Source organism: Mesocricetus auratus, unplaced genomic scaffold, assembly GCF_017639785.1.
Source record: "Mesocricetus auratus isolate SY011 unplaced genomic scaffold, BCM_Maur_2.0 Super-Scaffold_100033, whole genome shotgun sequence".
NCBI lineage: Eukaryota > Metazoa > Chordata > Mammalia > Rodentia > Cricetidae > Mesocricetus > Mesocricetus auratus.
The window spans coordinates 15,870,652-15,942,740 of record NW_024429213.1 but is presented as its reverse complement, the minus strand read 5'-3'; the positions used below and the strand labels follow the sequence as shown (position 1 = coordinate 15,942,740).

Here is a 72,089-nt window from a genome sequence, read left to right as displayed (position 1 = left end):
TGTGGTAGGTTTATTCCCATTTTTCTGAGGAATCTCCATAATGATTTCCAAAGTCGCTGAACAAGTTTGCACTCCCACCAGCAATGGAAGAGTGTTCCCCTTTTACCACATCGTCTCCAGCATAAATCGTCATTGGAGTTTTTTTTTTTTTTTAGCCATTCTGACAGGAGTGAGATGGTATCTCAGAGTTATTTTGATTTGCATTCCCCAGATGGCTAAATATGTTGACCACTTTCTCAAGTACCTCTCAGGGATTTTAGACACCTCTACTGAAAATTCTCTATTTAGTTCTGCAGTCCACTTTTTAATTGTATCCTTTGGTGTTTTGGAGACTTGCTTCTTGAGTTCTTTGTAAAATTTGGAGATCAGCCCTCTGTCAGATGTAGTGTTGGTGAATAAATTTTCCCATTCTGTGGGCTGCCATTTTGTCTTGTTGACGGTGTTCTTTGTCTTACAGAAGCTTCTCAGTTTCAGGAGGTCCCATTTATTTATTGTTGATCTCACTGTCTGTGCCACTGCTGTTATGTTCAGGAAGCTGTCTCCTGTACCAATTCCTTCAAGGGTACAACCAACTTTCTATTCTAAGAGCTTCAGTGTGGCTGGATTTATGTTGAGGTCTTTGATCCATTTGGACTTAAGTTTTGTGCATGGCGATGAACATGGATCGATCTGCATTCTTGTACATGCCAGCCTCCAGTTATGCCAGCACCATTTGTTGAAGATGCTTTCGTTTTTCCATTGTATATTTTTTAGCTTCTTTGTTTAAGATCAGATGTTCATACGTGTGTGGGTTAATATCAGAGTTTTCAATTTGATTCCATTGATCTACCTGTCTATTTTTGTGCCAATACCAAGATGTTTTTAGGACTATAGCTCTATAATAGAGCTTGAAGTCAGGGATGGTGATGCCTCTGGACGTTGCCTTGTTGAACAGGGTTGTTTTGCCTATCCTGGGTCTTTTGTCTTTCCATACAAAATTTATTATTGTTCTTTCAAGGTCTGTGACGAATTGTGTTGGTATTTTAATGGGGATTGCGTTGAATCTGTAGATTGCTTTTGGCAGGAGTGCCATTTTTTACTACATTGTTCCTACCTATCCAAGAGAATGAGCGATCTTTCCATTTTCTGAGGACTTCTTTAACTTCTTTCTTTAAAGTTTCATAGTTCTTGTGATACAGGTCTTTCACTTGTTTTGTTAGTGTTACCCCAAGGATTTTTATGTTGTTTGTGGCAAATGTAAAGGGTCATGTTTCTCTGATTTCTTTCTCAGCCTTTTTATCATCTGTATATAGTAGGGCTACTGATTTCCTTGAGTTGATCTTGTAGCCTGCAACTTTGCTGAAGGTTTTAATCAGCCGTAAGTGTTCCCTGGTAGAGTTTTTTGGGGTCATTTATGTAAACTATCAAATCATCTGAAAATAGTGAAATTTTGACCTCTTCCTTCTCAATTTGTGTCCCCTTGAGCCCCTTTTTTGTCCTATGGCTCTGGCTAGAACTTCAAGAACAATGTTGAAAATGTATGGAGAGAGTGGACAGCCTTGTCTTGTTCCTGATTTTAGGAATTGCATTGAGTTTCTGTCCATTTAGATTGTTGTTGGCTGTTGGTTTGCTGTATATAGCTATCATTATCTTTAGGTATGTTCCAGTTATCTCAGATCTCTCCAAGTCCATTATCATGAAGGAGTATGGGATTTTCTCAAAGGCATTTTCAGCATCTAGTGAGATGATCATGTGCTTTTTGTTTTTCAGCTTCTTTATATGGTGGATTACATTGATGGATTTTCGTATGTTGAACCATCCCTGCATTCCTAGGATGAAACCTATTTGATCATGGTGAATGATTGTTTTGATGTGTTCTTGGATCTGATTTGCCAGTATTTTATTGAGTATTTTTGCATCAATGTTCATGAGGGATATTAGTCTGAAGTTCTCTTTCTTAGTTGTGTCTTTGTGTAGCTTGGGGATCAAGGTTATTGAAGCCTCGTAGAAGGAGTTTGGCAAAGACCCTTCTGCTTCTATTGTGTGGAATACTTTGAGAATAATTGGTATAAGCTGTTCTTTGAATTTCTGGTAGAATTCTGCACTGAGGCCATCTGGACCTGGGCTTTTTTTTGTTTGGGAGACTTTTGATGACTGCTTCTCTTTCCATAGGGGTTATAGGTGTATTTAAATTGCTTATCTGTTCTTGATTTAATTTGGCAAGTGATAGCTATCCAGGATGCCATCCATTTCCTTTAAATTTTTGAATTTTGTGGAGTACAGGTTTTCAAAGTATGACCTGATCTCTGAATTTCCTCAGAGTCCGTTGTTATGTCCCCCTTTTCATTTCTGATTTTGTTAATTTGCATGTTCACTCTCTGCTGTTTGGTAAGTTTGGACAAAGTTTTTTCTATCTTGTTGATATTCTCAAAGAACCAACACTTCGTTTTATTGATTCTTTGTGTTGTTTTCCTAGATTCTACTTTATTGATTTCAGTCCTCAATTTGATGATTTTCTGGCATCTACTCCTCCTGGGGGAGTTTGCTCTTTTGTGTTCTAGAGCTTTCAGCTGTGCTATTAATTCTCTAGTATAACAATTCTCCAGTTTCTTCATGTGGGCACTTAGTGCTATGAACTCCCCCTGTAGCACTGCTTTCAAAGTGTCCCATAGTTTTGGTTATGTTGTGTCTTCATTCTCAATGAATTATAGGAAGTCTTTAGTTTCTTTTTTATTTCTTCTTTGACCCAGGAATTGTGCAGTTGTGCATTATTCAACTTCCATGATTTTGTAGGTTTTCTGCAATGTGTTGTTGTTGAATTCTAATTTTAAAGCATGGTGGTCTGATAAGATGCATGGAGTTATTCCACATTTTCTGAAGCTGCTGAGGTTTGATATGTTGCCAAGTATGTGGTCGATTTTTGAGAAGGTTTCATGTGGTGGTGACAAGAAGGTATATTCTTTTTTATGTGAATGAAATGTTCTATAGATGTCTGTTAATGCCAGTAAGGTCATTACTTCTATTAGACCCTTTGCTTCTTTGTTAAGTTTCTGTCTGGTATTCCTGTCTAGTGATGAAAGTGGTGTGTTGAAATCTCCCACTATAAGTGTGTGGGGCTTTATATGTCATTTAAGGTTTAGTAATGTTTCTTTTACAAATGTGGATGCCTTTGTATTTGGGGCATAGAAGTTCAGGATAGACACTTCATCTTAGTGGATTTCTCCTGTGATGAGTATATAATGACCTCCTTCATCTCTTTTGATTGGTTTTATTTTAAAATCTAATTTGTTAAATATTACGATTGCTACCCCTGCTTGTTTATTGGCTCCATTTGATTGGACAAATTTTTCGCAACGTTTGACTCTCAGGTAATGTCTGTTTTGAGGGTGAGGTTTGTTTCTTGTATGCAGCAGAAGGATGGGTTCTGTCTTCGAATATACTCTGCCAGCCCGTGTCTTTTTATTATTAATGTTGAGGGATATTAATTACCATTAATTGCTCATTCTTCTTTGATTTGGAATGTTTCTTGTTGGTGGAATTATGTGTGGAATTTCACCCCTTTGTTCTTTTGGCTGATGGTAGAGAGGGATTCTCTAATGCCTATGTTTTTCTGGTTGTAGTTAACTTCCTTGGGTTGGATTTTTCCTTTCAAATCTTTCTGTATGGCTGGGTTAGTGGATACGTATTGCTTGAATCTAGTTCTGTCATGGAATATCTTGTTTTCTCCATCTATAGTTGTTGAGAGCTTTGCCAGGTATAGTAGTCTGGGCTGGCATCCATGGTCTCTTAGTGTTGGTAGAATATCTATCCAGGACCTTTTGGCTTTCAGAGTTTCCATGGAGAAATCAGGTGTAATTCTGATACGTCTGCCTTTATATGTTACTTGGCCTTTTTCCTTAGCTGCTCTTAATATTCTTTATTTATTCTGTATAATTGAGGTCTTGATTAATATGTGGCAAGGGGACTTTTTTGTGATCCACTCTATTTGGTGTTCTGTAAGCTTTTTGTACCTTCTTTGGCATGTCTTTCTTAAGGTTGGGAAAGTTTTCTTCTATGATTTTGTTGAATATGTTTTCTGCCCCTTTGAGGTGGTTTTCTTCACCTTCTTCTATACCTATTATTCTTAGGTTTGGTCTTTTCATGGTGTACCATATTTCCTGGATGTTTTGTGTTAAGGATTTGTTGGACTTAAGATTTTCTTTGGTTGATGAATGCATTTCTCCTAGTGTATCTTCAACATCTGAGATTCTCTCTTCCATCTCTTGCTTTCTGTTGGCAATGCTTGTATCAGTACCTGACCGTTTGACTAGCTTTTCTATTTCCAGCCTTTCTTCAGATTGTGTTTTTTTATTGTCTTTGTTTCAGTTTTCAACCCTTGTACTTTTTGCATTGTTTCTTGCAATTGTTGGTTTATCTTTTCATCCATTTGTTGCATTTTATGATTTTTTTTGGTTTGTTCTTTCTTCTATTTCTTCCATTTTTGGTTTGTTTTTTCTTCCATTTCCTCCCTTTTTTGCTTTGTACTTTTTCCATTTCTTGCATTTTTTGCTTTGTTTTTTCTGCCATTTCCTGCTTTTTTGGTTTATTTTTTCTTCCATTTCTTGCATTTTTTGGTTTGTTTTTTCATCCATTTCTTGCATTTTTTGGTTTGTTTTTTCATCCATTTCTTTGAGGGATTTTCCTATATCCTGTTTTAGGGCCTCTATCATTTTCATGAAGGTAGTTTTAAGGTCATTCTCTTCTGCTTCATTTGCATTGGAATGTTGGAATCTTGCTGGTGTGGAGTCTCTCGAATCTGGCGGTGTCATATTTGTTTTTCTGTTGCTGAGTGTGTTTTTGTATTGTCACTTTCCCATCTCTTATTCTAATGGGTGAAGAAGGAGCCCATTACTGGTCTGATGGTTAGGGGACCAGAGTTCCCTTTTGATGGGTGCTAGCAAGCCCAATAATCTGGTAGTTCTTCTATTCCTTGTCCTCTTTCTGGTCCCGTGAGTGGAGAAGAAGACCAGGAATCTGGTGTGCTTAGCCTCCCACCTGGTCTCCTGGTCCCTTTGCTGGATCTGCTCATTTCCTGGTCTCGTTGGTGGAAGAGAAGACCTGGAATCTGGGGTGCTTGGCTCCTGCCAGGATTAGAAGCTCTATGCAGTTCCCAGGGAATCCCCAGGCACTGAAACCTACTGCTGATTATCTTTAAGTATATATGTACATACATATTTTCTTATAATTAAATATCATGTCATATGCTATATAAGCAAATGACTTATGTATGCAATTTATTTATATAGAACCATACATATTTACATATAAATACTTATGTGTTTGTGTGACTCTAAATATCAAAGAATGTAATTTTTGAAATGGATAAACAAGGAAATGAAAAATCCATATTCATGATTCCAGTTATCTGACTATGGAGAGATGAGTTATTATTTTACAATATCCTGCTCACTTTCTCATCCTTAGTTTCTTTTCCTGTTTCTGTTATAAAATATCCACAAGAACGCAACTTATGGAGGGAGTTGTAAAGTGGGAGAGGGAGTTTATCTCATCTCATACTTGAAGAATACCATCCATCATGGCAGGAGTTTGAAGCACCTGGTCACGTAACATCTCCAATAGAAAGAGATGAGCACTATGAAATACTCAGCTTTACCCATTGTCGATAGATATCACTTAGGTTCATCACAGCAACAGCCCATTTGTCTACCACCTTGTGTCTTTGTTTCTTTTTCTATTGCTGTGCTAGAAAGCCTCCCCAAAGGCAACTTAAGAGAAAAATGGTTTGGTCCACAATTCAAGGATACAGTTCACCTTGTCAGGCAACTTAGAGTAGGACTTCAAAGACTTCCAAGGCAACTAGAGCATTATGTATCTAGTCACATTGCAGCCACAATCAGCAAATGATACATGCTGTGTAAGCTCTTAGCTGGCTTCCTCTATTCTTGCAGTCTAGGATTCCCCAAAGAGAAAACCAGGCCTCCTATAGTGGGCATATCTTTTACCTCAACTAGGATAATTAACACACTCCCAAAGGCATGCACAGAAGAGGCCCCTTTCCAAGGGCAATGTAGTCAAGTGACAATATTAAGAATCACTCTATTTGTGTTATTTGGCCTTTTATTTTATTGCTTTAATCTTCAACTTTCAAAAACCTCTTTATGTTAATTTTAAACAACATTCTTTATTGATTCTTTGGAAATTTCACATCATGCATCCCAATCCCTCTCACTTCCCTGTCCCTTCCTATCATCCCTTCAGAATGTCCCCTCCAAATAAATTTAAAAGGGAACAAAAAAAAGCCTTGACCCCTCCATCTTTCCCACTCATTTCCTAACATCCTAGTGGCATCTGGAGCTGCCAGGAGTCTTGAAGTACACTCCTTTAGTCCAATCAGCCCCACCTGCAAAATCTTCATCACAACAAGTCACTGTTCTGGTTTCTGGCACACAAACACCACTGGCCTCTCATTAAAACTCCTCTCAAATACCATGTTGTTGCCCTGAATCAAGCATATTCTGAGGTTGTCATTCTGCACTACCATGAACTTTGTGCACTCCAGCAGGTCAATGAGGGTGAAGCTGTTGGGTTGGGCCAATCCAACACCCAGGAGCTGAGTCTGGGTGGTTGTTGAGTGGGTCAGTAGCACCCATTGGTACCATCCCCTCTGGTGAGGGGCAGAGCCAGCTCTCCTAGGCCCATGCCATTGGGACCAGATCTGCCATGCCTGTCTTGTAGGGTGGGGCCATCTCCCCGGAGGGTTAGGGTCAGCTCTCCCGTGGAGGGGATAGCAACAGCTCTCCTGCTATAGTGTTCAATGAGAGGCAGGGCCAGCTATCTAGGGGCCAATGAGGGATATGGTGGGTTCAGCATGGTCCTTGGATTTCAAAACATGTTTCCCGTGTTCGCTTGTGAAAACATGAACAAGGGACATCAAACCAGACCATGGCTGCTGTTGGGCCAGGGACAAAGAGCTGGCTCACAGCAGCAGCCTGGACCCAACCTCATGTAGGGAGGCCTGACTCCTGTGGTAGGAAGGCACTTGGACACCAACATGGCCACAGGTGACAGCCCAGACCCCTGGCATTGGCATTGCCTTTGATTTTTTCAGGATCCCCATACAGCAACAAAGAACCTGACTGGGGCAGGGTCATGTTCACAGACATTGCTTTAGGTAGCAGCCTGGACCCCATGTGTCTGTTTTGTCTATATATATATATATATATATATATATATATATATATATATATATATACATATATATATATGTATATATATGTATATATATATTAAATTTAAGTTTAAATTAGAAACAAGGTTGCCCTCATGTCAATTCCAGGTCCATCTTTGGTGGCACCAAGCACCATAGACATCGCAGAGCCTGGCTGTGGTAGGACCTTGGATGCAGACATGGTCCCATGCAGCAGCTCAGGCTAGGAGTTCACTGTGACCCCAGGTGGCAGCACAGCCCACCCAAATAGGCATATCCAAAACAGGAAGCCCATACTGCTGGCATCAACTCAGACCCACCCTAGCTGTGGTAGTGCCACAGACCCACACCTAGCTCCTTGCCATAACCCAGACTTGGATGTCACCATGGCTCCAGGTGGTGGCACATGCCATCCAGATTAGCATAGCTCCAGTCAAAGCATGGTCCTTGGAGAACAACATGGACTCAGATGTTTGACCAGATCCCAATTGTCCACAAGGCTTTCAGTGGTTAATGAAGCCTTGGACATCAACACAAACCCTGCCTGTTGCAGGGGCATGGACCCAGATGTGGTTTCCCCCAGCAACTCAGGCCCAATGTCATCATATCTCCCAGGCAGCAGCACAGGCCACTCAGATACCAATGACTCTGGTGACAGTGTGGCCCATGATCACCACTATGGTTAGAGGTGGTGGCCTTGGTGGCAACATGGGCCATGCTGTGCAACATAAACCTGGCTGTCACAGACCCAGATATTCAGAAGTCCAGGCCCTAACATCACACTGGTAGTGGGTGGCAAGCAGGATACCAAAGTCAGACCATTCCTCAGAGTCCTTGCCTTTTCAGAATTGTGTCTTACCGAAGCATGTGAAGCATTCTGCCTCTCTTTCTCTCTGATTTCATCATTGTTTACTTGCTTGTTATATGGACAGTCCAACTGTGGCATCACAAGTGGATGGGAATGTGGGTGTTTCAGGCAGGCTTGACCTTGAGGAACCAGGGTTCCCCCCATGAGATTCTTTTGCCTCTAAACCTTCATTTTCACTTAGTATTTATTGTACAGCTCATTTGGGTTCATAAAGACAGTTTCTTTTAACTATGCTATTACCATTTCCACTTTCCAAACTCTTATTTGTTCAGTTTCTCTCTTATACATCCTGCTACACTTTTCCTTGTTTTTTCCTGTTTCTGTGTTATATATATGTTCTATAAAATGCTCTGTATTTCTATACAACATAGAGATTTCATAAATGAAAGAAAATGCAATACTTATTTTTCTGGTGTCTTTATTTGCTTACTATGGTGATCTGAGGGTGTACCCATTTTCTAAGAAACAATATAATTTCCTTCATTGTTAAAAACTCATTTTTATTAACATTTTGCACAATATATTGCAGCCATATACTTTCAACGACCCTGACTCCTCACTGATCCTCTTCACTTCTCTTCCCATATAAATTTATGTTCCCACTCCCATATATATATATATATATATATATATATATATATATGAGAGAGAGAGAACAACAACTACAACAATATATAAAAAATAAAACAAGCCTAAAGTCAAAGAAGACAAAGTATATATTTTTGAAAACTCCCTCAGTAATAAGTTGCTATTGAGTTTTCTTTTTTAAAATTTTAAAAAATCTATTTAGGTTAGTAACAATCTTGTTTCACATATCAATCCCAGCTCCCTCTCCCTCTCTTCATCCCCCTCCATCCCCACCAGGTCCCCCAGTGCCCCACCCAATCTGCAGTCCAATCCCCAAGGAGGGTGAGGCACTCCATGGTGGATCACCAATAACTGTCATTTCACCCAGGGCAGGGCCTAGGCCCTCCCCCAAGAGTCCCAAGTGAGAGAGACTCCCATAATGTGGCATGGGAACTTAAAGTCTATTTGTACGCCAGGGATAAATTCTCCCCAAGGCCCCATAGATTACCTAGGCCTCGTCAGTGACACCCACATTCAGGGGTTCTGGTTCAGTCCCATGCCTTCCACACAGCCATCAATCTAGAGTCCAAGAGCTCCCCTTTGTTCAGGTCAGCTGCTTCTGTGGGTTCATCCAGCCCACTCTTAACTGCTTTGGCCATCAGTTCTCTCTTTCTAACAATGGATTCCAGGAGTTCAGTTCAGTGTTTGTCTATGGGTATCTGCCTCTGCTTTCATCAGTCTCTAGAAAAAGGTTCTGTTTCCTAGATTCTCTGGCAGTGGGACTGTATGTTGGCATTCGATTCCATTGGTCTACCTGTCTATTTTTGTGCCAATACCAAGTGGTTTTCAGGACTATACCTCTATAATATAGCTTGAAGTCAGGGATGGCAATGCTTCCAGATGTTATTTTCTTGAATAATGGTGTTTTGGATATCCTGGGTCTTTTGATTTTCCATACAAAGGTGATTATTGTTCTTTCAAGGTCTGTGAAGAATTGTGCTGGGGTTTTAATGGGGATTGCATTAAATCTGTATATTCCTTTCATTAAAATTGGTATTTTTACTATGTTGATCCTACCTATCCAAGAGCATTTGAGATCTTTCCACCTTCTAGTGTCTTCTATGGTTTCTTTCTTTAAAGACTCAAAGTTCTTGCTACACAGGTCTTTCAGTTGTTCGGTTAGCATTATCTCAAGGTACTTTATGTTGTTTGTGGCTATTGTAAAGGGCAATGTTACTCTGATTTCTTTCTCACCCCTTTTATTGTGTGTATATAGTAGGGCTACTGATTTTCTTGAGTTGATCTTGAATCCTGCTACTTTGCTGAAAGTATTTATCAGCTGCAGGAGTTCCATGGTGGAGTTTTTTGGGTCACTTATGTAAACTATCATATCATCTGCAAATAGTGAAAGTTTGAACTCTCCCTTTCCAATTTGCATCCCTGTATCTCTTTTTGTTTTCATATTGTTCTAGCCAGAACATCAAGTACAATATTGAAGATGTATGGCCTGCAGAGGGCCACAATCACCACATATTGAGAGTTTCCCATGCAAATGAGCCTGTATCCACACAGCATATCAGCTTCATATATTGCTCTTCCTCTTTTTCAATGAATATTCCTTTGCTTGGAAAGTTGAATTTTAGTTTAAAAAATGTAGATCAGGCATCCACACAAAACCAATTTTTATTGGATTGTTTGGATAATAGAGACCAACTCAGGAGGAATGGTGTTTAACCCTGCAGCCTTCCAGTCAGCTGACACAGAATATATGTTTACTCACTCATTTCCTCTCTCCTTTACCTTTATAACCTTCTACTCAAAGTTAACTTATATATGTTACTGGTCTTGGAAATAAGCATGTTGAGAGTATGGTATCTTTACTGGTTATTTTCATGGAAGTATAATTTCTCTACTACATACAGTTCCCATGACTGTTTGTAACAGACAAGCACCCAGAATAAGGGAAAATCAGTCTTCCACCCAGCCCTATATTCCTCTGTAGGAAAAACTGCCTCTTTAGACACAAACACTGGTCCACCAGCAGTTGCTTCTCTAGTATGCCTTTCCTTCTCTTGATATCTGGATGGGCATCACAGGACTGCCCACATGGAGTTTGCTTTCTTTATGGCCTAAGCTAGACATCTGTGCAAAAATCTGCCCTTGCCTCAATTGCAGACAGTCTACTGTCCAAATTGGACCAGCAGGACACAAAAGAAAGTGACTGACAAACTTGCCAAGACAAGGTAGGACAGTTGTTCAAAATTCCCTGCTTCTCAAAAATGTCTGTCAGATATTCTAGGCCTGGAGGTCAAAGTTGGATGTCCCAACATTACTGAAGAACTTTGAGTAACTCTCCAGGTAGCCAGAAACCCAGAAAAACATTCTGGGGTTTTTGAGGGAATTAAAGACAAAATAATCAGACTTAAGCTTTTCCTTAGTTATAATAAAACTTTTTATTAGGTAAAAAAATTTTTAGACTCATAAAGTTAGTATGGTGCTTTTTCTAAATTTGCCAAATGAAAATGGACTTCATATTGTACCTGTCATTCTTACTTAATAACCCCTTTTGTTGTACATAATTTGATCATGCCAATGTCAAAACCTTCCTTTTAATTGGCCAAAAAGTCAAATGTACAATATTTCTTTACACTGTGTGAATATATGTCACTGTGATTAGGTTAATAAAAAGCTGACTGAATGAGATCCAGACAGGTAGAAGTTAGGCAGGACTGACAGACAAAAAGAGAGTGCAAAGAAGATGAGGAGTCTGGGAAGTCAGGAAGAGATGCAGAGAAATCAGGAGATGAACTTACTGTACTAATAAAAATGTAGTGAACCAGGAGGCAGAGTTTAGATAAGAAATATGGTTGACTTAAAAGGTAAATTTGAGCATTTATAATTAATAATTAGTCTCTGTGTGGTTAATTGGGAACAGGCTGATAGAAAAGAAAAGTACAACTACAAATCCCAGCACTGGATTCCTAATGTTCCAAAGGCATACCTGATAACCAGTACCTGAAGTCCTCCTGGGGTCCTCCACTCATGTGAATACAGCACTGCTTATTCTACTGTATATTTGAGTGGTCTGTACACATTCATCATCAACAACTTGATAGGTAGAAAGCAATAACCAGATCCTAAGGGCAAATATTCCAGAGTTCCCACATGAAGCACAATGTCATCTACAACTACAGAATTCACTATACATGTGTGAGTCACTCTTCTCCTCAAAGAAAAATCATCTCACGGTAGCCATGGTGACAGCTCTGCAGTGACCAGCATCAGCATCCTGGCTACTTTACAATATGATGTATGATTTCCTGAGAGCCCTCTCTTGTGTCAGGGATCAGCAGGAAGCCCACGCAAGTAAGAATGGGGGAGCCAGTGATGCCACAATGAGCTTGGGGTGTATGTGATCTGCACTATAGTATTTGAAGAGACATCAATCAAGGATTGTCTCATGCTGCTCCCTCTAGCTGTGTGCCTCAGGCAGCCACCCTGCTTCCCCTCCTACTTGGTATTATGGCCATACCTCAGGTGTCTGTCTCTCATTAGTCACCATGCCACCCTCGCCATATCCCCAGCCACAGAGCAGAGGCATGGAGGATGAACTGAGAATTCAATCCCAGGCTCCTGAGAGCAGCAAGCACCTAGACACATGGGTATGCCAGAGGATAAAGAAGCAATTTGTTCTCCAGAATTCAGAGTGCTCTCAGCTGAGGCACTTTTTGTTTCATTTAAAGGAGTATTATAAAGTATTTGTTTGTGGTCTCAAAATATAAAATCAATGCCTCACTTATTGAGGAGATGGACTTAAAAGGCAGCCCCACGTAGTATGGTGTAGCCCACCACTAATCCTAGCACTGGGGAGGAAAAAATAAGGGGAATTTGTTAATTCAAGGCAGGCAGCCTGGTATGTAGCATGAGTTCCAGGCCAGTGAATCTTTTTTATCATTTTTTATTTTAATTTTAAATAGCTTGTTTTACATGCCAATGCCAGTTCCCTCTCCCTCCCCTCCTCCCGCACTCCCCTTCCCCCCCCAACCTCCCACCCTATTGCCAAATCCTTCCACATAGGGGATATCTAGAGTCTGTCATTTTACACTGGGTAGGGTCCAGGCACTCCCCTAAGAGTCCAGGCTGAGAGAGCATCCCTCTTTGTGCTATAGGCACACGAAGACTGTTTGTATACCAGGGAGAGACACTGATCCACAGCTCAGGGCCCCATAGGTTGCCCAGGCCTTCTCGCTGACACTCACATTTGGGGGGGAATAGATCAGTCCCAAGCTGGCCTCCCCACTGTCGGTCTGGGGTCCAAGAGCTCTCCCCTGTTCTGATCAGTTGTCTCTGCTGGTTTTGCCAGCCCATTCTTTGCCAATTTGCTCATCACTCCTCTCTCTCTGTCACTGGGTTGCTTGGGTTCAGTTCAGTGATTAATTGTGTGTTTGCCTCTGCTTCCATCAGTCACAGGATGAAGGCTCCCGGATGGTTATAGACATCAAGTTCATTATCAGGAATGGGCATTCGAGGTGGTCTCTCCACTATTGCTTAGCTTGCCAATTGGTGTTATACCTTTAGATCACTCGAGGTCACTCTGGTGCCTGATCTGTCTTCTATCCTATGATTCCCTTCTCCCCCTATTCTACCCCCACCCCCTCAACTTCCTGTTCCCCCATGACCAACTCTCTTCCTCTTCACCCCCTCTCTTCTTCCCAGGTCCCACTCCACCCCACCCTTTGCCGTGTTCCCCATCTATTCAGAGGATCTTGTCTCAATCTTCTTCTCTTGGGTATTATGCATATATGCATATCTTTTAGGTTCTTTCCTGTTTCCCAGACTCTCTATCAGTGGAAGTGCAGACTGGCACTATCCTGATCCATGTCTAAAATCCATATATGAGTGAGTACATACCATGTTTGTCTTTTTGTGACTGGGTTACCTCAATCAGGATGGTTTCTTCCAGTGCTATCCATTTCCCTGCAAATTTCAAGATTCCATTGTTTTTTTCTGTTGAGTAATACTCCATTGTGTAAATGTACCACATTTTCTCTATCCACTCTTCAGTTGAGGGGCATCTAGGTTGCTTCCAGGTTCTGGCTATTACAAATAATGCTGCTATGAACATAGTGGAGCAGATGCCTTTGTTGTATGAATTTGCCTCATTTGGATATATGCCTAAGAGTGGAATTGCTGGGTCTAGTGGTAGATTAATTCCCATTTTCCTAAGGAATCTCCATACTGATTTCCAAAGAGGCTGTATGAGTCGACACTACCACCAGCAGTGGAGGAGTGTTCCCCTCTCTCCACATCCTCTCCTGCATAAATTGTCTTCGGTGTTTTTGATTTTAGCCATTCTGACAGGAGTAAGATGTTATCTCAGAGTTGTTTTGATTTGCATTTCCCTGATGGCTAAGGATTTTAAGCACTTTCTTAAGTGTCGCTTGGCCATTTTAGCCTCCTCTATTGAGAATTCTCTATTTAGTTCTGTACCCCACCTTTTAATTGGATCCTTTGGTGTTTTGGAAACTTGTTTCTTGAGTTCTTTTAAATTTTGGAGATTAGCCATCTGTCAGATGTAGGGTTAGTGAATATCTTTTCCCATTCTGTGGCCTGCCTTTTTGTCTTTTTGACTGTGTCCTTTGCCTTACAGAAGCTTTTTAGTTTCAGAAGGTCCCATTTGTTAATTGTCAATCTCAGTGCCTGTGCCACTGGTGTTATGTTTAGGAAGTGGTCTCCTGTACCAACTCGTTGAAGAGTATCTCCCACTTTCTCTTCTAAAAGTTTCAGTGTGGCTGGATTTATGTTGAGATCTTTGATCCATTTGGACTTAAGTTTTGTACAAGGCGATAAACATGGATCTATCTGCAGTCTTCTGCATACCAGTACCCAGTTATGCCAGCACTATTTGTTGAAGATGCTTTCTTTTTTCTATTGTACAGTTTTAGCTTCTTTGTCAAAAATCAAGTGTTTATAGGTGTGTGGGTTAAAATTAAGGCTTTTGATTCGGTTCCATTGGTCTACCTGCCTATTTTTGTGCCAATACCAAGCTGTTTTCAGGACTATAGCTCTATAATAGAGCTTGAAGTCAGGTATGGTGATGCCTCCTGAAGTTCCTTTATTGTATAGGGATGTTCTGGCTATCCTGGGCCTTTTGTTTTTCCATATAAAGTTGATTAATGTTCTTTCCAGGTCCTTGCAGAATTGTGATGGAATTTTGATAGGGATTGCATTGAATCTGTAGACTGCTTTTGGCAAGATTGCCATTTTTATTATGTTGATCCTACCAATCCAAGAGCATGGGAGATCTTTCCATTTTCTGGAATCTTCTTTGATTTCTTTCTTTAAAGACACAAAGTTCTTGATATACAGGTCTTTAACTTCCTTGGTTAACATTATCCCCAGATGCTGTTTTTGGCTATTGCAAAGGTTCATGTTTCTCTGATTTCTTTCTCAGTCACTTCATCATCTGTATATAATAGGGCCACTGACTTTTTTGAGTTTACCATGTATCCTGCCACATTGCTGAAGGTGTTTATCAGCTCTAGGAGTAACCTTGTGGAGTTTTTTGGGTCACTTATGTAAACTATCATATCATCTGCAAATAATGAAAGTTTGACTTCTTCTTTTCCTATTTGTATCCCCTTTATCTCCTGTTGTTTTCTTATTGCTGTAGCTAGAACTTCAAGTACAATATTGAAGAGATATTGAGAGAGTGGACAGCCTTGTCTTGTTCCTGATTTTAGAGGAATTGCTTTGAGTTTCTCTCCATTTAGTTTGATTTTAGCTGTTGGTTTACTGTATATTGCTTTTATTATATTCAGGTACGTTCCTGTTATCCCTGATCTCTCTAGGACCTTTATCATGAAGGGGTGCTGGATTTTGTCAAAGGCTTTTTCAGCATCTAGTGAGATGATCACGCGTTTTTTCTTTCGCAGATTGTTAATATGGTGGATTACATTGATAGATTTTCTAATGTTGAAACATCCCTGCATTCCTGGGATGAAGCCTACTTGATCATGGTGGATGATTTTTCTGATGTGTTCTTGAATCCGGTTTGCGAGTATTTTATTGAGTATTTTTGCATCAATGTTCATGAGGGAAATTGGTCTATAGTTCTCTTTCTAAGTTGTGTCTTTTTGTGGCTTGGGTATCAAGGTAATTGTAGCCTAGTAGAAAGAGTTTGGCAGTGAGCCTCCTGCTTCTATTGTGGGGAATACTGTGAGGAGTATTGGAATTAGCTCTTCTTTGAATTTCTGGTAGAATTCTGCACTGAAGCCATTTGGGCCTGGGCTTTTTTTGTTTGGGAGACTTTTGATGACTGCTTCTATTTCATTAGGGGTTATAGGTGTGTTTAGATTGTTTATCTGTTCTTGATTTAGTTTTGGCAAGTGATATCTATCCAGGAAATTGTCCATTTCCTTTAAATTTTCAAATTTTGTGGAGTACAGATTTTCAAAGTATGCCCTGATGATTCTCTGGATTTCCTCAGAGTCTGTTGTTATGTCCCCTTTTTCATCCCTGATTTTGTTAATTAGCATGCTCTCCCTCTGTCTTTTGGTTAGTTTGGACAGAGGTTTATCTATTTTGTTGATTTTCTCAAAGCACCAACTCTTTGTTTCATTGATTCTTCTCAGTGTTTTTCTGGTTTCTACTTGATTGATTTCAGCCCTCAATTTGATTATTTCCTGGCATCTGCTCCTGCTGGGGAAGTTTGCTTCTTTTTTTTTAGAACATTCAGCTGTGCTATTAATTCTCTAATATGAGTGTTCTCCAGTTTTTTCATGTGGGCACTTAGTACTATAAACTTTCCTCTCAGCACTGCTTTCAAAGTGTCCCATAAGTTTGTGTATGTTGTGTCTTCATTCTCATTGAAATCGAGGAAGTCTTTAATTTGATCTTCCAGGCCGCTCCTGGCATCCAGAAGACCCGCCCACACAGGAAAGACATCAGCCCCTCCAAGACCCCAACCCCAGCGAGTCCAGCTTCAGAAGACCCGCCCACACAGGAAAAAACATCATCCCTTCCAAGGGGGATGGGTGATGGGCGGGCGGTCCCCACCCGAGACCCAATCTCACCTGAAGCTCCCAGTGAATCTTAATAGCGAAATCCGGTCTACATAATAAAAATAAATAAACAACAACAGAAGGAAACAAACAAATAATTAAGTAGGAGATCCTGCACAAGTCATTAAACTCCGATAGACTTTTAAGATGTGTATCTTATGAATGCGATTTTTGTACTTATTTTTCTCTTTATTTGCTTATTTGGCCTAGATCCTGTACTCTTCTTCTGAGTCCTTATATTCTAAATCTGCTTGATTCAATGTCCTTGTAAAACATTTATTTGAATTTTCTACATCACCTATTTTGCTTTTCCATTCCCTTTCATTTCAGCGTGAGTCTATATGTTTGTACATACTTATAGAACTCTGGTCTCAAGTCTTGGATTATCTCTGTCATCCCCACCTGTGTTATGTTTGTGTTTTCTTGGCCATTACTCAGGTGTTTATAATCTTTCAGCTCCTTCTCCTTAATTTTATTGAGTTGTTTCTTTGTGTATTCTGTGAACTCCTTGGAATATTTTATGAAGTTTATGATTGTTACTTATCTTCTGTGTCCTGGAGTTCGTGTATGTAATTCTCATTGGTGTGCATTCCTACAGGACTGTTAAGGTTTGGAGAGGAGGTACTAGCTTTTTCTTTCATATTGTTGGTGTTTTGTGCTAACATGTGGGCCTGAGGATTTATTTTGTTTTATCTCTCTTATGGGAAGAGGGAAGATCCGTTAACAGGTTGGTTAAAGTGGTTAGGGATAACTTTTTCTGCAGTACATAAGGCAGAAAATTGTGGATCGTTTGGTCTCCATGAGGTGTTTCTTATTCCAAGCCTAGAACATGGGGGAAGTTTTTGCTGGCTGAAAAGACTGGATCTGGCATTTTTTGAATGCTGTCTCTTTATGGGACAGGTATGAAGCATCTAGGCTCAAGCCCAAAGTTCCCTTCTTGTGTGGAAGGAGATCCATGCCCCATTCTGGACCCATGATTAGGCAAGAACCACACCAAAACACCTGTTTTCAGAGAGAGTGATCCTTTACTAGTCAGGGAAGAAAAGTTAAAGTGGCAGAAATGAGCAGCTACATGAGGGAGGGCTGCTGTGTGGGATATACTACCTGAGGAAGGGTTACCATGAGGGAGGAGTTGCCTGAGGGAGGAGCCTCTGAGAGGGAGGGGCTGGCATGAGGGATGGCCTGCCTGAGGGAGGGGCTGCTGTGAAGGACTAGGATAGAATCTCCGGTAGGATGTACCTATGCTCCTGGTACCTTAGTATGTCCTCAGGTGAATCGAATTTTTCCTGTGGTTATTGAGGTACGGAGGTGGACTCCTGGCAAGGTGAAGCCACTGACCCAATGTTAAAGAACAAGGCAATAATATGAAATGTTCTGGGGAGCTTAGAATTACAGGTCTCCTCCCAGGGCCAGAGGTAGACTCCATAGTCTAGACTTTTAGTAAGGAAGAAATATAATTTCTTCTTTCTATCCTTCAAAAAATCCACATAAATCCCCCTTTTCATATGGATATTTAAAATTAAGAGGTGGTCTACCTGATGGCTTTACTGTCCTAGTGTCACCAGGGAAATGGAAGATTGGCTCCAAATACAATACAGTGATATCTGCAATGGCCAAAGTGATTAATCCTATACTAGTCTAATCTCATTCATTGGAAAGGAGGGAATAAAAGAAAAATCAAATTAATCCATTGAGATGTATTTTGAGAACAATCAAATGGTACATATTCCTAATGCTAAGGCACATGCATTTAACTACTTGAAAAGACCACATCCAGGCTCTTGGTTGTGCCTTATTTCTTTAAGTGCCTGCCTGCCTTGTTCTTTATCTTCCTTCCTTCCTGTGTGTCTTCCTCCCTTCCTCCATCCCTTCCTTCCTAGGCTTCTTCATTCTTTTTGTGCTGGTTTATTTTATTATTTCTGTGTCTGTGTGTGCACATATGAGCAGCTCTACGTGGGTGCCTGCAGAAACCATAATATGGACTTTGATCCCCTTGGAGCTGGAGTTTCCAGTGGTTGTTATCTGTCTGATGTGGATGTTGAGAACCATCTGGGGTACTCAGGAAGAGTAACAAGCTCTCATAACTGATGAGCTATCACTTTACCCCATATTTCTTTCATTTGTAATAAAATCCACTGTGTTTCATGCTGGTTCACCCTGAGTTTCTCTTGTGTGGTTTTATTTCCAGGAAAATTGAGGCTGCCTCTTTGGGGTTCTTAGTCTTATTAGTAACAAAATTTATAAACAAACCAAGAAGGAATTTAGAGAACAATTCAAATTTGAGGGGAAATTAAAACAGGAAAGCTCCATGGATCCTGAGAGGAAGGAGATACAGAAGAGGGAGGGAGAAAGTCGTGCCTTTTGAGTTATGGTCCAGAACTGCAGGCAAGTTCGGCAATGGAGCATAAGAAGCAACCTCATGAAACACAAGTAGAAGTAAGTGAGCAGAGGGCTTCAGAGAGAGTCCAGGAATTCTCAGACCACCAATTATTAACCAGTTTTCCATGGTGTTTGAAAGAAAAAGACACAGAAAGAAGGGATAGGTTGCTCTGAAATTTACTGTTATGCCACTTTTACACTAAAGTGCCATAAAACATGTCAGCTAACTTCTGATTGGTTCCTTACCACTGACCTCCTAGTGACTAGGGCAGGCCTGACAAAGTCAGACGTCTACTGCTTCAGAAGCCTACTTGTCTTGTCTGTAGCCTGTCATGTCTGCCAAAGCAGGAAGCTGGACCCTTCATCATGACCGTATTTCCCAGGTCTCTCATACTTATTAGGCCAATTAAAAGAGCTGAATTAATGGTGAAAAGCAAAAAACAAAGATTTACTTATTGTGACCAAATTGAAAAGAAAGAGGGTCAATGACTCCTAACACCCATGTCCATTTTCAGGGCTCTGGCGTGAGGTTTAAATCAAGGATCAGTAATACATACTAAGCTGTCCCTTCCAGATTAGGCCAGACCTATTATTGACCCATCATTGTCTTGTCTCTAGTCTTTCTGTCTTGTGGTCTGACAAGTTGCAAATCTCTTCCTGGGAGACATGTTTCCCTCTGGCTTGCCCCAGTCTTCAGTCCTTTTCTTCACCAGGTATCTTTATAATATTATCATTCCAGTCAGGCAGGCCAGTTACAAAAGATTACCCTACCAGAGGAAGTCATTTCTGACCCCTTTTCATATGTAGCCCAGACTGGCACATGAATGATTTTAAAAGATCTAGAGGGGGAAAAAGATAGCAAAGGCAATTAAGTATGAGAACATAAATTCTTGGGGGGTTTTGCCTTTACTTTTTAGGCCTTTCTATGGTACCTTTGGTTTTCTCAGTGACACACACATGGTCACAGAAACTGAAGTACCCAGGGGGAAAAATAGCTATACACATTAAAGCTTCTACAAGAGTGACTACAGAATATATCATCGTGATTATGTTTGAATGTTGCAGATCCAGAGCCCAATTATCTTGAGTTGTCTTTAGCTGTCTTAATAACCATTTATTTCCCACTTACATCTGACCTAGCATGCATTATAAACCCCTAGCTTCTACCAACATGAAAATTAAGAATGGGGGCAGGCAGTGGCTCTTAATGAGAAAAGGGATTTCCCTGCTGTATTGCAACTCATCTGTATGCTTCCACCAATGTATTTTACAATTGCATTGATTTATTACTTTCTTTTATTCTATAAATATAAAAATGGCATTAATTCTTGCCGTGTTGAAGCATGGTATTTGGTATAACCAGTTTCTGTACTCCTGGGTCACAGGCATTACTTATATTTGGCTCCACAACAAACTGTTTATTATTTCTTTTGAAGTAAGAGATGTTTTTTCACCAACAAATGGGTTGTGCTACATAATGTAGTTCAAATTCCTTTATCTATAACTTACCATTTCAAGCCTTGCTGACTGTATTGCAAATGGGCTGTCAGGGATGAGTATTTTGGAAGGAGGTGATGAACTAGGAGGCAACATCTGGCTATGCAGTTTAGGTAAAAAAAATCCCAGAGGGCGAGCTGGAGAGGTGGCACAGTAGTTAAGAGCATATGCTCTGATGAGTACGTAATGACCTCCTTCATCTCTTTTGATTGATATTATTTTAAAGACTAGTTTGTTAGATATTAGGATTGCTACCCCTGCTTGTTTCTTGGGTCCATTTGATTGAAAAATTTTTTCCCAACCTTTAACTCTCAGGTAATGTCTGTCTCTGAGGGTGAGGTGTGTTTCTTGTATGCAGCAGAAGGAAGGGTTCTGTCTACGAATCCATTCTGCTAACAGATATCTATAGAACATTTCATCGACATAAAAAGAATATACCTTCTTCTCACCACCACATGGAACCTTCTCAAAAATCGACCACATACTTGGCAACATATCAAACCTCAGCAGCTACAAAAAAATTGGAATAACTCCATGAATCTTATCAGACCACCATGCTTTAAAATTAGCATTCAACAACAACACAAATTGCAGAAAACCTGCAAACTCATGGAAATTGAATAATGCTCAACTGCACCATCCCTGGGTCAAAGAGGAAATAAAAAAAGAAATTAAAGACTTCCTCGATTTCAATGAGAATGAAGACACAACATACCCAAACCTATGGGACACTTTGAAAGCAGTGCTGAGAGGAAAGTTTATAGTACTAAGTGCCCACATGAAAAAACCGGAGAACACTCATATTAGAGAATTCAGCACAGCTGAATGTTCTAGAAAAAAAGAAGCAAACTCCCCCAGCAGGAGCAGATGCCAGGAAATAATCAAATTGAAGGCTTTAATCAATAAAGTAGAAACCAGGAAAACAATACAAAGAATCAATGCAACGAAGAGTTGGTTCTTTGAGAAAATCAACAAGATAGACAAACCTTTGTCCAAATTTACCAAACAGCAGACAGTGAACACGCAAATTAACAAAATCTGAAATGAAAAGGGGGACATAACAACAGACTCTGAGGAATTCCAGAGAATCATTAGGTCATATTTGAAAACCTGACCTCCACAAAATTCGAAAATTTAAAGGAAATGGATGACTTCATGGACAGCTATCATTTGCCAAAACTAAATCAAGAACAGATAAGCAACTTAAATAGACATATAACCCCTATGGAAATAGAAGCAGTCATCAAAAGTCTCCCAAACAAAAAAAGTCCAGGTCCAGATGGCCTCAGTGCAGAATTCTACGAGAAATTCAAAGAACAGCTTATACCAATTCTTCTCAAAGTGTTCCACACAATAGAAGCAGAAGGGTCTTTGCCAAACTCTTTCTATGAGGCTTCAATAACCTTGATCCCCAAGCCACACAAAGATACAACTAAGAAAGAGAACTTCAGACCAATATCCCTCATGAACATTGATGCAAAAATACTCAATAAAATACTGGCAAATCGGATCCAAGAACACATCAAAACAATCATTCACCATGATCAAGTAGGTTTCATCCCAGGGATGCAGGGATGGTTCAACATACGAAAATCCATCAACGTAATCCACCATATAAACAAGCTGAAAAACAAAAATCACATGATCATCTCACTAGATGCTGAAAAAGCCTTTGAAAAAATCCAACACCCCTTCATGATAAAGGTCTTGGAGAGATCTGGGATAACAGGGACATACTTAAACATAATAAAAGCTATATACAGTAAACCAACAGCCAACATCAAATTAAATGGACAGAAACTCAACGCAATAACTCTAAAATCAGGAACAAGACAAGGCTGTCCACTCTCTCCATACCTTTTCAACATGGTACTTGAAGTTCTAGATATTGCCATATGACAACAAAGGGGGATCAAGGGGATACAAATTGGGAAGGAAGAGGTCAAACTTTCACTGTTTGCAGACGATATGATAGTTTACATCAATGACCCAAAGAACTCTACCAGGGAACTCTTACAGCTGATTAACACCTTCAGCAAAGTGGCAGGCTACAAGATCAACTCAAGAAAATCAGTAGCCCTACTATATAGAGATGATAAAAGGGCTGAAAGAGAAATCAGAGAAACATCACACTTTACAATTGCCACAAACATCATAAAATACCTTGGGGTAACGCTAACCAAACAAGTGAAAGACCTGTATCGTAAGAACTTGGAATCTTTAAAGAAAGAAATTAAAGAAGCCCTCAGAAAATGGAAAGATCTCCCATGCTCTTGGATAGGTAGGATCAATGTAGTAAAAATGGCAATCCTGCCAAAAGCAATCTACAGATTCAATGCAATCCCCATTAAAATCCCAGCACAATTCTTCACAGACCTTGAAAGAACAATAATCAATTTTGTATGGAAAAACAAAAGACCCAGGATAGCCAAAACAACCCTGTTCAACAAGGCAATTTCCGGAGGCATCACCATCCCTGACCTCAAGCTCTATTACAGAGCTATAGTCCTGAAAACAGCTTGGTATTGGCACAAAAATAGACAGGTAGACCAATGGAATCGAATTGAAAACCCGGGTATTAACCCACACACGTACGAACATCTGATCTTTGACAAAGAAGCTAAAAATATACAATGGAATAAAGAAAGCATCTTCAACAAATGGTGCTGTCATAATTGGAGACTGGCATGTAGAAGAATGCAGATCGATCCATGTTTATCGCCATGCACAAAACTTAAGTCCAAATGGATCAAAGACCTCAACGTAAATCCAGCCACACTGAACCTCTTAGAAGAGAAAGTGGGTGGTACCCTTGAACGAATTGGTACAGGAGACAGCTTCCTGAACATAACACCAGTAGCACAGACAGTGAGATCAACAATTAATAAATGGGACCTACTGAAACTGAGAAGCTTCTGTAAGGCAAAGGACACAGTCAGCAAGACAAAAAGGCAGCCCACAGAATGGGAAAAATATTCACTAATCCCACATCTGACAGAGGGTTGATCTCCAAAATTTACAAAGAACTCAAGAAGCAAGTCTCCAAAACACCAAAGGACCCTATTAAAAAGTGGGCTGCAGAACTAAATAGAGAGTTTTCAATAGAGGAGTCTAAAATGGCTGAGAGGCACTTGAGAAAGTGCTCAACATCCTTAGCCATCCTGGAAATGCAAATCAAAACAACTCTGAGATACCATCTCACTCCTGTCAGAATGGCTAAAATCAAAAACACCAATGACAATTTATGCTGGAGAGGATGTGGTCAAAGGGGGACAGTCCTTCATTGCTGGTGGGAGTGCCAACTGGTTCAGCCACTTTGGAAATCAGTATGGAGATTCCTCAGAAAAATGGGAAGAAACCTACCACAAGACCCAGCAACTCCACTCTTAGGCATATATCCAAAAGATGCCCATTCATACAACAAAGATGTCTGTGCCACTGTGTTCATAGCAGCTTTATTTGTAATAGCCAGAACTTGGAAGCAACCTAGATGTCCCTCACCCGAAGAGTGGATAGAGAAAATGTGGTACATTACACAATGTAGTACTATTCAGCAGAAAAAAAGTAATGGAATCATGAGATTCGCAGGCAAATGGATGACACTAGAAGAAACCATCCTGAATGAGGTAACCCAGTCACAAAAAGAGAAACATGGCATGTACTCTCTCATATATGGATTTTAGACATAGATCTGGGGAGTGCCAGCCTACAATCCTATGGCCAGAGTGTCTGGGAAACAGAAACTTCATTTAGTGGTTGATCGAAGAAGAGGCAGACTCCCTTGGTTAAGGACTGAGCTGAACTGAAGAAAGCCAGTAACAGAGAGGGAGGACTGATGATCAAAGGGATTAAGACTGGGCTGGTTTAACCCCCAGAAAAAGCTGACCAGACAAAGGTTAACTCTTGAATCCCAGGCATCAGCCTGGGAATCCAGCATGGGACTGATCAAGACCCCCTGAATCTGGGTGTCAGTGAGGAGGCCTAGGGAATCTATTGAGCCTTGAACTCTGGGGGGAGGGTCTAGGCCCTTCCCTATATGAAATGACAGACTATGGACACCCCCATGGAGGGCCTCACCCTCCCTGGGGGAATGAGGGGATCACGGGGGGGGTTGGGGGGATGCACGGGACGAGGGGAGGGAATGGGAGAGGGACCTGAAACTGACTTGTGAAGCAACCTCGTTTCTTATCTAAATTTAAACTGGAAAATAAAATATAAAAAAAGAAAAAAAAGAGCATATGCTCTGTAAGAACACATCCTGGTTGCTCTCATAGTGGGTCCAGATTCAGTTCCCAGCACCTAACTGGTGGCTCACAATCACCTGTAACTCCAGTCCCCGGGGATCCTGCACATTCTTATGGCCACCACAGGCACCAGGGTGGACAAAACATCCTTGCACATAAAATAAATGCATAAATCTTGTTTTTGTAAAGACCCCAAAGAAATTTGAGAAGCTTCTTTCTTGGCTACAAGCCAGAAAGAGCCTTTGGGAGACCCATTTCCTCATCCTCGCTAAAGGCTGAAGATGGCAGGAAATGGATCTGTTTGCCCGTATGTCTTTCCCTTAAGGGGACACTATACTGAGAACTTGACTGACATCAGGAGGACCTCAAATCCTGGAATGAAAGCTGGACTGACTGGATCTTCTCAGCCTCCCCTCCCCAACCCACTGAAGCTTTATTAAATCCCAGGCAGTGAGACTGTGTTATCCCACTCCCAGTGACTCCTCCTGCTCAATAGGAGCTATGCCTTCTTTCGCCATTAATCTCTAAGTAATATTTCTTTGTAGAATTAATATTGCTTGGTCTGTGATTTTATTCTTTGAATTTGGGGGATAAGAATCTGAAAGCCTCAGGCTTGGGGTGGCTTTGTTGGCCACTGTCTCTCCAGGACCCTAGTCTTTCAAACTAAGTACAACATAGCAGAGAAAGGCTCCACCACACCCAGAGATTAGCAGATACTCCATGCAGTATTAGATACACTTAAGTCCCTTACTTTGGTTGCTTTGATTATTGAAACAATAGACCCCAGGGAACCAGAATTCCTCCAGGGATTACATTCTGTGAGGTGAGAAAGCTTAAGGCCTGGGCCAACCGGAAGGAAAGTTTTTCCTCTTGAAAAAAAGATTTGCAACTTGTCACACCCCCTTGAGGGAGAGTGGACATTACAATGATGGATCGGTCAATAATAGGAAGGACCACTTTGGACATCTCATCTGTTCATAACTCTGGGCCTTTATTTAAACTGTAACCTCATGTCAAGATCCTGAAGGCAGACTAGGGCAGAGCCAGGCCATAAAATCTCTTTGTACACCTTTCCAAATTGGCCACATTGAAGAAATCTCATTTGCTCGCATCCACACATACCTTGGTCTTGTCCGTTGGGGTGCTTAGCAGGTAGTACCCTGAGTCTGTACACAGGTGAAAAAGGTCCCTTTAAGAGACCAGCCACAATTTTCAGGGGCCTGGCAGTGCTTGCTTCCTGCCTCTGGCTTCCACCCCTGCAGCTCCATACACCGGACTAGGCCGGGTACCTCTCCTTGGGGTCTAACACCGTGTCTTCCAGCCCATCAGTGGTAACCAAGGCACCACAGTCTCCTTCTCCACCCAAGTAAACTAGGTTCCATTCTGTTCTGCCTACCTGGGCCTGGGCTCTGCCACTGGGGCTTCCATTCCAGAGGAGGTGGCAGGAGCCATGTTACCTTAGCTTCCTGCTCCACCCATGGAACTAGGACTAGACTAGCTGCCTGTGCTTGGGGACTGCAATAGCAGCTACCATCCCAGAGGCAGGAACAAACTCATCCCAGCATCCTAGTCTCCTGCTCCACCCACATGTCTAAGACTATCAGGGCCTGCCTCCAGACCAAATTCCTTTGCCTGGGGTATACCACTTGGGTTCCCACCCATCCCAGTCAGATCTAAAACACCCCAGCATCCTGGTCCATTTCTCCACCTGCAAGACCAGGAAGTAGAGAGCTACCAGAATATTGGACTTGCCTACACACACCAGAAGGGAACCCTGGACCCACACCCATCAGGAGAGGAAGAGGCACCCTCTGGAACCCACTGCATGAAAGGATGGGAAGGAGACAATATAAAAACACAAGAAAGAAGAGAAAAAAACAATACGACACCACCAAAGTCCAGAGACCTTACACCAACAAGACTGGAATACCCCAACACAAATGAGCCAGAAGAGAATGACATAAAAAATAACTTGATGGAAATGATAGAGGCCCTCAAAGATGATATTAGAAAATCCCATTAAGAGATGGCAGAAAAAACAATCCAAAAAATGCAAGAAATGGAGCAAAAGACAAAGCAAAAATTACAAAATAATTTAAACAGTGAAAGGGCTGAAATCTGAAATAGCAATAACAAAAAACACACTCTGAATGACTGCTGAAACTAGAAAAGCTGGCAAAATGATCAGGTACAACAGATGCAAGCATAACCAACAGAATACAAGAGATGGAAGAGAGAATCTCAGGTGTTGAAGATATACTATAGATTCATCGGCCAAAGAAAATTTTAACTCCAACAAATCCATAACATAAAATATCCAGGATATATGGGACACTGTGTAAAGATCAAACTTAACAATGATAGGCATATCTCTGCTCCTCCCTGTTTTAGATGCAGCCGCATCTCTTTGTGTAGTGCCAGCCTCGTTCCTGAGACACAATGGTGAAGGTCGGAGTGAACGGATTTGGCCGTATTTGACGCCTGGTTACCAGGGCTGCCTTCACTTCTAGCAAAGTGGAGATTGCTGCCATCAATGACCCCTTCATTGACCTCAACTACATGGTCTACATGTTCCAGTATGACTCTACCCATGGCAGTTCAAAGGCACAGTCAAGGCTGAGAATGGGAAGCTTGTCATCAATGGGAAGGCCAACACCATCTTCCAGGTGTGAGATCCCACCAACATCAAATGGAAGATGCTGGTGCCGAGTATGTTGTGGAGTCTACTGGCATCTTCACCACCATGGAGAAGGCTGGGACCCACTAGAAGGGTGGAGCCAATAGGGTCATCATCTCCACACCTTCTACTGATGCCCCCATGTTTGTGATGGGTGTGAACCATGACAAGTATGACAACTCCCTCAAGATTGTCAGCAATGCATCCTGCACCACCAACTGCTTAGCCCCCCCTGGACAAGGTCATCCATTACAACTTTGGCATTGTGGAAGGACTCGTGACCACAGTCCATGCCATCACGGCCACCCAGAAGACTGTGGATGGCCCCTCTGGGAGGCTGTGGCGTGATGGCTGTGGGGCTGCCCAGAGCATCATCCCTGCATCCACTGGTGCTGCCAAGGCTGTGGGCAAGGTCATCCCACAGCTGAACTGGAAGCTCACTGGCATGGCCTTCTGTGTTCCTACCCCCAACTTGTCCGTCGTGGATCTGACATGTCACCTGGAGAAAGCTGCCAAGTATGAAGACATCAAGAAGGTGGTGAAGCAGGCGTCCGAGGGCCCACTGAAGGGCATCCTGGGCTACACCGAGGAACAGGTTGTCTCCTGCGACTTCAACAGTGACTCCCACTCTTCCACCTTTGATGCTGCAGCTGGCATTGCTCTCAATGACAACTTTGTAAAGCACATCGCCTGCTATGACAATGAATTCAGCTACAGCAACAGGGTGGTGGACCTGATGGCCGACATGGACTCCAAGGAGTAAGAGACCCACCCTGGACCATCCACCCCAGCAAGGACTCAAGCAAGAGAGAGGCCCTGGCTGCTGAGCAGTCCCTGTCCAACAACCCCACACTGGTCATCTCCCTCACAGTTTCCATCCCAGACCCCCAGAATAAATGAGGGGCTTAGGGAGCTCTGCTCTCTTGAATACCATCAAGAAAGTTCACTATAGCTGTCAAAAAAAGAAAGACAGGCATAGAACAAGGTGAAGACACCCACCTCAAAGGGCCAGAAAACATGTTCAACAAAATAATAGAAGAAAGAAAACTTTCCCAACCTAAAGAAAGACATGCCAATGAAGGTGCAAGAAGAATACAGAACACCAAATAGAGTGGACCTGAGTAAAATTCCCTTGATACATAATAATCAAGACCCCAATATTACAAAATAAGAAAGAGCAGCTAGGGAAAAAGGCCAAGTTACAGATAAAGGAAAAAATGCATTTCCACAGTTGGTCACAGAAACTAGGGCCCCTCCTTTCTGTCACCATTCTGAGTGAGCCTCGATTTCAAAATTAATACATACATCTTTTGAAACATGACTTAGGACTATTTTGTATATTTTCATGTGCATGATTATATTCATTAGCAATTTATACATGACAACATGTGCAACATGTATCCAATTATTCGGAAATTTAAATGAAATGGCCAGTGATTTAGACATATAGCTTAAATGACTCAGGGAAATACAGAACTATGAAGTGACCAACAGCAATCACACACGAATAATTAGAACAATTTTCCCAAAGAATTCAATAGTAAAATGAACGCAAAATCCCAAGCTCATCAAATCTGAAAGAAAACAAGAGAGCCACAGGAAACCACAGTCATTTTAAATTTGTTCCATGTAGTAAAGTGACAATTGTGCATTATTTTTGTAAATTTTTTTTAAAATTTTAAATAGCTTGTTTTACATGTCAATCCCAGTTCCCTCTCCCTCCCCTCCTCCCGCATTCCCCCCACCATCGCCCCCCATCCTCCCACCCTATTGCCAATTCCTTCCACATAGGGGATATCTAGAGTCTATCAGTTCACTCAGGGTAGGGTCCAGGCACTTCCCTAAGACTCCAGGCAGAGAGAGCAACCCTCTTTGTGCTATGGACACACGATGTCTGTTAGTATTCGAGGGATAAACACTGATCCACTGCTCAGGACCCCATAGGTAGCCAAGGCCTCCTCATTGACTCTCACATTCAGGGGATCTGGATCGGTTCCATGCTGGCCTCCCAGCTGTCGGTCTGGGGTCCAAGACCTCTCCCCTGTTCAGATCAGCTGTCTATGCTGGTTTTGCCAGCCCATTCTTTGCCAATTTGCTCTTCGTTGCTCTCTCTCTGTTGCTGGGTTCCTTGGGTTCTGTTCAGTATTTAACTGTGGGTGTTTGCCTCTGCTTCCATCAGTCACTGGATGAAGGCTCCAGGATGGTTATAGACATCAAGTTCACTATCAGAAATAGGCATTCGAGGTGGTCTCTACACTATTGCTTAGCTTGCCAACTGGTGTCATCCATTTAGATCACTAGAGGTCACAATGGTGCCTGATCTGTCTTCTAACCTATGATTCCCTCTTCCCCCTATCCTACCCCCCAGTCGACTTTCCTGTTCCCCCACGTCCTACTCAGTGAAATAGATGAAAACTGATGAAGAGAAATCTTAGCTAGGAAAACTCAGTCATACATAAATCATGGGATATGTCATGACCAAAGGCCTATCATTAACAAAAGTTTATCTCAACCCACTGTGTTCACAAAATGTAATATGGAAATTATCTCAACCAATAATAAATAAGAATAGTGACAAATCACAAGGCACCTACATATGTGAAGATTTTCATATCTCTAAGAAGAGAAGGAACTTTCCTTTCTCCATGAATAGTTAATAACTGAAACAGGGCTGAAATGCCGCAAGTGGGATAACTTTGCCTGCATGCTCTATGCACTGGGTTCCAACACTACCAACTATATCACAGCAAACCAACAAATGGAAAACAGCAATGTCACACATAACAGTGAAAGAGCAAGAGCTTTCCTTGTGAAAGTGACCAATAGTTCCTTTTGATGTGTTTATTCACTCAGTGAGAAGAATAATAGACATGTACTGTCATAGGGGAAGAAATAAATTCGCCATTATTCATACTATCATTACTCATTTGATTATAGTAGAAGAAATATAATCTATGTATAATTATAAATGTAGAATTACTCAGTTGGAGGCATAGCTCAGTGGTAAAATGTTTGCCTAGTATATTGTACGGTCCTGGGTTCAAACCCCAGCATTGCAATAAAACTAATATAGGGCAACCTCATCCAGGCCTTTTCTGCAACCTGCCATACTCATTCTGATCCTACAACCAGTACACCAGCCTAGTCTGGCCTTCTTGCCTTCACTGCAGAAGAGCACTTGCTTGAGCAGTATCCTGCCTACATGCTCACCAAATCATAGGACTCCCCCTTATATCCATCATTTCTACTCATACCTATCTATTCCCACACTCTCACCTTGAAATAGTAAACTATCCTGTGTCCCATCCCAGTACCCTCTGTCCTCCTGAATTCAACATCCCCAAGTCATATCCAACACCTACACCTACCCCACCAACTCATCCAACTCACATTCCCTTTACCCCCACCCTGCATCATCCTTCACAAACTCAGAATTAACAAAGGATGGTACATGCCCAGTAAACATTTTTAATATGAACAAAATAAAAGATCAACCCAGTATCTTCTCTCTGGAACCTAACAGTCTTAAATACTTACCAATGAGAATTTTATAGGGGAAATCCAGGACACAAAACTTAAAAGCAGTACCATAAACTGTCTCAAAGACTTCAAGGAACTGAGGAGACCCAAAGAAATATCTCAATGAAATCAAGGAGAATGAACTTAAAGAGAAACCACAGAAACTAGACCAAATGACCTTGGAACATGGAAAACTTTTAAAAATGGAGCACAATAAAATTATGAATACAAGCATATATGAGAAGGGGGAATGGCAAGTCAACAACATAGACCAGATGTTCAACAAGCTCCTAGAAAATTTCCACAAATTACGAATATGTATACTCATCGAAACACAATGAAAACACTGTACACCAAATAGAGACTACCAGAACAGAAAATGCCCAATGTGTATCATACATAAAACATTAAATTTACACAGCTAAGTATGTATATTGAAAGTTTAAAGAGGAAAAATACACATCACATATGAAGGAAAACATATCAGAGTGGCAGCTGGTTTCTCAATAGATAGATGGAATGGCTTTGAAGAATACACCTTACTTCCCAAAATACTGTGACAGATATATATATATATATATATATATATATATATATACATATATATATATATATACATATATATATATATATATAGCAATTCTGTATGGCATCATTGAAGGAGAAAGAAAAATTGCCTCCAGATATCTTAACACTCCAAAATATTTATATCCAACAAACCAAACATAAAAAATATAGGAATCATTATCTAAGAAATAAAAGAGGCATGGGCATAAGAAAGAAAATGGGAAAGAAATGCAAAACTACATTTATTAATACCCAAAATACCACCATGATCACAGAAAATAACACCAAAATCAACAATACGATGACATCTTCCTGGAGAAATAGTGACCCATATTATAGATGTGTCTTCCCAACTCAAGGTCTGAATTAAAAGCATGTGTCATGTAAGTACAAGGTCTGGATCAAAAGCATGTTGTTTTCTTGCCTTGAGGTCAAGATCACAGGTGTCCCTTCCATTTCTATATAATAGTTTCTTCCAGATCTAGTTAACTTGACAACCAAGGAGAGCCATCAAAAGATCTTCCTTGCTTGCTTCATTCCTTCTTTCCTTCGTTTCTTTGTTCCTTCATTCCTTCCTCCCTCCCTTCGTTTCTTTCTTCCTTTCGGTTTTTCTTTGTTCTCTAAATTGCATTTTGCTTGTGGGGACTGCTATGGAAAAGGGTGAATAAAGAGGGACAGGTAGTTCAATGGGAATGAGATGCACAATGTGAAGGACACAAAGTATAAATATAAAGAAAGTTAAAACAAATAATGGCCTAAACACAAGGGATCCAACTGTGTAAAAGAAAAACTATGGCTGGTGGGAGTGGCAACTTGTACATCCACTATTGAAATCAGTATGGAGATTCCTCAGAAAAATCAGAATAAACCTACCACAAGACCAGCAACTCCACACTTAAGCATATATCAAAAGATGCCCATTCATACAACAAAGATGTCTGTTCCACTATGTTCATTGCAGCTTTATTTGTAATAGCCCGAACTTGGAAGCAACCTAGATGCCCCTCAAACGAAGAGTGGATAGAGAAAATGTGGTACATTTACACAATGGAGTACTATTCAGTAAAAGAAATCAATGGAATCCTGAAATTTGCAGGCAAATGGATGGCACTAGAAGAAACTATCCTGAGTGACGTAAGCCAGTCACAAAAAGAGAAACATGGCATGTAGTCTCTCATATATGGATTTTAGACATAAATCTGGCGAGTGCCAGCCTACAATCCCATGGCCAGAGAGTCTGGGAAACAGAACCTTCATTCAGTGGCTGATGGAAGCAGAGGCAGACTCACATGGCTAAGCACTGAGCTGAACTCAAGAAATCCATGGAGGACTGATGACCAAAGGGGTTACGACTGGGCTGTTTTAAACCCCAGAGAAAGCTGATCTGACAATGGTTAGCTCTTGAATCCCAGACTGATGCCTGGAAATCCAGCATGGGACTGATCAATACCCCATGAATGTGGATGTCAGGGAGGAGGCGAAGGTAATCTATTGAGCCTTGAGTAGTAGATCAGTATTTACCCCGGGTATAGAAATGGACTTTGGGCTCCCATCCAACAATGAGAAATGCACTCTCACCCTGAACTCTTGGGGGAAGGTTTAGGCCCTGCCCTGTATGAAATGACAGACTATGGACACCCCCATGGAAGGCCTCACCATCCCTGGGGAAATGAGGGGACATAGGAGGGGGTTGATGGGAGGGCAAGGGTGAAGGGCAGGGAAAGGGAGAGGGACCTGTAATTGACATGTGAAGCATACTTGTTTCTAATTTAAATTTAAATGTAAAAATAAAATTAAAAAAGAGGAAAAAACTAACACAAATATGTAACTGAAAAAAGGAAAAACTGTGACAGTTTAATCACATAGTGACCCTCACACACTGATATTGGTAGACTTCAATAGCTCCCTCTCAACAAGAGACAGGTCATTTAGACAAAAACTAAGCAGAGAAAGGTTGGGGCCAACAGATGTTATGAACCAATTGGACATGACAGATAATTACAGAACATTTCACCCAAACATGAAGAAATACACCTTGTTCTCTGCACTATGCAGAGCTTACTCCATGCCAGGACCCATGAAAATGATTCCATTCCATCTTGCCTCAAGTTCAGAGAACTCAAATCTGTCTTATTATCAATAAGACATTATTTGGCAGCTACAGGATGTTTTGGCCTTAGTGGTGGATGTCTCTTGTCTGATAAACAATACAATTGTGCCTAGGTTTGTTTACTCTGGATCCTGAAGGAGGGTAGCAGGTGTAGCTACCAAATCCCTGGAGGAATAAGGGAAGTAAATATTTTTGTCTCTTATACATGATAATTGAAGTCTTCTGCCATTTTGTCCTCACTGCTGGCTGAATTCCTAAAACTGTGAAAGAATAAACTAAGGGCCCATTCAGTATGGATTGAATGGGCCTCCTGACAGCTATCCTGTGTCTCTGTCTGGGATACTTAACCCTCTTCTCTCAATCACACTCACTGTCTCAAGTATGAACCAGAGGCTGCTCAGCTGGCTCCAAATGCAGCCCCGCAGAGACAGTTTCCAAAAAAAATCGAAATTGACCACATACTGAAACTCAAAATAAATATCAACAGGTACAAGAGAATTGAAGTAACTATGTGGATTCTATCACGCCACCACAGGATAAAGATAGGTATCATTGACAAAATAAACAACAGAAAGCATTCAAATCCACGGAAACTGTTCAACTCTTTAATGAATGAGAAATGGGTGAAGACAGAAATACGAAAGAAAAGTAAGACTTTCTAGAATTGAATGAAAATGATTACTCAATATAGCCAAGCTTACGAGACACAATGAGAACAGTTCTAAGAGGCAAATACATAGCACTGAGTGCCTACATCAAAAAGTAAAGAAAATAAATAAACCAATTTAATTTAAAAAATCTGATGAGATCTCATACTAACAACTGTATAGCATGCCCGAACGCCATAGGACAAAATGGAGAAGTCATGGCAAGAAAGATTAGATGGCAAGAATCTATCAAACTTAGGGCTAAAATCCATCAAATAGAAACAAAGAGTCAATGAAAGAAAGACCTCATTCTTTGAGAAAATAGATAAGAATGAAAAACCCTTAAACAAATTAACTAAAAGGCAGAGAGAAAGAAGATCCCAATTAACACAATTATATATGGAAAGGGGGACAAAACTACACACACTCAGAAAATCCAGAGAATCATAAGGACATACTTTAAAAACCTGTACTCCACCTAAAGAAGTGTTAAATTTCCTCAGTAATACCTCTTACCAAAGTTAAACCAAGATCATCAAGATTAGAAAAACAATTAAAATAGACCAAGGATCCCCAAGACTGGCTAAGATCAACAACAAAAACAACAGTTCATGCAAGAGATGAGGTGGAGTAAGGGAAACACTCACATATTGCTGGCTGGAGGGGGAACATGAATAGCTATTGTGAAAATCTGCTTGGTAGTTTTTCAGCAAGATCAGAATCGATCTACCCCAATGTAACACCTGAAAGGGCAGAACACTTCTCAAGGATTCAGGCCACTGCCTGAGGATTTAGATGAAGACAAAACACAGTGGGACATACTTGCAAGGAGAATGCCATTTATTGCAACAATAGTGGTACATTATATACCAGTTAGCAGGCACAGTGGAAAACTACCAAGGACAGAAGTACATCTTCCCAAGGCCCTTCAGTAATAAGGATGGGCAGATAACAGGAACTTGCATCCAGGCAATAAGGACTGGCAGACAACAGGTAGTTGCATTCAGATTTTACTGGAAGGAGATGACAAGCATTATTTGCTGGGAGCTCCTAGTCACAAGCTGGTCAGTAGACCCCTATCTGGAAAGGGTCCAACACCCCAATTTCTAGATATACCATTTCTTGGCAAATACATATGTGAAGCACAATTTTTAGTCATACATTTCTTATGATTTATTATAGCTTGCCTGAAGATTTAGAAAGGAAAGTCAACCACATGCCATAAAAGCTAGGCACACACCTTTAATCCCAGCACTCTGAAGCTAGGAGGTGGTGCTACACACCTAATCGTAGGACTGAGGTTACAACAATTTTGACTTGTGAATTGTTAAGAATACTAAAACCAGGGAAAGATCATAAAAAGGTAAGCAATCTAATATTTGAAAATGGGGCTGAAATATAAGTTATTGATTTCACAAATAATGAACGTCTGAAAGGAACTGCATCAGTTGCTGGTTTTGTGGCGTCAGATGAACTGACAAAAGCTTTTCTGTAAAAATAACCTTGGGTATTTACTTGTCATTGTCCGTGCATATCACCATGAGACCGCTGTGCTTTGTGAAGACACGATGGACCTTGCAATAGATTATGAAGCCCAAATCACACAGTCTGCAGGTAAAAAGGATGAAAATCACAATGTGGTCTGTCCTGTAAGTGTTTGGGCCTGACAGGACTCACCATGCCAACATTCAAAGACAATCTACGGGAAATCTTGTTGTATTACTCCATGTTTACATGAATGTAGATGAATTCCTTTTTGTTTCAAAAAAAACTGGCTTACTTGTGTTAAGTGCATTGTCATTTTTAAATACGAGAATCTACAATGGCATATAATATTATTTAGATTAAAAAAGAGTTCAATATTACTATTAGAGCGGCAAGGAAATATTGAAAGCTATTTATCTTATTGCAGATATGAGGGGGTTTTACACATAGACATAAAAGCAAGTAATAAAATTTTACTGTCTTTTAAAGCATGACAATCTGTTTTTAGTAAATATTCCCATATAATCTTAATAGGTAAATGCAATTCAATAAAACAAAAACATAAACCATGCATATATGTGCACATACGAGAAATACCTGGATTCATAAGGAACCTTATGTATGTTATACCAAGTTCTTGAAAGCCCAAAGAGAGACCTCCAAGGAGCCCACTCAGTGATGCAAACATATAACGTTTGCTGTTAAGTTACAAGCCTGTCAGCAGGGACCTTGTCCAGCAAACTGGCACAGCAGCTGCAGGATAAGGGTGCCTGAACTGAATAGTAAGTGATTTATAAAGGAAAAAAAACAGCAAGCAGGGTGGTATGTGCCTTGGGTGTCTAGAATTGGGTAAGGGTAGGTGACCTTTGGATACACTGATGTGGGTCTTGGGGAAATTTCAAAATTGTTACTAACAGTTGCCCGTGAAACAGTTGTGACGAGAAGATGTTACTTAACAAAATTAGTCATTGCCTGACTATCTGGATGGGGTTATTTTGACCAGGATGGGCAATCCTTGGAAATGTTTATGGTTCTTTGGCTGGAGCTGAATCAGCCTTGTGCCACACACAGGGAATTTCTTAAGGATGCTTTTTCTGAGGATCCAGGTTACCTTGCTCTTACAATGTCAACAAAAAGTTTTTGAATCTTTATGTGAATAGGCAAAGCATACACAGAAATTTGGGGCGTATGCATGCAACCACATATGTGAAATTAATACTTGTCTAAGTATACAACAACATGTGGGAAATTAATACTTACATAGTAATCAAAAAGACCAATAAAATAAGCAATAAAAATGTCTACCATTTAAATAGCTGAAAGTTGCTGGCAAGTGCCTACATTGAACACCACTGAGAGTTGAGTATTCTTTGTTTTAATTTTGTTTTTGTTTTTTGTTTCATTTTTGAAGGCAGGGTTTCTCTGTATCGATTTGGAAGCAATTCTTGAACACACACTATAGAACAAGCTGGCCACAAACTCACAGAGACATGACTGACTCTGCATCACAATTGCTGGTATTAAAGGCATGAGCCACCAATGCCCAGGATGACAGTTCAGTGTTCTATGGAACTCTAGGGGTTATCAGTTGGAATGTATACAGTCTTTAATATTCATCAAGATGGATGTAACTTGGTTGTTTTTACAGAAAAAAATTCAGCTCACAAAACTGAGGAGCCGTTTTTTGACTTCGAGTGAGGTCAGCTAAAGCTACATATGTGACCCTTTGGAAACCATGGAGGGAAAGGAGGGGACAGAGGAAAGGAAAAGGAGAATGGGGAAACGAAAAGAAGAAATGAGAAAGGAGAGAAGGGAGGAAATTAGGTAGAAGGGAAGGGAGAGAAGAAGGAGGAAGGAAAGGGAAGAAGGAAGATGAGAAGCTGGGTCACATGCCATAGTTTTAAAAGGGCCTGATGGCAGTGGGCAGGGCCCCTGCTCTAGGACACAGGTAGACAATGAATAATGGCCTGACTTTTCTGTGACATTTAATACTATGCTAGAGAAATTCAGTAATCCCAGGCGGTCATGGCACACCCCAGCAATGACATGAGTGAAAATCCTCTGCAACAGTCTCTTTAGAGGTTCTAGGAGTTTTCTTCGATGGGACATTGAAGCAGCCGATTCTGGAGACCTGACGACTCCAGTTTGGCAGAGCCACAACAGCCTGAATGCAATGCTGGTCCCAGTTGCGCGTATGGCAATCGCAAGCACAAATGGAGCAGTTGGGAATGGTTGGAGCCGAGCTGGAGCATCCACTGTTCTCAGGTAGTAAGTCTACAGCAAGTTTTTCGCATCTTCTTCAGCATGAAAAGGAACTTTGCATCTAAGTATACTTACCAAACTTTATTTTTTGGTGCGGAAGACAGTGATGTCAAAATCCGTGCTCTGGGAAAAGTGTGGTCATTGCACAAAGCATTTTTATGCCAGTTGTGGTACTTTGCTAATATGCTCAAAGATACTTGGACAGAACCGCACAGTGATATTATTGAACTGGAGATTAACAACCAGCACACAGACATATGGTCCTTGGATTTTGTGTTCGGCTCATTGTACAGAGACTAGGATTTGCCAATGAAGCCCCGACAAGTTCCTCATGTTCTGGCAGCAGCACTCCTGCTTCAAGTAGAGCAGGTAATTCAGCAATGTAATGAGACCATGAAGAAAACCATTAATATGAAAACCATGTGTTCATACTACATAACAGCAGAAACATATAGATTGAAATCTGTAAAGTCACAGTGCTTTGACTGGCTACTTTGCAACTTGATGATACACCCAAATGTAAGACTATACATAGAGATTGACATAAAGATCACGTATCTACTTGTCTCATCATTTGACCTACTCATGGTGCAAAAGGAAATTGATCTATATATCACACTGAAAACGTGGATGTTCCTTTATTTTAACCCTCACTGGAAAGGTTCAGTGAAACGTCTCTTAGCTAATGGCAACAGCTAGCTTTCCAGGCACATGGAATGTATTGACATCACTTTTCTTGAAAGTGAAGCAGGGCTAACATTTTAACCAGTGTTTAAGAAACTGAGGTTTCAGCATATCTGTGATCTGGCCTCCACGACTATTCTTGAGCAAGATTGCCTAATACCTTTAGAATGGCTGACCCATGTTTATAAAAAACAGGGGCTGATTTTGCTTCGTGCACAGCAGTACTGGAATATTTGTCTGAGAACCATCAATGAAAAAGTACTTAAAGGTTGCAGCATGAGATATGGAATGACCATCAAGAGAGATGGCACATATTCCTGGAAGTGGTCAGGTTACAAATTCAGCATTACTTTACATATTATCCTTACCAACCATGATATCATTTTCAAGAAATGTAATCAGCATCGTGACAGCACAGCTTTCTTAAAACAAGTACAAAATGTAGTTTAGAATAACTTTGGTCTGTTTTGACCCTGATGGAAGAGTAACTTTCAGAAGGACAACTGGTCATAAAATCATTACCTTTCAAAATAATGAGGACAAAATTGTAATGGCGTTTGATAGCAAAAATACACAATAAAATACAGGCAAATCAGATCCAAGAACACATCAAAACAATCATTCACCACGATCAAGTAGGTTTCATCCCAGGGATGCAGGGATGTTTCAACATACGAAAATCCATCAATGTAATCCACCATATAAAGAAGCTGAAAAACAAAAATCAGATGATCATCTTACTAAGATGATGAAAAACCTTTAACAATATCCAACACTCCTTCAAGATAAAGGTCTTGGAGAGATCAGGATAACAGGAACATACCTAAACATAATAAAAGCTATATACAGCAAACCAACAGCCAACATCAAACTAAATGGACAGAAACTCAATGCAATTCCTCTAAAATCAGGAACAAGTCAAGGCTGTCCACTCTCTCCATACCTTTTCAATATAGAACTTGAAGTTCTAGCACAAGCCATACGGCACCAAAAGGAGATCAAGGGGATACAAATTGGAAAGGAAGAGATCAGACATTCAATACTTGCAGATGATATGATAGTTTTCATAAATGACCCAAAGAACTCTACCAGGGAACTCTTACAGCTGATTAACACCTTCAGCGAAGTGGCAGACTACAAGATCAACTCAAGAAAATCACTAGCCCTACTATATACAGATGATTAAAGGGCTGAGAAAGAAATCAGAGAAAAATCACCCTTTACATTTGCCACAAACAACATAAAATACCTTGGGGTAACACTAACAAAACAAGTAAAAGACCTGTATCACAAGAACTTTGAATCTTTAAAGAAAGAAATTAAAGAAGCCTTCAGAAAATGGAAAGATCTCCCATGCTCTTGGATAGGTAGGGTCAATGTAGTAAAATTGGCAATCCTGCCAAAAACAATCTACAAATTCAATGCAATCCCCATTAAAATACCAGCACAATTAGTCACAGACCTTGAAAGAACAATAATCAATTTTGTATGGAAAAACAAAAGACCCAGGATAACCAAAAAAAACCCTGTTCAACAAGGCAACGGCCAGAGGCATCACCATCCCTGACTTCAAGCTCTATTATAGAGCTAAAGTCCTGAAAACAGCTTGGTATTGGCACAAAAATAGACTGGTAGACCAATGGAATCCAATTGAAAACCGTGATATTCATCTACACATATATGAATATCTGATCTTTGACAAAGTAGCTAAAAGTATACAATCGAAAAAAGAAAGCATGTTCAACAAATGGTGCTGGCATAACCAGATGCTGGCATGTAGAGGAATGTGGATCCATCCATGTCTATTGCCATGCACAAAACTTAAGCCCAAGTGGATCAAAGACCTCAACAAAAACCCAGCCACACTGAACCTCTTAGTTGAGAAAGTGGGTGGTACACTTGAACGAATTGGCACAGGAGACAGCTTCCTGAACATAACACCAGTAGCACAGACAGTGAGATCAACAATTAATAAATGGGACCTCCTGAAACTGAGAAGCTTCTGTAAGGCAAAGGACACAGTCAGCAAGACAAAAAGATAGCTCACAAAATGGGAAAAAATATTCACTAACCCCACATCTGACAGAGGGCTGATCTCCAAAATTTACAAAGAACCCAAGAAGCAAGTTTCCAAAATGACAAAGCGTCCAATTAACAAGTGGGCTACAGAACTAAATAAAGAATTTTCAATAGAGGAGTCTAAAATGGCTGAGAGGCACTTGAGAAAGTGGTCAACATCCTTAGCCATCCGGGAAATGCAAATCAAAACAACTCTGAGATACCATCTTACTCCTGTCAGAATGGCTAAAGTCAAAAACACCAACAACAATTTATGCTGCAGAGGATGTGATGAAAGGGGAACACTCCTCCATTGCTGGTGGGAGTGCCAACTTTTTCAGCCATTTGGAAATCAGTATGGAGTTTCCTCAGAAAAATGGGAATAAACCTACCACAAGACCCAGCAACTCCACTCTTAGGCATATATCCAAAAGATGCCCATTCATACAAGGATGTCTGTTCCTTTATGTTCATAGCAGCATTATTAGTAATAGCCTGAACTTGGAGGCAACCTAGATGCCCCTCAACTGAAGAGTGGATAGAGAAAATGTGGTACATTTACATAACAGAGTACTATTCAGCAGAAAAAAACAATAGAATCCTGAAATTTGCAGGCAAATAGATAGCACTAGAAGAAACCATCCTGAGTGAGGTAACCCAGTCACAAAAAGAGAAACATGGCATGTACTCTCTCATATATGGATTTTAGACATAGATCTGCGGAGTGCCATCCTACAATCCCATGGCCAGAGAGTCTGGGAAACAGAACCTTCATTCAGTGGCTGATGGAAGAAGAGTCTAAGCACTGAGCTGAACTCAAAGAATCCAGTGACAGAGATTGAGGACTGATGACCAAAGGCATTAAGACTGGGCTGTTTTAACCCCCCAGAAACAGCTGACCTGCAATGATTAGCTCTTGAATCCCAGGCATCAGCCTGGGAATCCAGAATGGGACTGATCAAGACCCCCTGAATATGGGTGTCAGTGAGGAGGCCTAGGTAATCTATTGAGCCTTGTGTAGTAGATCAGTATTCATCCCGGTTATACAAATTGACTTTGGACTCCCATCCAACAATGAGAGATGCACTGTCACCCTGAACTCTTCTGGGAGGGTCTAGGCCCTGCCCTGGATGAAATGACAGACTATGAACACCCCTATAGAGGGTCTCACCCTCCCTGGGTAAATGAGGCTATATTGGGGGGTTTAGTTGGATGGAACGGAAGGAGGGGAGGGAAAGGGAGAGGGACCTGGAATTGACATGTGAAACAACCTTGTTTCTAATTTAAATTTAAATTTAAAAATAAAAAAATAAAAGTGTAATGGCATTTGATAGCAACAGTTTAAGCTGTCCTTTATACCTGTTCTGCAACTTCCTGTTTGTACCATTAGCAAACACAGGAAACATGTAATCTTTATTACTCCACAGGAGCAGTTTGAAAACATTGAATGACTGATTTAAAAAAAGGCTGTGCTATGAATACCATCAAGATGACCGACAACAACGTGAAAACAAATCTTAAGAGTCTGGTACCACCACAAAAGAATACTGTCCATCTTACCTTCATTTCTGTGCATTTGTGAAGAAAACTTCAATGCCCAATGGAGTATTTGTCAAAACAAATCAAAGGAAGCTGGTGTTTTGATTTTCCCTTACCATTAACAGTCAGTCTTTGAATGGAAATAAGAGACTGTATTTGCATGGAAGAACATCTAAATAAACTTATCAGATAGATTTGACAGTAAGGTGAAGACAAAATAAAAAAATTTCTCGCCATTGCTGAAACTCTTATATCTTATCTATAAGCTTTCAGGATGTAAATCCTTGGTCATAAATAAGACAACTGAGATTAGTCACTACTAATATATGCTTTCAAATAACCAAATAGTGTCAGGTTTTTCCATATAATGTAACATATACTTTATTTGGTATTATAGAATTGTTTTTATATCATTTTTACATGACTTGAATAACTTTTACTGCTGATTATCATTAAATATATGTATACATATATATTTTATTATAATTAAATATCATGTCATATTCTATATAAGCATATGACTTATATATGCAATGTATTTATATAGAAGCATACATCTTTACATATACATACTTATGTGTTTTTGTAACTCGAAACATCAAAGAATTTAATTTTTGAAATGGATAAACAAGGAAATTAAAATTCATCTTCATGATTCCAGTTATCTGACTATCAAGTTACAAGTTATTTCACAGTATCCTGTTCACTCTCTCAGCCTTAGTTTCTTTTCCTGTTTCTGTTGTAAAATACCCACAAGAAAGCAACTTATGCGGCGGGCGAGAAGTGGGTGAGGGAGTTTATCTCATCTCATGCTTGAAGACTACGGTCCATCATAGCAGGAGTTTGAAGCAATGACGGATGCTCTCCCAGTCTGGACCCTTGGAGGAGGGCCTAGGCCCTCCCTGGATGAAATGACAGACTCTGGAGATCCATCATGTAGGACCTCACCCTCCCTGGGGATTGGAGTGGAGATTGGGTGTGTGGATGTGGGGGGGCCTAGTGGGAAGGGCAGGGGAGGAGAGGAAGGAGAGGGAGCTGGAATTGACACGTGAAACAAGCTTGTTTCTAACTTAAATTAAATAAATAAATAAAACAAAAAAGAAACCCTCCCCAAAGGCAACTTCATAGAGAAATGTTTTGGTTCACAATTAAAGGATACAGTTCAATTTGTCAGGAACCTTACTGCTGGGCTTAACAGTCTTCCAAGGTAACAGGAACTTGAAGTATCTAGTCACATTGCAGCCACAATCAGCACATGATACATGCTGTGTATGCTCTCAGCTTGCACCCTTTTTTTCTACAATCTAGGATTCCCCAAATAGGAATCCAGGCCCCCTATATTGGGCATGCCTTTCACCTCAGTTAGTATAATTAACACACTTTTAAAGGCATGCTGAGAGGAGTAACCTTTCCCAGGTCATTATACTCAAGTTGACAATATTAAGAATCACACTCTATTTATGGAATTTACCTTTTTATTTTATTGATTTAAATCTTCAATTTTTAAAGACTTTATTATTTTCATTTTAGGCATCATTCTTTATTGATTCTTTGGAAACTTAACATTATGCACCCAATACTGCTCTCCTCGCAGTCCCTGCCTATCTGTCCCCCACCCCTGCAGGATTCCCCCAACAAATATATTAAAAACAGAACATAGCTCCTTCCTGGTCCTTCCATCTTTCCCACTCCTTTTCCAACATCCCAGTGGTATCTGGAGCTGCCAGGAGTCTTGATGTACACTCCTTTTGTCCAATCAGCCCCACCTGCAAAATGTTCATCACAACAAGTCACTGTTCTGATTTCTGGCACACCAATACCACTGGGCTCTCATTAAAACTTCTTTCAAATACTCTGTTGTTGCCCTCAGTCAAGAAGATTCTGAGGTTGTTGTTCTGCACTACGAGTACCTTTGTGTGCTCCAGCAGGTCAAAGATGGGGTAGCTGTTGGTTTGGGCCAACCCAATGCCCAGGAGCTGAGTCTGAATGGTAGTTGATCTGGGTAGTTTTGTCCTTTGGGACCACCCCCTTGGGTGAAGGGCAGATCCAGCTCTCCTAGGCCCATGTCAATGGGGCCAGCTCTGCCATGCCTATCTTGTGGGGTGGGGCCTTCTTTCCCCAGTGCTAGGGTTAGGTCTCCCATCCAGGGGGCAGCAACAACTCTCCTGCTCTAGTGTTCAATGAGGGGCTGGGCCAGATACCTAGGGGTAAATGAGGGATATGGCTGGTTAGGCATGGTCCTTGGATTTCAAAACATGTTTTCTATGACTCCCTGTGGCAATATGAACAAGGGACATCAAACCAGACCATGGTTGCTGTTGGGCCACGGACACAGAGCTGGCTCACAGCAACAGCCTGGACCCAACCTCATGTAGGGAGGCCTGACTCCTGTGGTAGGAAGGCACTCAGACACCAACATGGCCACAGGTGAGAGCCCAGACCCCTGGCATTGGCATTGCCACTGATGTTTTCAGGAGCCCCAGACAGCAACACAGAACCTGGCTGGGGCAGGGTCATGTTCTTAGACATTGCTCTAGGCAGCAGCCTAGACCCCATGTGTCTGTTTGGACTTTGGTGGCACCAAGGACAATAGACATTGCAGAGCCTGGCCATGGTGGGATCTCAGACACAGACATGGTCCCATGCAGCAACACAGGCTAGGACATCATTGTGACCCCAGGTGGCAGCGCAGCCCACCCAAATGGGCAAGGCCAAAACAGGAAGCCCATACCCTTGGCATAAACTCAGACTCACCCTGGCTGTGGTACAGCGACGGATACACACCTAGCTCCTTGCCATAACCCAGGTTTGGATGTCACCATGGCTCTGGTTGGTGGCACAGGCCATCCAGAGTAGCATAGCTCCAGTGGAAACATGGTCCTTGGAGAGCAACATGGACTCAAGTGTTTGATCAAAACCCAATTGTCCACAAGACTTTCAGTGGTAAATGAAGCCTTGGACATCAACACAGACACTATGCTGCCTGTTGCAGGGGCATGGACCCAGATGTGGTTCGCCCCAGCAACAGGCCCAATGTCGTCATATCCCTCAGGTGGCAGCACAGGCCACTCAGATACCAATGACTCTGGTGACAGTGTGGCCCATGATCACCACCATGGTTAGAGGTGGTGGCCTTGGTGGCAACATGACGCATGCCGTGCAACATAAACCTGGCTGTCACAGACCCAGATATTCAGAAGTCCAGGCCCTAACATCACACTGGTAGTGGGTGGCAAGCAGGATACCAAAATCAGTCCATTCCTCAGAGTCCTTGCCTTTTCAGAACTGTGTCTTACTGAATCATGTGAAGCATTCTGCCTCTCTTTCTCTCTGATTTCATCATTGTTTACTTGCTTGTTATACAGACAGTCCAACTGTGGCATCACAAGTGGGAGGGAATGTGGGTGTTTCAGGCAGGCTGGACCTTGAGGAACCAGAATTTCCCCTGAGTCTCTTTTCCCTCTAAAACATTTATTTTCACTTAGTGAGCATGTATTGTGCAGCTCATTTGGGTTCATAAAGACAGTTTAAGTATGGTATTAAAATTTCAACTTTCCAAAATTTTACTTTTTCAGTTTCTCTGTTCTACTTCCCGCTACACATTTCCTTGCTTATTTCTGTTTCCGTGATATATATATATATATATATATATATATATATATATGTTCTATAAAATGTTCTATGTTTCTATACAAAATAGAGGTTTCATAAATGAAAGAAAATATAATAATTGGTTTTCTGTGTCTCAATTTGCTTAATATGGTAATCTTAGGGTGCATCCATTATCCTAGAAACAATATAATTTCATTCATTTTTAAAATCTCATTTTTATTTTGAATTTTTCAACAATATATTATACTCATATAGTTTACACTACCCTGACTCCTTCCAGATCCTCTTCACTTCTCTTCCCACATAAATTTATGTTCCCCCTCTCTCTGTGTCTCTTACCCCACAAACACACACACACACACACACACACACACACAGAGAGAGAGACAGAGACAGAGACACAGAGAGAGAACAACAACAAAGAAAAAACAAGCCTAAAACCAAAAGAAGACAAAGTATACACTTTTGAAAGCTTCTACCATACTAAAGCTCCTTATGACTTACAAAATGCTTTGTAGTAGTTCCAGGCCTCCCCCGCATTCCATCTTAACCTTGCCTTCCCATACCATTTCCTATTCAGGCCTTCTAGTGTTCTATTAACACTTGAGAACTTTACAGTTTCCCTTCTTTTGAAGATGCCCTCCTCCACTGTGGTCCCTTATTAAGTACCTGACCTCTACAGTTATTTGGATTGAAAAACACATGTAAACTCAAAATCTAATAAACACCTATAAGAAGAAATATGCAATATTTATCTTTCTCTGTCTGGGTACTCACAGAATGATTATTTCTAGCTCCATCCACTTTCCTGAAAACTCCATAATTTTGGTTTTATGGTTGGTTTCTTTGTTTTATTTCAAGCAGGTTTCCCTGTAGCTTTGGAGGCTGTCCTGGAACTAACTGATCTTGAACTCATAGAGACCCTCCTGCCTCTCCTTCCAAAGTGCTGGAATTAAACGTGTGGGCCACCACCGCTCAGCAATTTTGCCTTTCTTGAGAACTGAATAACATTCCATTGCAAAAATGTACCACATTTTCTTTTTCTGTTCACTACATGTTGGTCAGCTAATCTGTTTCCAATTTCTGTCTATTATGGATAGAATAACAAAGAACATGAATGAGCAAGTGTCTCTGTAGTAGGATGTAGTTATTTGGGTATATGCTGAAAAGTAGTATAGCTGGATGTTATGGTAGATCAATTTTAAGCTTTCTTGAGAAACACATCCAGCGATTTGCATAGTGGTGGTACAGGCTTACACTCCCACCAGCAAAGAATAAATGCCCATCTTTCCTGACATTCTCACCAGCATATGCAGTCATTTGATTCACTAATCTTGGCCAATCTCACCGGAGTAAGTCAAAATCTCAAAGTAGTTTTCATTTCAATTTCCTGTTGAATTTTCAGTTATTTGTGTTTCTTCTTTTGAGAAGTCTGTTTTGTTTTATGCTTCCTGGACTTTACTTGAGGTACTTGTTTTCTTGGTGTCTTTTTTTAATTTGCAGTTCTTTATATATTCTAGATAATAACACTCTCTCTCATGTATAACTGGTAATGGTCATTACCCACCCTGTATGGTGTCTTTTGCCATAGAGAAGATTTCCGGTTTCATGAGATTCTATTTATTAATTAAGTTGTGCCTGTGTGTGTCCTATTCAGAAAGTCTTTTCCTTTGCCAACAAACACATGTCTATCCCACAGTTTCTCTTCTATCAGATTCATGTTATCGGGACTTTTAGTAATGTCTGTGATTCATTAGGAGGTGAGATTTTTGCAGGGTGATAAATATGAATCAATTTTCATTCCTCTATATGAAGATATCTAGTGTTATCAGCATCATTTGGTCATGATGCTTTCGTTTCTACACTGCTAAATTTGGTGACTAGATTTAATTTTTGGATTTCAACTGGATTCCATTGATCACCATCTCTGGTGCGTTTTTTTTTTGTCAATACCATGATGTTTTTATTACTATATATTTTTAATATGGCTCAAAAGTGGGAATGGTTAGATATTCAGCAGCTCTTTATTTTTAAAATAAAATTATTGAATGGCTTAGATACCCTTGGCTTTGGTTAGGTTTAGTTTGGTTTCCATATGAAGCTGGGAAGTGACCTTTCAATATCTGTGAAGAACTACAGGCATGCTGTAGTTCTGTTCTATAGTTGGTTTATTGTTGCACAATATCTTTTACATTTCATAAAATACTATTTGTCAAGTTTTAGTATTCTATCCTGAGCTTATGCAGCCCTTTTCAGAAAGTTCTTGTATGAACTTATGTAGGCTTCAATGGACGCTGTAACGATACGCGACACACAATTACTGAAAGTAAAGCTAAGTATTTAATGTAGAAATTACTCACAAGATACCAAACAAGTAACCCAGACGATACAAGCCGTTTCCTCTGTCGAGCCAGAAGCCGAACTCCAGGAAAAGAGACCGAGACATCCTGTGTGCTGTCTTTTATACCTTCCCCCATAACGCTCTCTAGCCATGCCCAAAAGTGGGCCTGGCTAGTGACGTAGTTCTGCCTACATACGTATACGTCTTTACGTCCAGCCGTATACATCTTTAGTCCTGCCTAAAGTGGGTGTGGTTAGCGGTGTGGTAAACCGCCCTTTTATTACCTCATCTGTATGCGCCTCTAATAAGTCACATGTTTAATGGCGGCATCAGACTTCCTCCTACAATTCCCCTTTTAGTCTAAAAAGGATAACTAACTTGTGTCCATGAACAAAATTTATCAAACATCTATTCTATCTACCTAAACTTATCTGAAACTAATACCCAAATATGAACATCTCCTCCTTCCAATCCCAACTCTAAAATAATTGAAAACTAACACTAACAGGTGTAACCTATCTTATAATATCCGGACTTGTGTAGAGTGATGTAGTTTCAAGCCACTTTCAGGATAGTGCTTGTCAGGTGGAGTCAATGATGTGGGGCAGTTCAGATGCCTCCAGTCGAATCAGGCGAAGTCAAGGAAGTGCATCCTCATTCTCTTTCTGAAGCAGTTGAAGATTGCTGTCAGGAAATCCCTTGTTCTCTGGAAAACTCAAACATTAATGTTAACAAAGAAATATTTTAACTTTCATATGTATGCATACCGGAAGAGGTGACAATAGGGAAGATGGTAAACCTGAAGGAAATTATACATTTCAGAAAAAGAAATCCACAGATAACAGTCCCTCATTTTATTTCTTCTGTCTTATATCAATGGCTCTTTGATATAATACAGAAATTCTGAATCGTATTTAAATAATATGCTTGAGTTTAGAGTAGGAGAGCCAATCCAACTCCAAAGCCAGCTTCAGTTAAATGAATGGGGACTGAGGTATGTGAAGAAATAAAGATAAAAGGGTACTATGAAAAAACAATATAGAGAGATTTAGACTTTGATACCACACAGTGAGTTACTGTTTGTTTGATGGTACCCAGGGTAGCTATTCATTCTTCTACAGGAATCCATATGTCCAGTATTCTTGAGTTTACCTGTGAAGACAAAAAACAAAACACTTCTGTTTCCTTTTAGGAGGTCACTTTACCCATGGTGGAGTATGAATTTGTAGATGGGCTGTTATCTTCCTCCTCCTGAGATGTTTTCTGTTCTGATTGAATTTTAATTAGTTTTGATGGAACCCAAACCTTTGCTTCTCCTGTGGAAACAAAAGCATAACCCCTTCCCCAATGTAACACATATCCCGGTTTCCAGACTGAGGTCATAACATCCTTAAAATACACCGGTTGGTTCAGTTCAGAAGTCTTCTCTGTAGTCCAGTGCCTTTCTGCTGCAGTTTGTCCTTTTTCATCAGCATTAAGAAAATTCAACGTTAGTAAAGCATTGTGTAACCTATGTTTAGGTGTCTTTGTTTTCCCTGGCTGTTTATAGCATCTTTTAAGGTTCGGTTAGATCTTTCAATTATTGCTTGTCCTGTGGGATTGTAAGGTATACCAGTTACATGTTTTATATTATAATATTTGAAGAATTATTCCAATTTACTGGAGACATATGCTGGAGCATTGTCAGTTTTTATTGTTTTAGGTATACCCATAACAGCCATCACCTCTAAGAGGTGTGTAATAACAGAGTCAGCTTTTTCAGAGCTGAGGGCAGTAGCCCATTGGAAGCCTGAGAACGTGTCTATAGTATGGTATACATATTTCAAACTGCCAAATTCTGGGAAGTGAAATACATCCATTTGCAAAAGTTCATTTCTGTGAATACATTAAGGATTACAACCTGCTGGTAACAGAGTTTGATTGTGCAATGAGCAACTGGGACAATTTCTTACTATTTCTTTGGCTTGTTGCCAGGTGATAGAAAAATCCTTCTTTAAACCTTTGCTGTTAACATGGTGTTTCTTATGAAATTCTGAAGCTTCCAACACATTACCTACTAATAAACGATCAATTTCATCATTGCCTTGTGCCAGAGGACCTGGCAGACCTGTATGGGATCTGATGTGTGTTATATATATAGGAGGAGTCCTGTTTCTGATGATTTCCTGCAATTGTAAAAACAATGAGTTTAATTCTGTATTATCAGGAACAAATTCTGCAGTCTCAATGTGCAAGACAACTCTTTCTGCATACTGAGAATCCGTGACTATATTGAGAGGCTCTGTAAAGTCTTTAAGTACCATGAGAATGGCATGTAACTCTCCTTTGGTATGGAGTTGTAAGGGCTTTGAACTACTTTACTTATATCTCCTGATTTATACCCTGCTTTACCTGATTTGTTTGCATCTGTGTAGAAGGTAAGAACTCCAGAAATAGGTGTTTGCCTCATGATACGTGGAAGAATCCAAATTGTTTTCTTTATGAATTTGATTCTCTCTGTTGTGGGATAGTTATTACTAATACTTCCCAAAAAGTCACTGCAAGCTTTGCCAATACTGATTATCCTTCCATAAGGAGGAAATTTCCTCATTCGATAAAGGTACAATAATTTCAGCTGGGTCTTTCCCAGTCAGTTGACGAAGCCTTAATTTACCTTTTAATATCAAATCTGAGACCTTTTCTATATAGGTTTTGAATTTTTTATTCTGTTTATATGGCAGAAATACCCATTCTAGAATGATATCTTCCCTCTGCATTAATATTCCTGAGGGGTATTCTCTAGATGGTAAAATAACCAGAATACAGTCCAGATTTGGATCCACACGGTCCACATGTGCTTCTAATATTCTCTTTTCTACCCATTCTAATTCTTTTTCAGCCTCAGCTAATAGTACTCGTGGGCTGTTTAGGTCTTTATCTCCTTTTAAAGCCATTTTCAGGGGTTTTAAATCATGCCCTTCTACACCGATAATTGTCTGTAATTGAGAGATTTCTCCTAATAGTTTTTGAAGATCATTAAGAGTCCGGTAACGATCTCTTCTGATCTGTACTTTCTGTGGTCTAATTTTCTGAGCATCTATTTTATAACCTAAATAGTTAATAGAATCTCCTCTTTGTATTTTTTCTGGGGCAATTTGTAATCCCCAGCGAGGCAAAATTTCCTTTACTGCCTCAAACATCTTTTCCAAAGTATCCTTATTTGAATCAGACAATAATATGTCATCCATATAATGATATATTAACGAATGTGGAAATTTTTTACGAATTATTTCTAGAGGTTTGTTCACAAAATATTGACACAAAGTTGGACTGTTTAACATACCTTGAGGTAGTACCTTCCATTGGAATCTCTGTACCGGACGGGAATTATTATAGGTAGGTACCGTGAAGGTGAACTTTTCTCTGTCGTTTTCTTGTAACAATATGGTGAAGAAACAATCTTTTAAGTCTATAACTATAATTGGCCAATCCTTAGGAATTAGAGAAGGTAACGGCATCCCAAGTTGTAGAGACCCCATAGGGTGAATTACCTTGTTGATGGCTCTAAGATCAGTAACCATTCTCCACTTACCAGACTTCTTCTGGACAACAAAAACAGGAGAATTCCATGCACTAGTTGATTCCTCAATATGTCCAGCATCTAGCTGTTCCTGAACTAACTTCTCCAAAGCCTCTAACGTCTCAGATGTCATAGGCCATTGACCAACCCAGACGGGTTCATCTGTCAGCCATTTTAATGGTAGAGCTTTTGGTTGCTCTGTAGGTTTGGCACTAGCATCTTGCTTCTGTACAGCCTGTACATTTGGCATCTGTTTTCTGTACTGTCTGACTATATTCTTTCTACCACTAAGAGCTTGTCTATAATTCCTAGCTGACACAGGAGGAATGTTAATCTGCGTATTTCATTGCTGGAGTAGATCACGGCCCCAGAGGTTTATAGCAATATCTGCAACATATGGCTTTAACCTTCCTCTCTGTCCTTCTGGCCCAATAAAGTCAATCCACCTAACGCTCTGTTTAACTTCAGATAGGGTTCCAATCCCTAAGAATTGAACATTAACCTCTTTTAAAGCCCAGTTGGTTGGCCAGGACTGCTGATTAATGATAGTGACGTCGCTTCCGGTGTCCAGTAATCCGTAAATCACCCTATTATTTACCTTAACTGGTAGCTTGGGTCTATGATATTGTATAGAAGTTTGCCAAAATATATGTTTTGTATCTCCTCCTGATGTTATTGATTCATCCTCTGGAGCTAATATATTATCCAGTGTTGTATTATTTACAATGGGCAGTGGATCTTCTAATTGTCCTGGGAGAGGCTGTCCTCCACTGTCACTTGGAATGACCGGATAATCTTCCTTTTTGGGGCTCCATTGAGCCCCTGAACCCCGTTTCCCGGCTTTAAAGATCTACCTTGTCTGTCTATTGTGGAAAAGCATTCATCAGTCCAATGGCGCCCCTTCCCACACCTTCTGCATAGACCAGGAGGCTTAGGCCTTCTGTTTGATGCATTCCTGGTAAAAGCATTATTTCTAGGAATGCGTTGTCTACAGTTCCTACTAAGATGTCCTATTCTACCACAGTTAAAGCATGTTGCATCTTTATGCCTATTAAAATTCTTTGAGATTGCCTTCCCTACCCAGGCCTCTATATCATCACATGTAGGGTATTTGGCATCCTGGTACCTCCTCAAGCCTGTAGAAATAGCTTCACCTACCCAAGCTCCTGTATCCTGACTTTTACATTCCAGGTTCGCTGTATGTAGGACCCATTCCTCCAATGGTGCTGATCTTATTTTTAATGGCCAAATTACCTGCCTGCATTGAGGATTCGCGTTCTCATACGCCAAAGATTCTATAAGGAGACGCCTGGATTCTGGATTCGCTACCTGTACTTCTACTGCTCTGGATAATCTCTCTAAAAATTCAGTGAACCTTTCCATTGGGCCCTGTAATACCTTGGTGTAGGGTTGCATTATCTCTCCTGTTTCACAAACCTTATCCAAGGCATTTAAAGCAGCTGCACGGCACAAAGACAACATGTACTTGTCATATGCAGATTGAACCTGCGTGTCAGTGTAAGGACCCTCCCCAAGAATCTTTTCTTGGGGTACTTCATGACCGTTCTGTAATTCCTGAATTTCTATAGCTTTTGCTTCTTGCCTCCATAAAGCTCTCCATTGAATTTGACAAGAATTTTCGAGCACTGCAGAGGCTAATTGGGCCCAGTCTTTTGGGGTTACTTTATTTACAGTAGCCCATGAGGTTAGGAGCTCTCTGACAAAGGGAGAATGAAGACCATAGAAGACAATGGCCTCCTTAATATTCTTTAGCTCCTTCATCTGTATAGGCTCCCAGTGATAAGCAATGGGACCATTTGATTGTTTTTTCATTGCTGGTTTTTCTGTTACAGATACTGGAAAAACCATAGGGGAACGCATAGCAACCTTAGGGAAATCATTCTGGCATTTGAGAAGCTTTGGGAAACTCCTGTCCTGACCTGTTGCCTGTATTTCCGATTCTGAAGTATCAGATTGAGCGTCTTCTAAATCCTGCAGTCTATTCATCATTGTTTCTCTGAGCTCTTGAAGTTCTTGGGACAAATAATTTTCTAAGGACATCATGGAATCTTTCATTTTTTTACATTCATCATTTACATGTGATTCCAAATTTCTAATATTCTCATCCTTAGAAAGTACTTCAATAGCATGTAAACTGCCTTCCACAAATGATATTCTATCAGTTAGTTTATCATTGCTCTCAGACATGGAACGATTCTTTTCTGTTAGCAGTTCAATTTTATGTTCCAGTCTTTGTAATTTGCTAGTGAAATCATCAAACATGGAACCGTGTTTTTCGTTAAATGTTTCAACATTATGTTTCCATTTTTCAATTCTATCTGTGGAACACATTTTTCCTGAAAGTAATTCGATTTTGTGTTCCGTCTCTTTAAACCTGTTCGTCAGACCTCCATTATCATTTTTAATATCTTGAATATTTTCTACCAACCCTTTCTTACTCTCCTGCAATGAATTTTGCATTTCCTGAATCCTTTGTATTAAGATTTCAAAACTATCCTGCGATGACTGTATGACCTGTATAAGTTTATTCCTATTTTGAGACATTTCATTAACAAAATTATATTGATTATGAAGCTAATAATCACCATCGTGGGTAGGAAGTACCTTTCAGGTAGGTCCTCAACCCTTTCTAAAATCCCATCCATACAAAAAACAAGAAAATTCTTAACATCCTGCATCATAATGTTAGCTGTTGACATTGTATAAATCAGTTACATTTGTTACCAGTGGAGTAACTCAAGCTGAAATCAACAGGCTGCCAGCAAAAGAGCACATGGCCGGAGTCAGCAGGCCGCCAGTAAAACCGCACGTGGCCGCGAGAGAAATCTTGGAATACTGCCTAACCTTACAGGCAGGTAGAAGGTGCTGGTTCCTGGCGGCAGGAATCGTGCCTTGCCGAGCGAAGTGGTGAGGAATTTAGCGAAAGGAGAGTCCACGTGTGCCTGGTCGGGCCGAGAGAAGCCGCTTTTCTGGGCGCCTGGATCCGGATTCCAATCCCGCTCCCGACACCAAATTGTAGGCTTCAACAGACGCTGTAACGATACGCGACACACAATTACTGAAAGTAAAGCTAAGTATTTAATGTAGAAATTACTCACAAGATATCAAACAAGTAACCCAGACGATAAAAGCCGTTTCCTCTGCCGAGCCGGAAGCCGAACTCCAGGAAAAGAGACCGAGACTTCCTGTGTGCTGTCTTTTATACCTTCCCCTGTAACGCCCCCTAGCCATGCCCAAAAGTGGGCCTGGCTAGTGACGTAGTTCTGCCTACGTACATATACGTCTTTACGTCCAGCCGTATACGTCTTTAGTCCTGCCTAAAGTGGGTGTGGTTAGCGGTGTGGTAAACCGCCCTTTTATTACCTCATCTGTATGCGCCTCTATTAAGTCACATGTTTAATGGCGGCATCAGACTTCATCCTACAAACTTATATACATCTGTTTTCCCGAAAGAGTTTCAGACCATGTTTTTAAATTTCATTTTTATGTAGTATTATCTCTAATCTAAAACTCAGTTAAAAGTTAATTTCCCTATTTCGTTTTGTCCTTCCCATCCCTTCTATGTAGCTTGGCTCATCTCCTCTCTAATTAATGACCTCCTCTCTTTCTTTAAATGTACATATCACATTTATTAACACATAAATATATAAAACAACCTGCTGCATCCTCTGTAGTGTTACTTGTATATGTATAATTTCAGGAATAAACACTTGGTTTTTAATAACCACTTAGGCGTCTCATTACAGGGGAAGACTGTTTCTCCCACTCTCAGCACTTCACAGCTATCTGTAGTTGTACGGGTGAGGATCCTTGGGTTTCTTCCTTACTTGGTACCATTTCTAGAGGTAATGTACTTGCTCAGCTTGTGCCTAGGAACTATTATTGGTAAGGTGCCATGTGTGAATCAACTCTGTCCTCTTTAGGAGACACAATCTCACTGCAGACTCCCTGATACTTTGGCTTTTACAACCTTTCTACTCCACTCCCACGATGTATTGTAGATGTGTCCATTTGTTTTACCAACCTTAGTATAAGTCCTTCTTTGTATTTTGAGTAGTTGTGTTGTTTTGTAATGCTCCCTGTCTGCTAAAAGAAAAACTTCCTCATTGAAGGTTGAGAGCCAGACTTTTCCTTGGGAATACAGATGAGTATTTAGAATACAGTTAGGAATTATTCTGGATTACTAGAGATCCCACAGAATGTCCTTCTCTGTGCTACATGATCTCACTAACTCGGAACTTGGATAGGTGTCCAGTACCAGGTGTGATTTTCCTCCCGTTGAACAGGCCTTAAGTCTGATTACACTGCTGTTGGTTATTGTCAAGATATGAGCTTACTATTGTACTTTTAGTGTATACTCTCATGCTGGTCATTTTTGTGGTTCATAGGTGTCACATTTGGGAAGGACTACTGGTTGCTAACCTGCCTTATCAGCTTGCATTTGCCATCTGATATTTTGAAAGTTAGTGTTCAGAGGAGACTGTGTGATCAAAGCAGCTGTATCTCTTACCCTGTGGGTCCCAGTGTCTGGTTCTATCTGTATTAGCCTTACATTGCAGGGGTCATTCATCATGAACTGTTGACATGGGATTGTGATCAGAACCAGCCAAACAGCACTGATTCCAACCCTGATTGGAGGAGTGTGGATGCTGGATAGGTTGACTATCCTACTGCATGAAAGATGAGACAGAGACACCTGGTCATATCAGGAAGGCAATCAGTTAATAGTGAAGGCCCAATTTTAAGCAACCACCAAAATGTCATGGGTGCAATGGCAGAAGACATCTATTATCACATATAAAGGGCTGGTCGCAAATATTTCTCTTAATCCTAAGGAGACACTTGTTTGCACCAAGTAATCAAGCCCTCAGGCACTCCACACCAGCATGTCTCACCCGCTTTCAGGGTGGGTGTAGACTCCCCCAAAGCTAGGAGCAATTCCCTAATGAGGTTATGTCATCCAATGCCTACTAGCCAACATCTAAAAGACAATAGAAATTCTGGGATCTCCAGAACAAGTGGATGGGTTGAAATATTTCCAAAATATTTGGCTCCTGATATCCCAGGATGGAATTCACCAGGTTTGACAGCAGGTGTCCTCACCCACTGTGATATCCTATCAGCTTGGCTTGTTTTGAATTTTTCAAAAATTTTAATTTTGATTTTTGACCAGTCATTGTAGAGCATGCCTTCAGGTTAGATCCATGTCCAGTTCTGAGTTCTGGGTCTGAAGTGCATGGTGGCTTCAGGAATAGGAACTTACATTTAACCCTTAGGAAGCAACTAAGGGCAACAGCAGTGATCCACAGAGTGTTTCTTGAACACTCTGGACCATCATCTGGAAAGGAAATAGTACATGCCTAATACTAGAGAATTTATTAGTCTGTGACTATTGGAGGTGTCATTGACAGCTCAACTGTCACAGCATATATAAATATATACATGTATACATATATATAAGCTTATATAAAATATGTAAGTTATTTCTGAGACCAACAAAACAACTGACAATGAATGCTGGAGATGAATGAGGGGTAAACCATCATTCACTGTCAGTAGGATAGCAAACTGCTGAATCAACTTTGAAATTCAAGTGGCGAATACCAGAAAAGTTAATCCAGCACATGATCCACCTACAACTCTCTTTGATATTGGTACAAAGTACTTGATATACCGCTCCACAGATATTTGCTCATTCATATTCATTGCAACTCTATTCACAAAAGCTAGGAAATGAAAACCACATAAATATTTTTCAACTGACTAATGGTTATGGACATGGTGGTATATGTACACCATGCAATACTTTTTAGGTCTGTAGACAAGTCATAAAATTCTTTCTGCTGTCAATATCATGGAAGTTTATTCTTTCTGCTGCAATCATGGCATATAGTTTTGCTGGGTGAGTTAATTTAAGACATCAGTCATAGTTTTCTAGGTCTAAAATGCATTGTTCCTGGCCCTTCCGTTGCTTCCATTGAGAAATCAGCTGTCATTCTGTTAAAGTTTTCTTTATATGTGATGTGCAGTTTTTCTCTTACACCTTTCAATTTATGTTCTTTGCTGTGTATACTTAGTGTTTTAACTATGATGTACTGTGGGGATTTTCTTTTCTGGTGTTGACTATTTGGTGATATGTGTTCTCTTTGTGTTTGTAGGGTGTGTCTTTTCTTAATTTTGGAAAGTATACTTATATGAGCTTGTTGAAGACATGGTCTATGCCAATGGCTCTGCTTAATATCTGACTGTAGGTATCTGTGTTTTCTCCCATAAGTTGTTGAGCAAAGCCACTCCGATGACAATTGGGCTAGGTACTGATATGTGAGTATAGCAGAACTTCAATATGATCAATTGAATTTTATTCCATTTCAATATTTTTGCTAGTCATGTTTGGTTCTATCTTAGGGATATACAGACAGTGGTTCCAAGACCTAGGTTCCTAGGTTCCTAGGAAGTAGAATTGCTCTCTCTCTCTCTCTTTCTCTCTCTCTCTCTTTCTCTCTCTCTCTCTCATTGTGTGGGTCTCAATTTGGCCACTCTCACATGTTCTGTACCACCATTATTCCAACACATCTTACAGGCAAGAGAGACTGGGTTGAATGTTTGTGGCTGGATTGGTGTCCCAGTCCCCCCAGTGGAAGCCTTGCCTCATTAAGGAAGTTGGCTGCTTCAGGCCTCTGTATCCTACATTACTAGGACTCCTCTTTAGAGTCACCCTCATCGGTTGCAGGTAGTTTCCACTGCACAGATTTCCACATTGCCCATCAAATGCTCCCCATTTCCAGTCATCTCTCTCTACACTCTTTCCTTCTGTACCTCCTTCTTCATCTGATACCTCCTGCTCTCATCCTCCTCTGACACCATTTCACCTGCAAATTCTATTCTATTGCCCCTTCCCAGGGAGATCCATGCTTACCCCTTGAGCCCTCCTTTGATTGCAGCTTCATTATCCTTTACTTTATATTTAAAGACTCTTATGAAGTGAATACATATCATGTTTGTCTTTGTGGGTCTCAGATACCTCATTCCGGATGCTTTTATCCCTAGTTACATCCATTTGTCTGCAAATTTCATGATGTCATTTGTTGTAAAGCTGCTGAGTAATACTCCATGGTATAAATGTAACATAATTTTCATAACATGTAGGTTGATTTAGTTACTGACTCCTGTAAATTAAAACCCTATGAACAGAAACAAGAGCTGTCACATGTGTTATTGACCTTAACCTTAGAAGTATAAGGTGGAATCTCAGAGTCGTTTTGATTTGCCTTTCTCAGATGGCTGAGAATGTTGATCATTTAAGAGTTCTCAGCCATTTAAGTTTCTTCTCTTGGGAATTCTCTGTTCAGATCTTCTACCTCATTTTTAAATTAGATCATTTGGTTTGTTGATGTCTAGCTTGTTTTCTTCATTATATATTTTTGATATTACACATTGTTGGATATGGAGTTGATGAAAATATTTTATCATTTTGTCGGTGGCCAGTTTGTCTCCCTGGTGTTGTCCTTTGTCTTACAGATGATTTTCAATTTCATAAGGTTCCATTTATTATTTGTTGTTTTTACAGCCTACATTACTGGGACTATTTTCAGGATGTTGTCTCCTGTGTCAATGGGCTATTCCCTACTTTCTCTCCTATCATGTTCAGTGTACCTTGTTTGATTTTGAGGTATTTGATCCACTTGAACTTGAGTTGTATTCAGGGTATTGTGTCTCCCAGGAAAAGTCTTTGCACACGCCTGTGGTGATACATTATTTATGATTTATAAAAAGTTGTCTGAGGATTCAGAAAACAACATCAGCCTCAAGCTATAGAGGTCATACTGTGGTAATTCGCACTTTTACTCTCAGCAGTCAGAAACTAGGACTTGGAGGTACACATCTTTCATCCTAGCGCTCATGATTAAGACATAGAAGAAGCTCTGTGAGTTCAAGATCACCCAAGACTACACAAGATTGATCCAGGTCTAAATAGAAACAACTCACACGAAGATGACTTAAGCTTCTGGGATCATATACATTTAATTCCAGGACTAGTGGGGCATAAAAGATAGGAGCAGAGTCTTCAGGAGTCAATGTCTGTCATTCATTCTTCAGTCACATTGAATACAGGAGGATATTGAAGGCTCAGGTTTCTGAAGCCACACTGAAGAGTGGCTTCAGTCTGAGGTTTGGGAGAGCTCATGATTCATCCATATCAATCTTAGGTAGAGTGAAAGCTGATACTTTGCTTTTCTGATCTTCTTCTTGAAGTGTGAACCTCAATATCTGTATCTCGTTCTTTATTTTTCACTTTATGCACACTAGTTCTCCCATCTCATGTCCATTCACAGATACTACCACATTTTGAGTCTAGGGCCACAACAACTCACCTTGCTTCTTCTATTGGTGTTTTGTCCTTTCTGTGTGTGTTCTGTATTTTTGCAGTGACAATCACCAGGGACCCACTTGCAGAAACCTCCATTACGTCCTGGAAGTCCCACTGGAAAAGCATGTCCAGAATTTAGTGTATGATTTTCCTCTACTGCAAAGTCATCCTTGACTTCTCAAGTCCTGTCCAAGGAGTTTCACTAAAGGCAGGTCTCTGATATATCCCCAACACTGGGTACTTAATGTGCCAAAGGGACAGGTAATAACCACATTCATAGATCCTCCTGGGGTCCTTCACTCATGTGGATGCAACACTGCTTGCAGTCTACTGTATATCTGAGTGGTCTGTGCACATCTGTCATTGACATATTGTTAGTTAGAAAACAATATCCAGATCCTAAAGGCAAATCTTCCAGAGTTCCCATATGAAGCACGATGTCATCTACAACTACAGAATTTATCAATCTTGTGTAAGTCACTCTTCTCCTGAAAGAAAATAATCTCACGGTAGCCATGGAGTCAGCTCTGCAGTGACCAGCATCAGCATCCTGACTACTCTCTGAACAATAGGATGTGTGATTTCCTGAGAGGCCTCTCCTGTGTCAGGGATCAGGAGGAACCCCAATCAAGTAAGAAGGGGGAGCCAGTGATGCCACCATGAAATTGGGATGCATGTGATCTGTACCATAGTATCTGAAGAGACATCCATTCCCCAGCACTCAATTTTCACTCACAGAGGAGGCTTGTCTCATGCTGCTTCATCTAGCTGTCTGCTTCAGGCAGGCCCTCTGATTCCTCTGCTCCTTAGCATTGTGGCCCTACCTCAGGTGTCTGTCTCTCATTAGTCACCAGGACACCCTCCCTATATCCCCAGCCTCAGAGCAGAAGCATGGAAGAAGAACTGAAAATTCAATCCCAGACTCCTTAGAACAGCAAGCACCTTGATTCCCGGGTATGCCAGAGGATACAGAAGGAATGCATTCCCCAGAATTCAGAGCCCTGTCAGCTGAGAACTTTTTGTTTCATGTAAAGGAGTGCTATAGAATATTTGTGTGTGTTCTCAAGAAACAAAATGTAGAATTGATGCCTCACTCATGGACTTACAAAGCAGCCTCAAGTTGTATGGTGTAGCACACCTATAATCCCAGCACTTCTGAGGCAAAGTTAAGTGGGTTTATTAATTCACAGCAGGCAGTCTGTCTGTAGAACGAGTTCTAGGACAGTGAGGCTTCATAGTGAAATCCTGTGTAAATAAATGAAAAAGGCAAAAAAAGGAAGAATAAAGGACAGAAAGTTTAATAAGTAGTATACTCTTCAGAAATGATAAGGATTCTATGGTATCATAAGAGGGGTTCATAAATAGGACTGGTGAACTTATAATGGTCACAAGGGGAACAGCCCGCTCTCCTCTCTCTGCATTCTGTTCTGTGGTGATACACTGAGCTAGCCAAGGAGAACTGTAAGAGAACTTTCAGCAGAACACAGCCATGGTTTACCCTCCTCCTAGAGGCAAATTTCCAGATCAATGGAGAGTAAACTTTCTGTGCATAAACATCTTTCCTATATTGTAACAAAAAGAAGACATGTGTGCTCTAAGTAAAGGTGAGCTACCTGGCTTTTGTAATTTCATTCTGTAAACCTGTAGATCTGCCACTCACTTTGAAGCAGCTGCCACACTCCAGGGCAATTCAGATTTGCCACATCCTGCAGGGCCCAGAGACTGACTTATGCAGGGCAATGATATAATACAGATGGTCAGACACAGGGACACATACCGAGATTGGTTGCCTGTGCTTATTGTGAAGGAGAGGAGCAAATGCAACAGCAGCATTAAAGCCGACTCATTTCTTTTATACATCTGCATCCAGGAGGTGGGTTTGTATTATGCAGATGAACAAGGAGGCAGGTTTAGCCAGTCTCTCTAGGAGGGATCTTAGGCTGCAGTCACCTTAGAGGAGGAAAAATTTTGCTAAGCCCTGATCACATTGTCAACATTTGATGTCAGATCTATGAAGAAAGTTTTGCCATCCCTCTGACCTGACCCAAGGAAGGTTTTGCCAATCCCTATTGGTCTAAGGCCTTGGGATACTTTATATGCCTATGCTCATGTCAACTACACATTCACTCAGGGTTTCCTTCACTCCCCACATAACATAATGGTTGTTCAGGCTCTGCTGCAGTCACACACACTCTTTCAAGACTGTCCGGGATAGGAAGAGCTAACTGCTGTTAAAAACATTTCTTCAAGAGACTACATCTAATAGTCAAAATACTATCACATAGGAAAGGACTCAGAGTTTAAGAAAACCTGATTCAAAACTTTAAAATTCTAAAATGTTTTCCTTATTTCCCACGGCAAAGAAGGATCCCATATTAAAGATGGCTTTTGATGTACAGGGGACTGCAGAGCTTGCCAACCATGCATAAGTACCTGGGTCTGCTATCTACCACTACTACCAAAACCAGGAAATGAAATAGCTTAAAAATGGATGGGAGGGGAGAGGAGGACATGAGAGAGCAGGAAGATCAAGTCAGGGAAATAATGGAAGAGAGCAAGAAAAGAAATACCATAATAGAGGGAGCCATTATTGCTTTAATGTGAAATCTGGCACTAGGAAATGTCAAGAGATCTAAAGGTTTGACCCAAACTAACATTCTAAGCAATAGTGGAGAGGCTACATAAAATGTCCTTCCCCTATATTGAGATTAATGACTACTTCATATGCCATCCTAGAGCCTTTATACAGTAGCTGATGAGAGCAGAAGCAGACACTCACAGCTAAACACTGAGCTGAACTCTGGAATCCAGTTGCAGAGAAGGAGGACTGATGAACAAAGTGTCCAGACCAGTTTAGAGAAACCCACAGAAACAGCTGACCTGAACAAAGGGGAACACATGGACCCCAGACTCATAGCTTGGAAAACAGCATACAACAATTCCACCACCCTGAACTAGGATGTGAGTTTGGAGGTCTGGTCAATCATTGGGGCCTCTGGTACTGGATCAGTATTTATCCCTAGTTCACAAATGGACTTTGGGAGCTCACTCCACATAGATGGATATTCTTTGAGTATAGACACTTGGGATAGGGTCTAGGCCCTTGTCCAAATGCTATGACAGACTTTGAAGATGCCACATGGAAGGCCTCAACCTACATGGGGAGCATAGAAGGGGCAGAATAGGGGGATAGGGGAGGAGAGGAGGGAGAGGGAACTGGGATTGACACGGGAAACAAGACTGTTACTAACTTAAATGAAAAAAAGTGTAAGAGTTATTGTGATAGATTGTATAGGAGACTCAAAATTCACCTATTTTGTTAGGAAAATGATCAGTTGTTGTACATTTAAAATAAAAAGACTATTGAGCTTTATAAATAATGTGCTACTTTCATGCTATCTTGCATCTCAGCAGTGTGAACACCAGGTGGCAGCACAGCTTTATGCATTGTGTATCCAGAGGCTGCAGCCCTTTGTCTGCTTTCATAAATCTCTCCCGAATACACAGACACCAGGTTTAGCTCTCTAGAGTCTTCACACAGGATGTAGCTGCAGCTGTGATGTGTCTTTGGAGGACTGTGGTGGGGATAAGATCTTTGACATCTACTCTAGGTCCATAGCTGGGAGTCTCTACAGAATCCACATGGTAGCTGTAGAAGAAGCAGTGAGGTAAGAGATTAATTGGGCCTGCCAGTCAAGGTCCTCTGTGTATGTGAAGCAGTGAGTGACCATGGAGGAAATAGTACCCTCAACAGAACTGCTTCAAACACAGTCACTACACTTAGATTACGTGATTGACAGAAGGGGCAGAAATCCAAAGTCTCTCCTAGTCTGAGTCCTTCTCCCACTGAAAGATTTCCCCATCCATAGCAGAAATCTTTTGGACACAACACTGTAGACAGATACTCCAGTAGAATGCTGAGTACCTAGAACTGGGTGTTTATTTGGCATTTCTCCTCTGTCTGCCAGTGCCACTGCATAGTCCTCATGTGGAACAACCCTGTTTTTATGGTTTTTCACATATTCATTTCGGGCAGGACAGAGGCAGCAAGCACCCTTCATCCAAGCACTTGAGACACAGAGGTCTGAAGATATCTGAGTTCGAGTCCAGTCTGGTCTACAAAGCAAATACCAAGACAGACTCCACTTCTACAGAAAAACCCAGTCTCAAAACAAACACAGGAACAAACAAAAAATCATACCCATTACTGAAAGTACAGTGAGATCTTTCTGAGCCTATATGTTTTAAGCTGTCCTTCCCACTGTGTGCTGTTAGCACTGTCTCTCATGAAGAGGTGGGAGCTCGCTAGAGACTTGGCAGAGTCACTTCCTTGAAGACAGTCCATGCACGTTCCCTTCTGCTTTATGGCCATCCCTATTTTACTTGGCCATTAAAGATAATGTATTGGGAACTCATCAATATCACTGCAAACTATGATGCAGCCTTCCCTCATCCACTACTCCATGAGGGTTCTAATACACTGTTTCTGAATGCCATTTGCTAACTTTCTTGGTGCTTGATTCATTCATACCTAACATGGAATCCATCCAGCCCTGGTCACTTGAAGCTATGTAACACTGGGATTCACTTAGAACCACACTTGACCTGTACACCTTTCAGATATTTGTATAAACTTCACAGATGATCTCATCCATTTGTTCACTCTATCATTCATTCTTTCAAGGAGAATTTATCATAAACTCTATTTGCTTGGCGCCCTCAAGAATGCTGGAAATACAAAGAGGAATCAATCATAATACATTTACTGCCTTGCCATGTTTAAGAATAGCAAAATGAACACCTTTCCACACTACTAAATATTTCATATGTATTCTCATATCCAATGCTTAAAACTTTGGATCTAAGGATTCAATTTCCATGTGTCAAGGTAAAATGATTGATAGCTATCCTATTAGGAAAGTTGAAGGGGGTAACAGCTGCCTAGCCACAAACTCAGGATTGAAAACAGCAGTGATATGATGTCAAAGCCAGCAAAACTAGCTGAGTAGGTAACTCTCAGGTGTGCAACCCACCAATATGCTAACTGGAACACATTTATAGAATTTCCCCCTCTTTATCACCATCCATATTCCCTGGTAATCACTCATTCTTAGGGACTACTTTGGGTCCCATATCACAATGCCCATTGAACCAACCAAGAGTAAGCATGAATCCTTTGTTCCTAAAACATAGCTTTACTGTCTGTGAAAGATAAGGAAATTCAGACACCTTTCAAAAGAGAAAGTGATTTAAATCAATGTGGTGTTATCAAAATATGCCCTAAGAATAGTCATTGATTGCAGAAATGTTTTTCTAAGTACCAGACATAATAGCTATTCTTATCTGTGGGGATAAGGATAAGATTTAGGATGTAGTTACATAATCACGTTGGTCTAGCAATGTGGTGATAGTACATTGTCTCCTAAGATCCATTATATTACAAGCCCCAGGGATTTAGGTAGATTTCTAGTATCAAGTTTGGTTTTCGTTCTGTTGAGGTGGCCTTAGATCCCATTACAAAGATGTTGGTTTCCACCAACATGTGATTGCTTCTATTGAACACTTAATGTTGTCTTACTGTTGTGGCCATTGTTGTGGTTCTTAAGTGTTACAGCTAAGAAGGATTAATAATTGCTTCTTTTGTTTGGAAGCTTGCAGTGTATTTTCTGGTACTATGGAAGCTTGATCTCAGGAAGTAGACTTTCAGTTAGGTGTAGTTCCAATACTTTCAGTTAGGTGTGTTCTAAGTGTGCATTTTCTTCAGTAATAGCGATTACCTTACACAGGATAGAGGAAGACAGAGACAGACAGAGAGAGAGAGAGAGAGAGAGAATGAGAGGGGGTAATAAATTCAAGGGCAACATCAATATCATATTTGTTTTGGCAGTCAATTGGACTTCCCTGGCCAATCACTCAAAAGGTTGTTACTTGTGTTCAGCCCTAGGGCTTGTATCAGTTTACATCTTGCTACAGCAAATGGAGACCATCAGATACAACCACAACTGGACATGGTGAAGACATCAATAGATTGTGGAGAGCCCAGTCCCAATGTATACATCTGCAGCACAGGATTTACCTCGAAGTATCAGGGAATATTTCAGATGACAACGTATGGAAAGATTAAGAGTGGTATTACGGGGATGTATGCTGTGAGATTGTAGATATAGCTGCATAAACAAGACATGGACACTGGCAATCAATAGACATGCTAACACAGGAGAGAGTAAATGTCAGGTAATTACCCAAAGAACTACAGGCAACTAAGGAATGCTGAGAAAGATAGTTAGCCTGTCCCAGAGTTGAGTCCCTTGATTGATTATCCAATACAAATTTGTATCCCTGAAGCATATGCACCAAAGAAACAAAGTACATGTGGCCAACATGGTGAATGTGTGTGTGTGTGTGTCTGTGTGTTTGAAGACAAAGAGTTTATCAAATTAATAGCTGAGAGACATGAGAGGGGCTCTTTAAATATATCTTTAAAAACTAGGACATTTAAAATGTTAAAAGCCTGTTTTAAAAAACACTTTAGCGTTCTTTTAAAAGTCACTTTAGAAATTACCAGGTATCTTTTTGACATTTCATAATATTTAATTTTGGTTGAATCTCACTGTGCCTCAAGCCTAATCCTCACTCTCCTATCTTCCATATCCACAGTACCTTTCTGTTCCCTGTACAGTCCCTTCCAATTTTGACTCACATTGTACTCTGTTACTTTCTCAGCTAACTACCACTCTGTTAGGAAACCATTACATATTTCTTTTGAGGGACAAAGATGGAATTATTTCCCTTTCCTGTTGACTTGCAAGGCAGAGTCTCTAGTTAGGGCTGGCTTTTATTATTAAGGGGCAGAGAAGGAGGTCAGAAAGTGAAATGTCCATGCCTGAGAAAACAGATGATAGAGTTTTTGGAGAAGGAGATAGCAGGAAAGAAGGGGAAGAATTCTGAAAAGAATAGGAGGATTTCTCTGGTGCTCAAGTGCAATCATTTTATCTGCTCAGCATCTAGAGAAAATCAAATATTTTAGGGGAAATTATATTGTCTTCCATTATGTATTACATTCCATATTTTCTAATCCTGCGACAAGATATCTGACAAGAAGCATCTAGAGGGAGGAAGGATGGACTTTGGGTTATAGGTCAAAAGGTAAGCATGTTGGGACAAGGCTAAGGTCATTTCTGACATTAAGATCAGCAGCCAGGAATCAGAGAACAGAAAGAAAGTAGAGCCAAGGCTATAACAACTGATGACCAAAGGAACAGACAGGTAAAGTTATTTGCCACTAAGCCTTTCAACCTGAGTTCTGTCTTATGGTCCCCCAAGTGTCCTTCCCACACACAAATAAGTCACTGCAATGAAGGAAAGGAAAATAAACAAAACCAGAAGGCCTGCATAGCATGAATCACAGCTCCATATCTTAAAGGTTCCTCAAACTTCTGAAACAATGCCACCAAATCGAGACCATGTGTGCAAATACAGAAACTTATGGGCAAGTTCCAGATTGAAAGCACAACCTGTATACATTCCTAGGAGAGGTAAAGAATTTTTGGTGTTACAAGTGAAACAGATTCTCTTCAAGTCCTTATTTTTATACAAGTTTGTCCTCACATGACTAATATTTTCAGGGTAGCAACATTTATCTTGAGATCACTGTCGGATGACTGAGGGGCTGTGAGATACAATTGCATCACTTGGTTTATATATCAGCTTTTCAAAGCATGATTTTACATTGAGATCAAATATCATCCCTCCCCCCACAGTCTGTCCTTGTTACTTACTACCAAAGCTTGAAACCTTGTAGTTTACCTGTCTGTTATCTGAACATTCTTATTCCTAAGTCTAAGGGACATAGGAAACTCCTTTCCCACCTAACTGCCTAACAGAGCCAGACCACTATTTACTGAGGAGTCTCAGTGCTCTTGCTGATAGAACAGCCAGGAATAACCTGCTAATACCTTGGCTAAGTTGGAGTTGTTCTCTGGCTATGTTACTTTGAATGTATTTGGGCCCCATAAGGTCATAGGGAGTGGCGCCATTAGGAAGTCTGGCTTTGTTGGAGTAGGTAGAGCATTATTAGAGGAGCTGTGTCACTGTGGGGTTGGGCTTTGAGGTTTAATATATGTCCCAGACACACTCAGTGTATCAGAACATTTTCTCTTGCCTGTAAGTCAAGATGTAGGAATCTCAGCTCAGTCTCCTGTCCCATGTCTATCTTCAAGCCACCACATTTCCCTCCATGACAACGATTGACTAAACCTCTGAAACTGTAAGTCACCAAAGTATTTGTTTTCCTTATAAGAGTTTCCATGGTCATGGTGTCTCTTCACAGCAATAGAAACCGTAACTGGCCTACTATCTGGCCTTTTCTTAGAATGTTTGCCGGGCAAGAATCTTTTGTGTTTTCCTTTGCCACTCATGTCAAGTCAGCTCCGGGTTGCTTGCTGAATGAAACACTGAAGCACAAATTAACAACTCAACTGATGTTAGTGAGATCCCAACTCAACATTTTTAGATCCTTAGTGACTAGCCCATAACAGAGTGAATTGCCCTTCTGCCCTCTCCTGAGAAACCAGAGACCTCAAGATAAACTTGAATTAGCTCACCACATTCTTGCTCAATGTTTAACTGTACAATGCCCAAAGAATGCTTGTTTGAGATAACCTTCCTGTTAAGACGTAAGCTATCATTTAACTTCCTCATCCTTTATGATGTTTGCCTAACTCCCCCATTCAGATTTTCCCTTAAAAAAAACCCCCAACTGCAGCTACTGGGGGTCATGAGCTTGGCCCCCAGTGCACTGGTTCCCCGAATAAACCTCGTGTGCTTGCAGCACCAACGGTCTGTCTTGAATTATTGGGGCGTTGGCTTATCTGGAGACTTTAGTGAGCATCTCCCCACTCTGGGGGGGGGTCTTTCAGTTGGGGGCTCATCTAGGATTTATGACCACCCAAAATCTTGGGGACCCCTCTTGGAGGTAAGATTCTGTCTTTGTCTGTGTCTTTGTCTGCCGGCTGTCTGAATCTGGTACTTTTGGTTTGCAGTTGTCTGCGCTCGTGAGAGCAACGATCTCCCTATCCAGGATGGAGAGGAGAGTTATCGACAGAAGTGTCAGGAGAAGTGTCAGGACTGTCGCCCTGGGAGATGTCCCGGAAGGTCTGAGAGAAGTCCGGGGACACCCGGAGATTTCCCGTCTGGGTGCAGAGTAGGGACTTTGCATCCCCTCGGCCGTCTGATTCTGTTTCCTGGTGTTGAAAGTCCCTCAAGAGGCTCCTGGTTTCGGCTTTCTCTGTCTTTTTGAGTTTTCTGTTTGCCTTCTTTTGTGTGACTTGGACGATGGGGCAGAATGACAGTACTCCTCTTGGTCAAACTCTCGACCCCTGGACAGAAATTAGAACTAGGGCATGCAATCTGTCTGTAGAAGTTAATAAAGGACCATGGAGAACTTTTTGTTCTTAAGAATGCCCAAAGTACAACGTTGGCTGGCTTCAGGTGGGTACACTTGACCTTACTATGATTTCTGCCATTAAGAATATGGTTTTTCAGAAGGTACCAGGGCCTCACTCTGACCAAGGACATTATATTTGTGTCAGGGAAGATCTGGCACAAGATTCTCCATCCTGGTTAAAACCTTGGACCCAGAAAAGTAAGCCAGGCTCCTGAGTCTTGGCACTCCGCAACACGGATTAAAAAACAAAAGCAGAAATGGCAGAGTCTGAACCGCCAAATAAGACTCAACCCTTTGCTCCTCCTAAGATATATCCCGAAACTGAGAAGCCTCCAGAATGGCCTAGTATCCCACTCCCTTATCCCCTCCCGATACCCACTCAGAATCCTCAACAGGGTGCCACTGGAGGAGCAGCAGAAGGACCAGCCGCCGGGACTAGGAGCAGAAGCGTCCAGAGTCCTGAGGGTCCAGATTCAACTATAGCATTGCCTCTGTGTGTATACGCCCCCCCCCCACCGGTGTACCCTGACCAGCTGCAAATACTCCAGTATTGGCTCTTCTCTTCGGCTGACCTCTACAATTGGAAATCTAACCATGCCCCTTTTTCAGAAAAATCCCTCAAGCCTTACAGATCTGATGGAGTCCCTCATGTATTCTCAGCAGCCTACTTGGGATGATTCTCAACAGCTTTGCAGGTCCTTTTCACCACCTTGGAAAGAGAGAGAATACTTTTGGAAGCGCAGAAGAATGTGCCTGGAATCAATGGTCAACCAACTCAACTTCAGAATGAAATAGGTGCAGGCTTCCCCTTAAATCGTCGTAAATGGGACTACAACAAAGCTGAAGGTAGGGAGGGGCTGATGGTCTATCAACAGGCTATGGTGGCAGGTCTCAAGGCAGCTGGCAGGCATCCCACTAATTTGGCCAAGGTAAGGGAAGTTCTCCAAGGGGAGAAGGAACCCCCATCTGTGTTTTTAGAACATCTCTTAGAGGCTTACAGGCATTATACTCCCTTTGATCCTACTTCTGAGAGTCAGCAAGCAGCAGTTGCTATGGCTTTTATTGGACAGTGTGCCGCTGATAATAGGAGAAGGTTACAGTGCCTGGAAGGTCTGCAAACATTATCTTTGTAAGACCTAGTTAAGGGAGCAGAGAAAGTGTACCGTAAGAGAGAGACTGAGGAAGAAAAAAAGAAGGAAGCTGAGGATAGACAGATGAGATAGAAGGCAAGAAAGAAACTTAACTAGGATTTTGGCTGCCATAGTAGGCAACAGGGAAGCTCATAGGAATGAAGAAGGAATTAGGCAGACAGGGTACTTGGGCAATGAAGGGCCAAGGAGACCTAGGAACACAGAAGGACCCCCTGGGCAGCCTTTAGAAAAGGATCAATGTGCTTATTGTAAGGAAAAGGGGCATTGGGCAAGGGACTGCCCCAAGAAGAAACACAAGATACCCATGGTCCTCACCTTAGAGGAAGATGATTAGGGGAGACGGGGCTCTGATCCCCTCCCTGAGCCTAGAGTAACCCTAGCTGTGGAGGCGACCCCTATGGACTTCCTTGTTGACACCAGAGAAGAATTTTCAGTTTTAAGGAAACCATTGGGAAAATTAAATGATAAAAATCCATAGTAATTGGGGCCACTGGCCAGAAACCATATTCTTGGACCACCAACAGGAAGGTTGATCTGGGAGAAGGTCAAGTAACTCACACCTTTCTCATCATCCCTGAGTGCCCCATGCCACTATTGGGGAGAGATTTGCTGTCTAAGCTAAAAGCCCAAATAAGATATTCCTTGGAAGGAACCATAGTCAATTGGCAGACTCCCACTTCTATGATCTTGGCCTTAAAACTGGAGGAAGAATATAGATTACATGAGCCCCGGCCCCACCAGACAAGACACTGGGAGTAATATGGCTAGAGAAGTTCCCCAGAGCATGGGCAGAGACGGGGGCATGGAAGAGGCCAAACAGGTGCCCCCCATCGTCGTACGCCTAAAGACTGATGCAACCCCCATTGGGGTATGACAATACCCTATGAGCATGGAAGCCTGAGAGGGCATCAGACCTCACATCCAAAGACTCCTGCAACTAGGTATTCTGGTTCCTTGCCAGTCTCCCTGGAACACTCCATTGCTGCCAGTTAGGAAGCCAGGCACCAATGTTTACCAGATAGTACAAGATCTAAGAGAAGTTATCAAATGGGTGCAAGATATCTATCCTACTGTCCCTAACCCTTACAAGCTGCTCAGTTCTCTCCCTCATGACAGATAATGGTACACGGTTCTGGACTTGAAAGACACTTTCTTTTGCCTGACACTACATCCTACAAACCAGGAGATCATTGCTTTTGAATGGAGAGACACAGATCAGGGACAAGCTGGACAGCTGACT

At 41.0% G+C, this 72,089-nt stretch overlaps 1 protein-coding gene and 1 pseudogene across 1 annotated transcript; both read left to right on the top strand.

The window, feature by feature from the left end:
- The first annotated feature begins 27,235 nt into the window (after positions 1-27,235).
- On the top strand, positions 27,236-28,244 carry LOC106022412 (glyceraldehyde-3-phosphate dehydrogenase). The gene is given in 4 exon segments (XM_013124485.3): positions 27,236-27,397; positions 27,400-27,498; positions 27,501-27,709; positions 27,711-28,244. Coding segments are annotated over 4 exon segments (996 nt in total). The 5' UTR covers positions 27,236-27,243.
- A 9,869-nt stretch (positions 28,245-38,113) lies between these two features.
- Positions 38,114-44,349, top strand: LOC121135219 (annotated as a pseudogene).
- Positions 44,350-72,089: the final 27,740 nt, after the last annotated feature.